The sequence below is a fragment of the Myotis nattereri genome (assembly GCF_964212035.1).
Source record: "Myotis nattereri genome assembly, chromosome: 8".
NCBI lineage: Eukaryota > Metazoa > Chordata > Mammalia > Chiroptera > Vespertilionidae > Myotis > Myotis nattereri.
In genome coordinates, this window is record NC_138083.1 from 33,993,809 (window position 1) to 34,064,120 (window position 70,312).

General features: G+C 49.6%; 3 protein-coding genes across 3 annotated transcripts in view; 2 read left to right on the forward strand and 1 right to left on the reverse strand.

Annotated features, from left to right (window-relative positions):
* Positions 1-250: 250 nt before the first annotated feature.
* On the forward strand, positions 251-31,735 carry TTLL9 (tubulin tyrosine ligase like 9). Its single transcript, XM_081096757.1, has 12 exons — positions 251-337; positions 4,051-4,162; positions 4,889-5,074; positions 12,330-12,398; positions 14,438-14,528; positions 16,268-16,308; positions 17,410-17,497; positions 22,349-22,407; positions 23,220-23,416; positions 24,721-24,834; positions 26,860-26,984; positions 31,332-31,735. The coding sequence occupies exons 1-12, from the start codon at positions 282-284 to the stop codon at positions 31,406-31,408; spliced, it is 1,215 nt and encodes a 404-aa protein (XP_080952883.1). The 5' UTR covers positions 251-281; the 3' UTR covers positions 31,409-31,735.
* A 1,644-nt stretch (positions 31,736-33,379) lies between these two features.
* On the reverse strand, positions 33,380-40,676 carry PDRG1 (p53 and DNA damage regulated 1). Its single transcript, XM_081096758.1, has 5 exons — positions 40,515-40,676; positions 38,326-38,401; positions 37,273-37,347; positions 34,918-34,998; positions 33,380-34,332 (listed from the first exon to the last, which is right to left on the reverse strand). Exons 1-5 carry the CDS (start codon positions 40,599-40,601, stop codon positions 34,250-34,252), a joined length of 402 nt encoding a protein of 133 aa, XP_080952884.1. The 5' UTR covers positions 40,602-40,676; the 3' UTR covers positions 33,380-34,249.
* Positions 40,677-56,604: 15,928 nt separating this feature from the next.
* The window catches only part of XKR7 (XK related 7), a gene marked incomplete at both ends in the record, with an annotated part of 24,783 nt that continues 11,075 nt past the window's right edge, over positions 56,605-70,312 (forward strand). Inside the window, one exon of the mRNA XM_081097954.1 lies at positions 56,605-57,185. Coding sequence (XP_080954080.1) covers positions 56,605-57,185 — 581 coding nt within the window. The remainder of the gene's footprint in view (positions 57,186-70,312) is intronic.

The window sequence follows — 70,312 nt, forward strand, 5'->3', positions numbered from 1 at the left end:
ATCGTAGGCACTGAATAAAATGGTCGCTATTATTTTTCAATGATTCAAAGATGCTATAATGTTCAATTTGATTCTTTTAAGTGTTGCATGTTATATGCTAAATTCTGAAATCCAGTCATTCCACTTTTTGGCATTTCCAGGTATGCACCTTGGCCTTTCTTCCTTCCCCCTTTTTCCCCCATCCCTGGACCATCCTAGGGAAATAGTTGATCCTCAGCAAGGGTCCTGTTGCCTTGTCTTTCAGAGAGCAGAGAGCATCAGTCCGGTTCAAGACCACTCTTATGAATACTCTTATGGATGTCCTTCGCCACAGGCCAGGATGGGTGGAAGTAAAGGAGTAAGATTCCCCCACCCCAGCCTCACCTCTCCTTCCCCTTGTCTCACTGGTCCTTGCCGCCATTCGTTTATCTCCCAGTTCCTCTGGGTGGCTATTGGGACTCATCCCAATTCATCTGTGCCAGGGGCCAACATTCATTTAGCACCCACATGGGTCAGGCACATTATTCGTTCTATCTTTGTCTTATTTAAGCCTTATAAGCATCCAGAAACATCTGATTAAGCCAGTTGCTTAAGGTCATAGAGTACATAAGTGGGATTCAAACCCAGCTCAGTTATTCCACAGCTCCATGTCATGGGGCTCCAGCCTTACATCCACATTCCAAGAGCTGTAAATTGGCAAGACAAGACATGCCCTGCCCTTAAATATGCCAGGCTCCCCTCTGCCGTGTTCCAGCAGTGTCCTGTGGCTCTCTGTAAAACAAGGAGCGCAGCCATCACAGACCTGCTGGTGGAAATCTAGTGATGACAGGTCCCGGTCTAGGGCTACTCTCCCTTGGCCACTTGCTACTTCTGTGACCTTGAACAAGTTACTGAACAAGTGACTTAAGCCTACATTTTTTTCTTCTATCCTGAGCCCTGAGGGTACTGAGATGAATACGCTTACAATGCCTGGCTAACATTAGTTTCTAGGGTTAGGGTTTGGATGCATGTAGCAGAGACCCAAAGGAAAAGAGGCTTTGACACACTGGAAGTTTACTTACCTCTCCCACTGAAGTCCAGAGGTAGGATGTTCAGAGATGGTGTGGAAATGTGGGGTCCATATGCTTCTGGCTTTCCACTCCGCTATCCCTTGAATGAGGCCCTTTTCCTCCACGGTCTCAGGCGGAGCTCCAGCCTTACATCCACATTCCAAGAGCCGTAGGTCAGAAGGAGGCAAGAAAAGACATGCCCTGCCCTTAAAGGACACAACCCAGAAGTCCCATTTCACTGGCTGAACCTTAGCCATGTGGCCACACCTAGCTGCAAGGGAATCTGGAAAATGTAGAATGGTAACTGTTGGGATTCTACTACTATAGAAAAAGGGGAGGACAACCAGCTACCCTGTCATGGTGCTCAATAAATATCTGTTGCATAACAATAGTTCAGCACTTTACATGCACAACCTCTTTGAATTATCCAGTAAACCTTCCAGGTAGGTGCTATTATTATCCCCATTTTACTGACAAGAAAACTGGACACAAAAGAGTAAAAAATGTCATGTTTGAGGTCACTCTGCTTGTATGGGCTTGTGCTAGGATTTGTACGCAGTCTGTCTGCAGAGTCCCAGGCTCACCTCTGCCCTATTCTAGCAGTCTCGCAGTGAACGAAGGAACAAATGAGCCAAAGGATGGATCCATGACTCCCACTGCCTGGTGTAACAGAGGATGGGGGAGGGCCTTGGGATGAATGAGAGGAAGGTGAGGTGACTGGCACATGAATGTGTTGTACCGGAAGGGGCTCTCTCGTCTTTTGCTCTGTGGGCTCAGGCTGTCCACTGCCCCTCCTCAGCCTTGCTCCGTGGTTTGAGGGTTTGTCTGGTGCTAATGGTGTGGGAGTCCCTGAAGCAGGTTGCTTCATGACTGATCCTAAATTGCCTCAGGGTCCTCAAATCGGGAAGGGCCAGAGGCCAGGGCCATCACACCAGACATGGCTCTATGGATGTGAGGCCTCACCCTTTTGGACCTAAACTGAGGTCTACTATCTCCAGATAGAATGAGGTCTCAGTTCAGACCATCAGCCTGTCATGCATTTGGAATAGATGTGGCCAGAGCTGTCTCTTCCCTTGCTTCCCACCAAGAAAGATGGCGTGGTACCTAGAACGGCAACAATGTCTTGTGACCCTTGGGTGATGAGCATGAGGACAACATGTGAATGATAGCAGAATGGGAAGGTAGAAGGAACCTGAGTCTCGGCTGCCCTTGTGAGCAGTTTAATGTCTTTGTGGGTGATGTAAGAGCAACTTGACTGTGATGAGCATGAAGATGATGTACAGATGAATGAACTTTCAGAATTAGAAAAGAACCCCAAATCTGCACCATGGCCTACAAAGCACTGCTTAATTGGGCCCTGCCCTACTCTTCAGCATCATCCGTGGCCTCTATCCCTCTGCTCTGGCCTTTCACATTCTTGAACCTGTTCTTTCCAACCTCAGGGCCTCGTTTCCTGCCCTTCCCTCCTCTTTACTGTTAAGACCTCAGTCAAATTATCACTTCCACATGGTGGCCTCCACCCAACATAGGTCCCTCAGCTACCCTGCCTCATGGCCTCCGACTGGATTGCTCTTGGCACATTTCACAATTCCTCATTGTAGGGTTATTTTTTTGTTGTTTCTTTGTTTATTGTTAATATTCACTGTGGTATTATATGCACCACCTGGCCAGTAGTTTTGGTTCCTCCTATGTCTTATACCCAATGATGCACCCAACATCATCTCTAACACAAAGATAACCTCAACACATGTGTGTTGGATGAATGAATGAATAATGCATTATTTATTCATTCATCCATTACTTATTCATTCATCCAAAACAAAAAGTTGGTGGAAAAGCAAGTTGTAAAAGGAAATAGTCAGGAGTGGTTCTAACCACAGGGCTTGTTCTCAGAAGCTCTGCAACTTATTGGCTGTATGAACTTGGGTGAGTTCCTCCATATCTTTCTGCCTCGGTTTTCTCATCTGTAAAATGGGCTTAATAATAGAACCGAACACTTAGGACTGCTATGAGGGTCAATGAGTTAATATTTGTCAAGTGTTTAGAACAGTGTCAAGCACATGGTAAGCAATAAGTATGAGCTATTAGAAAGTTTAAAAACATGCCAAACAATGTCACGTGCTGTAGATGAATACACACATAGGTACAAAGTAAAGCTTTGAAAACAGTCATAGAAATGATACACACCATATTCAGGCCAGTAGCTTCCTTTGGGGCAGGAAAGATGATACATGGGACTTCAGTCATATCTATTTTTTTACTTAAATATTTAGAAGTAATCATGGAGGTATTATTTTATTTCGCATCTTTTTCAAGCACCTCCACCCCAGCTCTGTATCAGATTTCATAGATTAGTCTGGTTTCTGTCCCTCTCCCTGTCATGGTGGTGAAGAATAAGGTTGGAATTTGGAGTCAGGCAGGCCTGGGTGTGAGTCCTGATGCCATGTCCTGGGTGAGCAAGCCCCCGCCTTGTCCTAGGGCTCCAGGTGTGATCCTGGTCTCTTCCAGAGCTGCTGCTCTGAGGATCGAGTAAGAAGAGGGCCTTTTGAACTCAAAGGGCCTTGCAAATGTTACCTAAGTCCACTGCTTGGTAATGTGAGCGTGGGGGTGGCACCCCCAGGATGCTACCAAGGCCCAGGCAGGTAACATGATCGGGTGAGGTTGGCCGGTTGTCATAGGCCATAGGGAGTGGTGGGGGCTGTGATCTGGAGGGTGTGCCTGTCTGACATGGATAATTATAGTGGGGATAATTATAGAATAGCAGTCTGGCCAATATGTGCCAGGAAGTAATATCTGGGCTCACTGGAAACCACCAGCCTGGATTTGGGTAGGAATGTTTCTCTGGTTGTCATTCTAGCCTGACTAACAAAGCAGGGTGTGGTCAGCAGCAGCCCACAGCCACCTCCTTGAGACTCCGAATAGACACACTGCTGCTGACCCCTGAGCTGTAGCTCCCCGGGCCCCAGACTCCCAGCAGTGCTGAGGTCCTCAGGCCATGACCTTTGTCCCACCCCACTCCCAGCGAAGGGGAGTGGGATTTCTACTGGTGTGACGTCAGCTGGCTCCGGGAGAACTTCGACCACACCTACATGGATGAACACGTGCGGATCAGTCACTTCCGAAACCACTACGAGGTGAGCTGGGCAGGCTGAGGGACCGGGTCGGTCGAGGCCTGTCACTGGTTGTAGCAATGAGCAAGAGCTAGTTTGGGGTTACACGGACCAGAGTGAAAGGTGTCAGGGACTTTGGGGTGCACGCCAGGTGGGCAATATGTGCACTGGATAGATGATGAGCTAACCAGTGAGAGGGAGTAAGGATCTAAGACCTGAGGAACAGGCCGTCTTGGGGTGGGGTTGGAGGTCACGGGCTGGGTGACGTTTCAGCAGTAGAGATGTGAGGGTCAGCTTGGATTGGGGTGCAAGGACCAAAGGAGCAGGATGCTTGCACGTGTATGGTGATCTCAGGGTAGAGACAAGTTGAACAGTTTGGAGTCTAGAGACAGGAGGGAGGTCCAGGAGGGACCAGACCACAAAGATGGAGAAGCCAGCGGTGGGAAATTTTAAAAGGTTTGTACAGCTTAGCGGTTAGAAGCAGGAACTTCGGAGTTAGACAGGCCTGGATCAAAGCCTGGCTGTGCTGCCTGTTAGCTGCATAGCTCTGGGCAACTGACTAAACCTTTCCGAGCCTCCGCTTCCTCACCTGTAAGGTGGGGAGACTGATAGAAGCGCAGGCTAAAGTTACGCTTCATCAGTCAAAGTTACTGTTATTTCTGGGCCAGACAATGGAGGCGGTGGGGGCAGTTGGGATGGGCAGGGTTGGAGGTGGAGTGGGGCTAAGGGCCTGCCCATCCCCCTGCTCAGCTGACCCGCAAGAACTACATGGTGAAGAACCTGAAGCGGTTCCGGAAACAGCTGGAGCGCGAGGCAGGAAAGCTGGAGGCAGCCAAGTGCGACTTCTTCCCCAAAACCTTTGAGATGCCGTGCGAGTACCACCTGTTTGTGGAGGAGTTTCGTAAAAACCCAGGAATCACCTGGATCATGAAGCCTGTGAGTGCCCAGGGCCAAGGACTGGGGGGAGGGGTGTCCCAGGCAGCAGAGCAGGGATCCTTCAGGGCGCACCTCAGGACAGAACCCTGCCTGGTAATTCAGCCTTAGATGCACCGCCTGCCTCCCCTGAAGGCCAACTTCACCTCCTTCTCTCTGCAGCGTGTGGACCCAGCAGCTAGGAATGCCAGTACACCGTAGGTGCTCAATAAGTACACGTGGCCCACAGGGCACCAGGGCAGGGACCCAGGGTCTTGCTGGAGCTCAGATCCCTGCCTCTCTTCCTGACGTGAAGGAAAATGGAGGCGGGGTACGGGAAGTGCGTTCTTGCACTGCCCAGGTCTCGTGGTCCTTGGGAGGAGGTCTGACCAGCCCCACTGTGAAGGTGAGGAGCCTAGACCTACTTATTCAAGCTTTTCACAAATGCTCAGCGAGCGAAGGCTGAGCCAGGATCTGCCCAGGCTCCTGATCCTCTCCCCGGCGGGGTCTGTGGGAAGGGAAGGCTGGCCTCCCCACCTGAGAGTCAGAGGGAGGAGGCTGTGAAGCTGAGCACACGGGCTTGGGCAGATGAACGCTGCAGCCGCCTGCGGATCCAGCGCCCAGCAGGCATTATCCTCTCCGACAAATGGTAGTTTGTGCTAATTGGGAACCAGCACTTGCGTATTAAGTTGATTCCTTTTCCCAGCCCACGGCCTTTACCGCTGTAATTAAGAGGAGGGATCGTGTGTGTGTGTGCGCGTGTGTGTGTGTGCGTGTGTGTGTGTGTGTGCGCGTGTGTGTGTGTGCGCGCGCGTGTGTGTGTGTGTGTGTGTGTGTGTGTGCGCGTGCGCGCGCCCACTTGCTCTCCCTCCTGAGTAGCTGAGGCACCATCTCGGGTGTAAGCGGAGTGGGTGCTTCTGGTCAGACTAGCCTGGGTTCTAACCCTGTATCTGCCACTTATGAGCGCTATGACCCTGAGCCGTCGCTCAACCCCTCTCAGTCCATTCCCTCATGGGTAAAATGGGATTAATGAGCTTGCCATTGCTGCTGGTCCCTGAACAACACTTTGAGTCGTGAGACTGTTCAGCTCAGACTTGAGAGTGAGTGGGAATTTTCTGGAGAGCTTAGTAAAGCCCCGCACCCCCACGGAGTCTGATTCCGTAGACTCGGTGTGGGACAGAGCTTGGCTGTCACTCTCGGGGAATGTAAGAACAAACCCTTGGATTTGGAATTTAAAAGTCCAGTCTAGAGTTAAAGTGCACACATCCAAACTATTTCCATCAGAGCATTCTCCCCTGCCACCGCGCAGGCCCTCTGGGCTGGCAAGACCCAGATGGTGGGGACCACCTTGCTCCTCCAGCCTCCCTGCTGGGCTGTCCGGGCCCAGGCCTGTCTGTCAGCCCCTCTGTGGCTGCAGGGCTGGTTGGCACTTCATTCAGGGCCATGAGTCTGGGCCCCCTGGGCTGTTCTCAGCTTGGGAGCCTCTTTCCAAACTGTAGGACAGGAAGAACCACATTGTAACTTCTGTTTTATGAACCGGACCTTGTCACACTTTTTCACTGATATGCCTTAAGAGTCGGGATGCTTTGGGTATCAAATAACCGGGGACCCAGCTAACAGCAGCTCAAATAAGAGGGCAGGGGTTCTGGACTGTTCTCATGCCTTGGGCCTCCAGCATCCGGTGCAACGCGTGGACTCCGGCACAGGGTAGTGTTTCTGAAAGCATCAACAGAGGATATTTGATTATAAAAGACAGCAACTATATTGAAAACAGTTATCAGACTGCTAGTCTGGGTCCTCTGAGAAACAGATGCCAAGACAAGATTCAACATGCCAGAGTTTTGCCTGTGAAAGGGGAGGGGGGAGTGGGAGGCTCAGAAAGCTGTCAGACCCCAGTGAGGGAGGAAGGTTGGGGGAGGGGGGGCTCCTACCCTGCCGCAGCCTAAGGAAAGTTCCACAAGGTTGAGGGGAGGCTCCTGTCTCCCAGGAGGGGCCAGCCTTCGGGACCCTACAGTCCTCAGGGGTTGCCTGGACCCTGAGTGAGGCCTGGCAAGCACAGGGTGGACTTCCCCCGCCCCTGGGGCTCTCCATCAGTCGCTCTCCTGCAGGCGGAGGCCTGCGAGTGCATTCTGGCGGCCACCACACAAACTATTAGAATATTCTTTATGCTCTAGTAATATATGTGCTGTTCATGAACAATTAAAGAGAGTCTAACAGCAGGCCCAATAGTTACCATAATCTCAAAGTCATCATGAGCATAAACAATGTCTGAGATACCTGCAACAATGATAGTGCGATGTGCAATACTAACTGTGACTTCTTTTGAGAGCAGCATCACAGATATGCCAATACTGCTACGATTCAGTAGACTTGGTGTGGGACAGAGCTTGGCTGTCACGCTCAGGGAACACCCGAACACACCCTTGGGTTTGGAATTTAAAAGTCTGTGAGACTTTTCAATGTTATGATGATAGGTTGACTCCAGGATGGTTAGCTGAGCAGCTTGACATCGCCCTCAATCCCCATCCCAGTGGCTGGCTGCCCCTCTCAGCCACAGCATGGCTGCCGCAGCTCTGGCTTCACCTCCTCACACCTTCACCCGCCACAGTAATGAAGGGACACTCTAGCCTCGTGTCCCTTTTGAAAAGGACACACACTTCCCAGGAGTCCATGCAGCAGACTCCCTCTGGCATCCGGCTGGCCCATGTAGGACCACCGTGAGGGCTCAGACCTCCCGGAGGGAAGGGCCACCATGAGGAGGCGATCCAAATGGGGCTCTGTCGGCAGGGGAAAAAGGGGGTGGTTGCCGGGGAGACCACCGGCCACATCTGCAGCACCAGATAAATGCCACACAATGAATGTCACATGATGAATGGCCCCCACGGGCCAGGCAGAGGGCAGCAGGGGGTGGAGGGCTGTGAGTGGCCACAGGTGGCGCAAAATCAAAGTATGGTTCATTCTAATAATCCATATATCGTTTTCCAGTCCATAACATGCCTTCTTATAGAAATACTTTCCTCCCACATGACCAAGTAAGAGCGATACTGCCCGAGTCGCACCACGTTCGCTGTGTACCCGGGCCTTTTGCGGGAGGTGCCTGCGCGCCGGGCTTGTGAAGTACAGATTTAACTACCCTGCATCTGTCACTTGAATAGAGTGTTTGGCCTCTCTGTTCCTTGGTTTCTTGACTGAAAAATGGGGACAAGGTGCTACATTACTAGTAGGTTTTTCTTTTAAAGCTTTAAGGAGGTAGCGTGTGTAAATCCTGGCACAGAGGAAACATCTGAGGAGTGTTAGCTGCTGGTCGGACCGTTGTTGTGAACCGTTTCCCTAAAGTCAGTGTCTGGTTCTACTGCTGCAGCCCCAACGCAGGGGCTTGAGCAGCACTGTGTCTTATTCAGCTCCTGAGCCTCCAGTTTGGGCAGCGTTCCACAGCAAAGGCTCGTGGCTGCTCCGATACCTACAGGGCCGGTCCCCCGAGGGCTGGCAAGGTGGGAGCTCAGCCAGGCTTGAGGCCTGGAATGCTCCGTTGTCCTCCATGTGGGCCTCTCCATGCGACCCAAGCTTCCTCACAGCATGGTGGCTGGGTTCCCAGGTGGCCATCCCCAAAGAGCAAGCTGTGTGGATGCTGCATTGCCTTTATGTCCCAGCATTGGAAGCCACACAGCGTTGCTTCTGCCATACTCAATTAATGGAGACTGTCTTAAAGGCTTGCCCAGATTCAAGGGGAGAGGACACTGACTTTACCTCTTGATGGTGAGTGGGGGTAGCAAGGCTCTGGAAAAACACAGGGGGCTGGAAATATTGTTGTGGGTTTTTGGGTTGTTGTTGTTTTGTTTTGTTTTTTTGGTGGTTTTTTTTTTTTTTGGGCGGGGGGGGGGAATAGCAGTCTGCTGGAGTTAAGATGATTTCCAGTCTTAACTACCCAGATATATCACCATGTAGCAAATTTATTTTCCACTCTTTAGGATTACTCCCTTAGGAGGTTAGTTACTAACAATTCTTTAAAAAATAACACCATTTCATTATCTCAGATAACAAGAAAGCTAAACTAGAAAATTCCAGGTTTGGGGGTGTGCTCAACAATGCCATTAACACATTGTATGCGGGAAACGTATTTATACGTTTTACGTATTTATACGTTCTACCAGTGTAGTAGAGTGCGGGACACGTATTAATACGTTTTTTATAGACTAGCGGTAGAATGTGGGTAACGAATAAATGCGTAAACTAAAGTTATCATAATTTTACTGAACGTTGCCATTTGCGCAAAAAATTAGCAAAAATGGCCCGCGCCACCTGTTAGCGCGCGATAAAACTGCCCGCAAACAATGTGTTAAAAGCCCAGGTTCCTTCTCTTTGTTCACTCTGCATCCTCAGTGTGTTGGCTTTGTGTCATCAGACTTGTCATCTCCTCAGTGTGAGATGGCTGCTGCAGTAGCGGCATCATCTCCTTAGCCCAGTGGTTCTCAACCTTCCTAATGCCGCGACCCTTTATACAGTTCCTCATGTTGTGGTGACCCCCAGCCATAAAATTCTTTTCGTTGCTACTTCATAACTGTAATTCTGCTACTGTTATGAATCGTAATGTAAATATCTGACATGCAGGATGTATTTTCATTGTTACAAACTGAACATAATTAAAGCATAGTGGTTAATCACAGAAACAATATGTAATTACATATGTATTTTCTGATGGTCTTAGGTGACCCCTGTGAAAGGGTTGTTTGACCCCCAAAGGGGTCATGACCCACAGGTTGAGAACCGCTGCCTTAGACTGTAATATTTGAAGAAAGAAGGAAAGAAGCCAAGCATTTCTTTCTCTCTCTCCCTCTCTGCTCCCTCCCTTCCCATCTCCCTCCATACACATTTCTTTCCCCCTCCTCTCTCTCTCTTTTCTCCTCCTCTTCCTCTGTTTTCCCTCCCTTGTCAACCCCAATGTGTTTTTAAAAAATATTTTTATTGATTTCAGAGAGGAAGGGAGAGGGAGAGAGAGAAACATCAATGATGAGAGAATCATTGATTGGCGGCCTCCTGCACGGCCCACACTATGGATCGAGCCTGTGACCCAGGCATGTGCCTTGTCCAGGAATCGAACCGTGACCTCCTGGTTCACAGGTCAATGCTCAGCCACTGAGCCAGGCAGCCATCAACCCCAATGTTTTTAACAAGGAGGAAAATCTTTCTCAGAACCCCAAAGCTCCAACCAGATGTCTCCTTAGGTCTCACCGGCCAAAACATGGTTTCTACTAGCTGCAAGGGAGGCTGGGAAAACAGGTATCTGGTGTTTCCAGCTCCAAGGTGAGAGGTGGGTTTGCCAGCCAGGAAGAAGAGGAAGGGGAAGGCAGCCAAGAGTGGAGGCAAGCTTCCTACATCAGAAGTTATAAACCTTAAAAAAAAAACCCACCTTTTAAACTGAAGTTTAATACAACAGAACACGTCCACCTTATACAGGTGTAGCTTGACAAATCTTCACAAAGTGAACACGTTTGAATAACCAGTACTCAGACCCTACACAGAGCATTAACAGCCCCCAACAGCTCCCCTCAGACCCTCTCCACTCACCATCCCCCAGGCCACTCTGACCATGGATTTGTTTGCCTGCTTTTGTACTTTATCTAGTTGGAATCACATAGTATGGCTACACTGTGTCTGGTTTCTCTCCCTCAACATCACGTTCATGATATTCATCCGTACTGATGTGGTTAAATGTAAATTATGCTTTACCATTGTTTACTGTTCTATGAAGTGAACATCTGTCTACGTGGGAGTTTTGAGGTTGGAGCCATTATGAATTGTGCTGCGTGGACGTTCCTGCACATGCCCGGGGTGCCCATGTGCCTGCGTAGGCCACGGGGGTGCCTGTGTTCAGCTTTCGTGGATGCTGCCCAAGAGTTTCCAAGCCACCTATACGCCTCTCAGCATATGTGAGAGTTCCGGTTCCTCCACATCCTCACCAGCACCTGACATTGCCTGTCTTCCGTTTCAGTCCCTTGGGGAGTGTGTAGTGGTGCCATCCTGCAGTTGTCATTTGCATGGTTCTGCAGACCGATGAGTTGAGTGCCTCTTCGTTGTTTACATTGGATTATCCCCTTCTGTGAAGTGATTGTAAATCTTTTGTGTGGCCATGAACTCTTGGGAGCCTTGAAGCACACTGATGATTAGTTGCGTTCCAAAACAGCTGTGCATGTTGCAGCCCCTGAGCCACCATAGTGCTCCGCAGTGTTTGGACACCCCGTCTTCTGGGCACACACAACCCTGAACCAGGGTGCACATCACAGCAGGCCGAGAAGACCGGCTTTCAGCTCCCACTGCCCCCATGACTGGGACCCCTTCGTGCAGGGCGCCACCTGTACAGCCGCGCCTGACAACTCTGCCTGCCCCTGCATTGTACGGAGAGCCCCACAGTGGCCAGCGGGGCCATGATCAGAGAACAGAGAGAAATGAGAGTTTTTCCTCCAGCATAAAGGCCTTTATGCTGGAGGAAAAAAATGACATGGGGGGACCTGCTCAGCAGCTGAAGATAACTAAAGGACCCAGGAATCAGATTCGTCCTAGGAGGCCCTAGAAGCCAGAGCCAGGCAGGCAAAATTTAGCTCAAAACACGTTAGGCCGGGAAAACTTCACGAGGTTATTGCTAGAGCATAATGCCCAGCACACAGTAGACACCTACTATATACCTTTTGGATGACTGCCTAATAGAGCTACTCTGCAACAAATGGGCTGTGTTGCGATGTAGGGGGAGTGAGCTCCCTGGCCCTGTGGAGGTGCAAGGCCAGGCAGGTGGCCACGGTAGAGGATGTCACAGGAGGAAGTAATGCCTCTGGTGCTGACTTACAGATTCTCCCAGCCCCTTGACTCTGTGAAGCTATGAATTATCCATGCTGGCATTCGGCGAAGGCAGACTGATTTCAGTATTCGCCGAAGGAAAACCTAATTAGGAAGGCAAATTGATTTCCAAAAAAAGAATTGGATGATATGTTCCCAGGACTGTTAGAAATGGGTTTTTAATCATCTGCTCTTTTGTATTATTCATGCAGTTGATGCCTTTGTGAGCTAAACTGGCCTCTCCCTTTCCCCTCTGCTTCTCCCTCCTTCCAGGCATAGCACCTTCTCTGTTCCATTTCCTTCAGGGCTGGGCTGGGCCATTCCTCTGGGGAGAGCAGGAGGCCCATGAGGGAGATGGAGACAGAAATGCTGGGCAGGGGCCCCGGCATAGGGGTACACAAGGACCACAAAGAGCAGAATGCTGACCTTTCTGCATCCACCCCCACCCCAGGTAGCCCGGTCCCAGGGGAAGGGCATCTTCCTATTCCGGAGGCTGAAGGACATCATGGACTGGAGGAAGGTGAGCTTGCCTCTCCCCCTTCCTCCCTAAACTCTCTGTGCTCACTGGGACAAGGAGCCTCTCTTTCCCACCCTGAAAACTTGAAGGGCTGGCAGAGAAGTTCTGCCCATGGGTCTTCCCATGGTAAGTCTCTGGAACCAGATTGCCTGCGTTCAAATGCTGATCCTGCCTCACAATAGCTGTGTGACCTTGGACAAGTTACTACACCTCTCTGTGCCCAACTAAATGAGGGATAGGTAGTAACAACACCTGCTGAGAATGCAATTAGTTAATGTGCCTAAAACCTGAGAACATTGCATTACCAGGACCTCCGGCTCACCCAGCTGGGGGGGGAGTTTGGTTAACTGCCCCTCGGTCCTAGTTCCCTCTTCCCCCATCATGTCCCAAGACATGATTCAGTAGAAATCCTTGTTCCAATCTTGCCTCCACTACTCAGAAGCTCTGTGGTCTTGGGAAAATTGCTGAACCCCTCTGAACCTTAGAGATGGTGATAGTGCAGGATGGGTGAGAAGAGCAAGGTGATCAAACTCCTACACATCAGCACCTGCTGCACTAGCAGGCTCATAGCAGGCGCTCAGTGAATGAATTTCCTCCCTCCACCGTGTGTCCTGAGTCCTTCCAGGAGACTATCAGGGCACTGCTGGGAAGAAGCTCGCCAGCTTGGAGGCCCAGCAGGCCCGGGGTGCTGTCAATCCCCCTGGCAGCCACGTGAGTACATATGTGGGGCGTCCGGGTTCCAAGAAGGGAAGGCCTCGGGCCACCCTTGGGACCAGAACCCCTGGGTTTCAGGGCTCCCTGCCACTGGTCTGTTCTGTGACCTCACCAGGTGTGTGAGGCTTGCCTTTGGGCCTCCGTGCCCTCACCCAGTGACTCTGCGGGGAACAGTGTGAGTGGCAAGGGCTGTGCGGGCGGAGGCGCTGCGCACGTGTGTGCGCGATCATCGCTGTCTTCAGAGGAGGGAGAGGAATGTCCCTGGGGCCTGTGTGGTGCTCTAGGCATCACTGACCAATGGAACTTTCTACAGGGGGAATGGTGTACACCTGTGCTTCCCGATGTGGTGACCACCAGCCACGTGTTGACTTTGGCAAAAAATGTGGCTAGTGCGACTGAAGGACTGGGTTTCTAATCTGTTTCCTTCTTTATTGTGGCACATAAAACTTACCATTTTAACCATATTTAAGTATACAGTTTTGTGACATTAATTCCCCTTACATTGTTGTGCAACCATCACCATCTTTGAAAAAAAAATTTATATATAAATATATATATATATATATATATACATATATATATATGTATATATATATATATTTATTTATTTCAGAGAGTTAGGGAGAGGGAGAAAGATGGAAACATCAGTGATGAGAGAGAATCATTGACTGGCTGCCTCCTGCACGTCCCCCACTGGGGATCAAGCCCACAACCTGGGCATGTGCTCTGACTGGGAATTGAACCGTGATCTCCTGGTTCATAGGTCGATGCTCAATCACTGAGCCACATAGGCCCAGCACCACCAACCGTCTGCTGAATGTTTTCATCTTGCCCAACTGACACTGTACCCATTAAACAGTAACTCTCCATTTCCCCCCTCTGGCCAGCCCTTGGAGGCCACCTTTCTACTTCCTGTCTATATGAATTTGATTCATCTAGGTACCTCGTTCAAGTGGAAGCATACCATATTTGTCCTTTTGTGTCTGGCTTCTTTCACTTAGCATGATCTCTTCAAGGTCGTCCTTGCTGTAGTATGTAAATTCACTTTCTTTTAACCAGTTTAAATGTACATAGCCACGTGTGGCCAGTGGCTGCCCTATCGGGTTAAATGCCAGGTTCTGGACCCAGTCTGTGTGGGTCCACTTCCCAGCAGCACCACTGACCAGCATGTCACCTTGGGCAAGTCACTCCCCCTCTCTGTGTTTCAGTTTCTCATCTGTAAAATGGGGTAACATTAGAATTTCCCTGATAGGGTTGATATACCCCAAGTAGAGTGCCTAGTACACAGGATATGCTCAATAAATGTTTATTATTATTGCTATAACTAGGACTCAAAAAGTTCGGATGACCAGAAAGAAGAAATTCCGGTGGAGAACTACGTAGCGCAGCGTTATATCGAAAACCCCTATCTGATCGGAGGTGAGGTGACTGTATGCTCCCTGCTCTTCCACGGCAGGGCCCCCCAGTCAGTCAACAAGCCTTGGCTAGCAGCCTACCCACCGAGGGCTTGGCCTGGCACCGGGCGTGGCCTGATGCAAAGATGGAGCTCTGTCCTGCACTCTCCCACCTCCTTGCTGTTGCCTGTGCCGCTCCTCTGCCTGGCATGCTTTTCCCACTCCCTCTGTGGTTCACTAAAATTCCCCTCATTTTTCAAGAACCAACTCATTCATGCGTTTATCCAACAGATATTTATAAAGAACCTACTCAGTGCCAGCCACTGTCCTGAGTGCTGGCTGCCCCAGATGAGCAGACAGCATTAAACCAGAAACAAACCAATCAGCGAGTGCCACGGAGTGGGGCGCTGGGACAGAGAGTGAGGGAGGGCCTCTCTGAGGAGGTGACGGGTGAGCTGAAACCTGAATGACAACTAGGAGTCACCCGTGGGTAGATTTGGAGGGAGAGGGAACTGCAGGGGCCTAGGGCCCAAGGTGAGTCTGTCAGTGGTTGTGGGTTCCATGAAGCCAGATGGCCTGGGTTCAAATCCTGGCCTTGCCACTGACAGCTGTATGACCTTGGGCAAAGTTATTTCACTTTGTTCATTTTGCCTAAACACCCTTTCTTCCTGTTTTTAAATAACAGCATCATTGAGATCTATTCACACACCACACAATGCATCCAGCAGGCGCGTACAACACAGTGGTTTTGATTATGTTCACACACCCTGGTCCCCTCCCATAAAGCCTTTGCAGATTCCCCCAGGGCGTCTGCACATCTGCTTTTCCCACACGGGGTCTGTAAAATGCAGGCATGTCAGGCTGTGTGTGAGGAGGGGCGTGACTCTGGAGGGTCTCGTCACCTGAGAGGGCCAGGTGCTGGAAGGGGCATTAAATACTGTTCATCCACCTGCCTCCGCTCAGCTCCTTGGATACTGTTCTTCTCCAGGGCAGCCCTGGGGTCTCTCCTCCTCCCTCCCCTTTCTCCCCCAGTGGCCCACCCTCTCCCTGTGCTTCTCCCAGCTTTCGGTGGAGACCTTGCCTCCACACCCCAAGTCCTGAGCATCCCCTCCTGGGCATCTCCCAGCTGCTGAAACCCCATACGCCTAAAATCCAGCCCTGTCCTCCCACACCATCTGGTTCACTCTCTAGCCCTCCCGTCTAGGGGTACAGCCCCAGCCTCCCCTTGTTGCTAAGCCAGAAGCCAGAGACCTTTCCGGGTTTGTCCCTCTCTCCCCCTCCCACGTCCGGTTCTCCACCAAGCTCCCAGCTCTTGAATCTGTCTGGCCACCTGCATCCCTGCCCTGCCACTGTCCTCTCTCCCGGACAACTGTGCTGGCCTCCTCCCTGGTGCCCGCTGCTGCCCTGGTCCCCGCTGCTGCCCTGGTCCCCTCTGCTCCCCTCTAACACAGGAGCCAGAGGCATTGGACACCCTTCAGCGGCTTTCCACGGCGGGGGAGGGGCTGGTTGAAACAAAATCCAAAAATTGCACATGACCTGGCTCCTGCTAACCCCGCCTCCCTCCACTCTGCTCTTGGACCAAGGTCTTTGACCGCCCTGGGCCTCTGGTCATGCAGTTTCTCCTGCCTGGGGGAGGGGGGCACCTTGGACTTTCTGTGTTTTTTATTGGGATTCATATCAGTGGGTCCACTGCCACATCCCCCAAACCTAGCACAGTGCCTGGCAATCAGTGTTTGCTACATGAATTATTTCCTTGCCTCACAGGCCGCAAGTTTGACCTGCGTGTCTACGTGCTGGTGATGTCGGTGAGGAACTAAGACAAGTGCCCTCCTCCAGTGGTGGGTGAGGGGCAGCTGGACTCAGAGACAGGGGGCAAAAGCCATTCTGGGGGCACCTGTGTGAGCTTGTCTGACTGTCTGCCTGGAAGAGTGCAGGGGGACCTCTGAGGGTGGGTGGGGCTGGTAAATGGATCGAAGTTGTACCATCTTAGACGCCCCAGCATCTGGAATTGCCCCCCCGCATGTCCTTTTTTATTCATTCTGTCATTCATGGTAACCGCAACTAACATTTATTGAGAACCTACTCAGTCCCAGGCCCTGATATTTAGCATGTTTTATCTTCTTCAGTCCTCTGCTAGCCAGGGAGGTAGGCTCTATTACTCATTTTACGGATGAGGACACAGATAACAGGGTTGAGTGACTTGCTCAGGGTCACGCAGCTGGTGAGAGCTGGGATTAGAATCCAGGCAGCCTAGTTCCAGAACCTAGTCTCTTACTCAAGGAGTTGCTATGCTCCCTGCACCCATTAATTTATTTTTTTAAAATGTTGTTTTTATTGATTTCAGAGAGAGGCAGGGAGAGGGACAGAGAAATAGAAACATCAGTGATGAAAGAAAATCATCGATTAGCTGCCTCCTGCACGCCCCCTACTGGGGATCGAGCCTGAAACCCCAGGATGTGCTCTGACCTAGAATTGAACCATGACCTCCTGGTTCATGGGTCATGCTCAACCACTGAGCCACACTGGCCAGGCCATTCATTCATTCATTCATTCAACAAACATTTAAACCTCATGGTGCACTACTCTATGTTGGGTATGAGGAGATAAGCTCACCCACTGTCCAATGGGAGCTATGGACACACCCTGAGGTGGGGGTGTCACACTTGGGGGTGAGCAGAGAAGCCCATTAATTTTGTTTTCTTCTGCATCTTGCCCCGGCCCTGCCCAGAGAAAGAGGGGGGTAGAATCAGAGGAAGCTGATATTTGAGCAGATTCTGGAAGGGTGATGTGGGAAAGAAGGAAAGACCCGCCAGGTGGAGGGAACAGCAGGTACAAAAGCTAGTAAGTGTGAAAGTACACGTATTTATTCCCCGCCCTTTTGTCTTCCTCCGGCCCCACCTTCACAGTACATCCCGCTGCGGGCCTGGCTGTACCGGGATGGCTTCGCCCGCTTCTCCAACACCCGCTTCACACTCAGCAGCATTGACGACCAGTGTATCCTGGGACCCGCCTCCCCACCCCCCATGCGGCCTTCCCTTCCTGTCCTTTGGGGTCCGGAGAGAGCTCGTCCATTCCACAGGTGTGTGCTGAGCGCCTGCTGAATGCCACGCTCTGGTCTGGGCACAGGAGAGCTTCCAGTCTTGTGGGGGCGGGAGGTCCCGCAGTGGTCTGCTCCATTCAGCTCATCCCACACAGTCTGCTTGATGGTCCTGTTGGTGGTGTGCCTGCCATTCGCCTGGATTGGTATTCATCGGATCTCATTCACATCTATTAGCATTCATAGGATGGGACAGTTTGAGCCCCCTTGGAGAGCGTTTGCATCCTTTCACATCCTTTTCTTCAGTGCCTCGTCACTGGCTCACTCATTCACTCAAACACAATGCTATTTTCACCCACCTCATTGGCAGGGACCAAAGACTTGATGGGACTCTGTGCTGGCAAGGTTGGGAGGATACATACGCTATTGGTGCGAGTGTACATTGGTGCCCTGTGAGGAGGCAATCGGGAAAACGTCTACTGAAAGACAAATGCACATCCCTTCTGACCCAGCAATTCTTCTGGCTCTTTCTCCCACAGGTACACTCACACTGTAGGAAAATGGAGGTTTAAAGGTCAGTCACTGTACAACCTGTTTGTGAGAGTGAAAGAATAGGAAACAACTAGAGCAGTGGTTCATTTACACAATGGAATACTAGGTAGCTGTTAAAAAGGAATGGGGGAAATGCTTTATGTACTGATATGAAATAATCTCCAAGCTGTATCATTAATTGGGGGGAACGAGTATAGATCTCTGAGAAAAGTACACTCCCATCATGTTAAAAATATCGCTATGCTTTTATCTGTGCATAGACATCTCTGAAAGGATGCACAAAAATCTGGAACCAGAAGTTGCCTTCGGGAGGAGAAATGGGTGGGTGTGCAGGAGCTATTTCCTTATATACATCCTTATACCTTTTGACTTTTGAATCATGTTAATCTATTATCTGGTTAAAATATCAACAACAAAAAAATGTTTTTAAGCCCGGCCGGTGTGGCTCAGTGGTTGAGCATCAACCTATGAACCAGCAGGTCATGCTCAATCCCCTGTGAGGGCTCATGTCCAGTTTTCGGGCTCGATCCCCATGGGGGACAGGAGGCAGCCCGTCAGTGATTCTCTCTCGTCATTGATGTTCTCTCCCTTCCTCTGGGAAATCAATAAAAATATTTTTTAAATGTTTTTAAGATTTTTAGACCTGAGCATCAGATAAAAAGGGGTAAACAATACAGGAATATTCAGAGATAAATCAGCAGGACTGGATTGCCTGCATATGGGAGAGATGGGAATGGAAGGTGAGGCTGCTGGGCTTCTGATTTGGGTGATGCAGCTAATGCTTTTAGCCAATTCACAGCTCTCGGCCTTCATTTCGTCATTCAATTAAGAGTCTGTCCAAGGTAATGCGTTTGCCTTGACTGCATGTTAGGGTGGGAGTAGGCCCTCCTGAGAATTTTTTATAATTTTTTTCTACTTTACCAACTTCAACATTTCCTGTGTGTGTGTGTGTTCTTGTTTTTTTGTAAATCTAACAAGCATTTATCAGATGCAAGCCATCAAATTTATTTTAGTTTCATTTTCATTTTCCATGTTGTTTTCATTTTGTTTTGTTTTTAATTAAAATTAAATGATGCAGGTAATGTGCTTGGAACGGTGCCAGGCCCAGAGTGGCTACTGGGGACAAGGAGGGGTACGCTCTCCCCTTTCAGAGTGTTTGCAGATCTCCAGGCACCGTGGGCCCTTATCAAACAAAGCAACGCCGGCACAGGTTTCTATTGAATGCAGCTTTGCTGTTTTCCCAGCGAGTGACTGTATGCCATTTTCCATCCCTTCTAATTGTTTTTAACTTTTAATATTGAAAGATTTTAAAAATATTTTAAAACTGTAGAAAAGACTATAACAGAAATCCATGCATCTACCATCAGACCGAACAGATATTAATATTTTGCCACATTTGCTTCAGATATTACATACCAACTTTTAAAATAATAAACCGACTTTGAATCACAAAACATTAATATATTTTTACCCTGACTTTTATAATTATGCATACAAATATAGTTTGATATATATTGTTTATACATAAACTAGTCAATATATATACATATATGCACACAAAATACAAAAATATTCACCTCAACACTGAAATAGTAAAAAGTAGAAACAGCCTGGCTGGCGTGGCTCAGTGGTTGAGCATCGACCTATGAATCAGGAGGTCAGGGTTCGATTTTTTTATTGATTTCAGAGAGGAAGGGAGAGGGAGAGAGAGATATAAACATCAATGATCAGAGAGAATCATTGATTGGCTGCCTCCTGCATGCCTCACTCACTGGGGATCAAGCCTGCAACCCGGGCATATGCCCTGACCAGGAATCGAACCTGGTTTGATTGACCTCCTGGTTCATAGTCGATCTCAACCACTGAGCCACACTGGACAAGCTAAACATCTTTTCATGTGCTTGTTGGTCATTTGTAAATCTTTGGGAAAATGTCTACTCGAAGTCTTAGACCTCTTTTAAATTGGATTATTTGTCTCTTTAATTGTTGAGCTGTAAGAGTTCTTTACCTATTTTTTAATACTACTTCTTAGATACATGACGTACAAATATCCTTTTCAATTTGTGGGTTGTCCTTTATTTTTAAGGACTTTTTTTTAATTAGCATTTTTAGGTTCATAGCAAAACTGAGAGGAAGCAGTGGTTCTCAACCTGTGGGTCGCGAAAAATGAAAATACATCCTGCATATCAGATATTTACATTACGATTCATAACAGTAGCAACATTACAGTTATGAAGTAGCAATGAAAATAATTGTATGGTTGGGTCACAACATGAGGAACTGTATTAAAGGGTCGCGGCATTAGGAAGGTTGAGAACCGCTGGTAGAGATTTCCCACATACTCTGCCTCCTACACACACATAGCCTCCCCTGTTATCAGCATTCCCCATTAATTAGTTACAATGGATAAACCCACATTGACACATCATAATCACCCAAAGTCCATCATTTACATTAAGGCTGCACCTTCTGTGGGTTTGGACAGATGCACAATGACGCGTATTCATCGTTGCTGTATCATACAGAGTATTTTCACCGCCCTAAAAATCCTGTGCTCCACCTTTTCACTTGCTGGATAATGTTCTTTGAAACACAAAATTTTTTTGTTTTGGGGTGTGTGTGTGTGTGTGTGTGTGTGTGTGTGTTTTAATTCTCACTCGAGAATATTTTTTGCATTGATCTTTAGAGAGAAAGTGGAAGGGAGGGAGGAAGGGGAGAGAGAGAGAGAAAGAGGGGAATATCAAAGTGAGAGAGACATATAGGCTGGTTGCTTCCCACATGTGTCCTGACTGAGGGCTGGGGATCAAACCTGCAACAGAGGTACGTGCCCTTGACCAGGAATCAAATCCTCAACCCTTTGGTCTGCAGGTTGGTGCTCTAACCACTGAGCAACCAGCCATAGCTAAAGCACAAAAGGGTTTAATACTGATGAAGTTCAACTTATTTACTCTTTCTTTTGTCACTCATGCTTTTGGTGTCACATCTAAGGAGCCCTGACTAACCCAAGGTCATTGCTTATTTCTATATTTTATTCTAAGAGAGTTAAAGTTTTAGCTCTTATATTAAGTCCAAGATACAGTTGGAGTTAATTTTTGTCTGTAGTATGAGGAAGGGGTCCAACCTTATTCCCTTGCATGTGCATATTCAGGTGTCCTGGCCCATTTAGTGCTTGCCCCCGTTGAACTGCCTTGGCACACTTCTCAAAAGTCAGTTGACCATAAACCTAAGAGCTGTTTTTATTATTTAGTGGTTTGCTATGTGCTTATTCTTTTGCAATCGAGATAGAAGAACTCTCAGACAAATGTGAAAAAAATGTTTTTGGAAATCTCTAAAGAAGACATTCGAGAACAATGGTGCTAACGAGGATGCCCGCCTTCCTCTGCGCTTCGTGCAGCCAACGGGGAGCAACACATGTTTTAGGGGAATTACACTTGGCTTAGTTCCCTAGAGCCTCTACCTCCCAGTAAGTCCTGGAGAAAGTTACACCTTATGGTCATTTCATGAGGTGAAATGCAGTCGGGGCGGGAGGGTGTTGGTGGAGGGTGTTCTGAACGGCTGTCCCTTACTTAACCTCTCTGAGCTTCAAGTTCTCTTCTTTGAGATGGGAATAATTTGAAGAACAAATGAGATGATTTGCGTGAAATGCTCTGTAAGCTGCCAAGTGTTGTCGATGTTACTGGTGGTCACCGTGGTGATGATAGCAAAAGGCAGACTCTCAGAGCTTGGACCTTTGAGGCCATCTTGACCCCAACCCAAAGCTGGGTCACTTTTTCAATATTCCTACAAAGTGGCCACCCAGCCCGAACCCCTCTGGTGACAGAGAGCTCAGAATAGCCCGAGACGGCTGTTCTATATTTAGTCTCTCTGTATGTTAGGAAATGTTCTCCTCTTGAGTTGAAAAATCATAATAACTGCTATACCAGGCACTATAAGAGGTGCTTCTGTATAGACTGTTATCTAATCTTTCAAATACTTCTGTGAGGCCAATCTACTATTAGGTACTCCCATTAAATATGTAGGAAAATAGACTCGGAGGAGCTAAGTGACTTGCTCAGGGGCTCGGAGCCAGTAACAATGCAGGCAGGATTTGAACCCAGGCCCACCGGACTCTAAAGCCCACACGTGACCTCTGGGCTGTTTTTGTGGCCTTCCCCATCAGTTCCCAAGGAAGGGTCTTAGTTTGGCCCCTGGGGGCTACATGGAGCAGGACTCACTCTTCTTGTCCACACTGATCCTTGACTACCAACCTCTGCCAGATGTGCACCTCACCAATGTCGCCGTGCAAAAGACGTCCCCTGACTACCACCCAAAGAAGGTGAGCAAGCTGGGCTCCTGCCCTCGGGCACAGCCTCTGGGGCGGCTGGGGTGGTGGGTCAGAGTGCAGAGAGCCCAGCACAGGCTTGTCTTGGGCTCACAGTTCACAGTGCAACCGGGCCCACCCTTCCCATTTGCAGGGCCCAGGGCAGGAGTACAGATGGAGGCCCATGTGTAGTGTCTAGATATTTAGAAGTTATAAGCCAAACTAACATACCCTCTAACAAAGTGTGTTCTGTCCTCCTGACTGGACAGATATGCTTCTATTTATCCATCATCATCTATCTACCTGTCGACTTTCTACCTAATAACCTACACGGCCAGGTTCAAACTTAGAACTCTATGACTTCTAAGAGTTAAGAGCCAGAACAGGAGTGCACAGGGAGAGCTGGCCCCCAGCTCATACCCGCACAGTGGGGGCCTCCTGCATACCCCCCGACCCTACTACAAACAGCAGCTGATCATTCCGTGGGCCTCGGGATGTACACATGGTCAGTGCGATCTGTCTTCAGGGAAGCAGCCCAGGGAGAGGCCTGCACAGGGCACTTGGGCCAGGACTTCTGGGGTTGTGAGTCTAGGCTATGCTCTAGGAAGAGAGGCACATACACTCCGGCTGGACACATCCCCTTGGGCTTGCAGAGTCTGTCCCAAAAGGAAGGACACACTTGGGGTTCTCCTGGTCACAGGACTCAGGGATGGGCTCCTCTTGTCCAAGCCTGAGGGCCATGTTGATGGCGATAGTTGGAAGGTCCCGGCTGCCAAGGTCCCGGTTAACTAAGGCTTCCTCTCCCAACCCGGGTGCACGGGCCCCAGGGCTGCAAATGGATGCTCCAGCGCTTCCGACAGTACCTGGCGTCCAAGCACGGGCCAGAAGCAGTGGAATCGCTCTTCAGTGACATGGACAACATCTTCATCAAGAGCCTGCAGAGTGTGCAGAAGGTGATCATCAGTGACAAGCACTGCTTTGAGCTGTACGGCTATGACATTCTCATAGACCAGGACCTTAAGCCGTAAGTGGATGGGCCAGTGGCCCTGGAGAGCCAGGGGGCACATTTTTCCACCCAGACTACCTGGGTTTGACCTCAGCTCTGCCACTTCCTCATTAGGCACACTTTCTGTTGCCTCAGTTTGCCCATCTGTAAAATGGTTGCTGTGCCTGTAGCATTGTTACGAGGAATAAATGAAGTATAGAGCACTGAGCCTCATGCCTGGCACTCAGAGGCCTTTCCTGAATATATGCTGAGTCAGGGATCCTCATCTGGTACCAGCAAGAAAATTACCCTCTGTAAGCCCTGGTGCTTTCCAGATGCAAAGTGCCTTATAAGGGAGTATTGTCACCATGTCGATCCCTGTCAAGAATTTGGTGCATTCCCTCAGTGTCCATGAGGTTGAGCTGATGAGTAGAACAAACTGAGGTGGCAGGGACCCCAGCAACGGCCCTCATGTGATACCATTGGGGTGGTTCTGGCAGCTTGAGGTCACCCAGTAAGTCAAGGGCAGAGCCAGGCCCAAGGTCATAGTTCCTGGGCTGAGCTGCTCCCCGCCAGTAGTGCAGCTCCTGGCCCAGCACCTCCTGAGGGTCACTGTATGGGGTTGGAGGGCTTTCTGAGCCAGGAGTAGGAGTCAAGACCTAAATCGAGCCCCTGCTCAGAGAAACAGGGTCCGGTACCAGTGGGTCTCCCTCCTTTGCCCCTGGGGTAAGATGTGGCTGGGGCATCGGAGTGGATGCTGACAGGGGAAACAAACTTGGGGGAGGCAGCAGATAGTAGAACGTGGGACCTGAGGCTCCCACTGACCTGCGGGGTGAGCCCTTCCCTTTCTGTGCCCAGGTTCCTGGCTGTAAATGACCGGGTTGCACAAAACAAGAGGTTGCAAACTGGAGGCCATTGGGTTGCTTTTGGCCTGCAGCCACCTGGAGTTTGACCTTCAGAATATTTTTGTTTGTTTGTTTCTTTTTCATTGAAATTCAGTGACAATCTCTAAACACTGGGAGATGGTCACACAAAATTTTGGATTTTTGTCTTTTCTGGAAAACATAAAACAATCATGTAATCCTGGGCTCATGCTCCTACAGGGCGACACTCCCCTGGAGCTGGTCACAGCCAGCCCTGTAGATGTGGAATGCTCTTTCCAGTTCACCAAGCCCGGCCCCTGTGGGGTATCAATTGTTTTCAAAAAGTTTTAGACAAGTGGAGAGAGTGACTCTGGGTGAACTGAGGGTGAGGCCCAGGCACTCCATCTAGCCTCTCAGTGAAGTTCCAGGAGCTCCAGGGACCAGGTAACCCTAAGACTCGCCCCTCTTTTCCCTCCCCAGATGGCTCCTGGAGGTCAATGCGTCCCCATCGCTGACAGCCAGCAGCCAGGAGGACTATGAGCTCAAGACCTGCCTCCTGGAAGACACCCTGCACATCGTGGACATGGAAGCCAGGTGGGGGAGGGCAGCCTTTCAGGCACCCCGCACATGACAATCGGGGCTCCCACCCAAGAAGAGATAGAACTCAGAACCTTGGACTTGAATGGCCCTCAGAGACACTCTAGCCTGCCCCGCTATTTTATAGATGGAGACTGAGATGTCCACCCAGGGCTGGAGCCTGGTCCAAGGATCCAACCCTTTTGGGTCAGAGCAGGGCCAACCACAGCTTTCTGAGATTTGGTCCGGCAGGATTTCCTCGACATTTCCTGACTGTGGGACCCTGGACCAGTCACTTCACCTCTCTGAGCTTGTTTCCTCATGTGTCTACATCTCAGGATTTTTAGATCAATTTACCAAGATAACTTATTGCCAAGTGTCTAGCTACAGTAAGTGCTCAGTAAGAGACTATATATTGTTACAACAATCCTATCTAATAAAGAGGGGATATGCTAATTGACCCTCACGCTGTCGCAAAGATGGCAGCACCCACAGCCAATAAGGAGGGAATATGCTAATTAACTGCCATGCCCTCAAAGATGTCAGCACCACAGCCACAAGATGGCTGGCAGGGAAGGGCAGTTGTGGGCTATCAGGCCAGCAGGGGAGGGCAGTTAAGGGTGACCGGGCTGGCAGGGGAGGGCAGTTGGGGTTGACCCGGACTGCATGGGAGGGCAGCTATGGGTGACCAGGCCAGCAGGGGAGGGCAGTTGGGGGGGACAAGGCCTGCAGGGGAGGACAGTTGGCGGGGACCAGGCCTGCAGGGAAGGTCAGTTAGGGGTGACCGGGCTGGCAGGGGAGGGCAGTTGGGGGTGACCAGGCCAGCAGAGGAGGGCAGTTGGGAGTGACCAGGCCAGCAGGGGAGGGCAGTTGGGGGCAATTGGGCTGGCAAGGGAGGGTATTTTGGGGCAATTTGGCCAGCAGGGGAGCAGTTAGGCATCAATCAGGGTGGCAGGGGAGTGGTTAGGGGGTGATCAGGCTGGCAGGCAGGTGAGCAGTTAGGAGCCAGCAGTCCCAGATTGTGAGAGAGATGTCCGACTGCTGGTTTAGGCCCAATCCCTGTGGGACAGTCGGACATCCCCTGAGGGCTTCCAGATTGGAGAGGGTGCAGGCTGGGCTGAGGGACACCTCCCCCCGCCCACTCCCCCCCCCCCAGTGCACGAATTTCATGCACCGGGCCTCTAGTGTGTACATAAGGAAAATTCAGGGCCTGACTTCAGTCAGTGTTGGTTGGTCTGTCTTCTCCCTCCCTCCCTCTACCTTTCCCTCCATTCCTCCCTCACTATATTCCTCTTTTCGTTCCTCCCTCCCTCTGTCTCTTTATCCTTCCATTCCTCCTCCCTCCCTCCCTCTCCCTCTCCTTCATTCCCTCTCAGCTCTTTCTTCTTTATTAGTTTTTTCTCAATTATTTCAGCAAGAGTTTGAGGGCTGACTCTTATTGCTCATGAGTGAGATTTGGGTCACATGCCCTCTCTGAACCAATCATTATGACTCTGATTAACCAGGCCTAGGTCTTGTGCCCACCTCCCAGGGGATGGGGTCAACCTCACCTGAGCCATGTAAGTGAGAGAGGGAGGATGGTTCTCTAAGGAAAACCAGAGGCACTCTTAGGCTGAAAGAAGGTAAAATGGATGCTAAGCAGGGGAACCTCAGGTGTCCACTATATCTGCCATCATTTAGTCATTCAACAAACATTTGAGCCTCACGTGTGTCAGGCCCTGTGCCACACATTGAGGACACAGTGAAGGATAGAACAGACCAGTTCCTACCTTCATGGAATTTGTGGTCTGGGGGAGACAGCAGAGTTTAAACCAGAATGTGGAAGTACTGAGGGCAAGTGTTTAAGCCAAGGGACAAAAGTGGGGGACAGCCCCTCTGAGACCTGTGTGGGCACCTAGGAAACAGCCAGTGAATGGTGGGCAAAGGAAGGGATTCTGACAGTGTGGGGACCCAGGCTGCAGGGATGAATCAGGGACCTGGCCAGGGTCTTTGGGTCCTACCAGGTGCACCTTCTTTAACCCTTTGTGTCTCCTGCCTGTCCAGGCTCACAGGAAGGGAGAAGCGAGTGGGAGGCTTTGACCTCATGTGGAATGATGGCCCTGTCAGCAGAGAAGAGGGGGTTCCCGACTTGTCAGAAATGGGGAACTTTGTGACCAACACACACCTTGGTATGTGGGGCCATGTGGGAAGTGGGCACCAGGGAAGTGTCACGGGAGGTTCCCGGTGGTCTCAGACCGGCAGCTTGGCACAGCTGTCTGACCTGGACCAAGGCTTAACCTTTGTTCCTCATCTGTGAAATGGAGAGTAGATAGTTTCTATCTCAATATATGCCTGGAACACTGCCTGGCACATAGTGAGAGATGTTAGTAATCGGCCAGGAGGTAGATTTCAAAGGTTTAGGAAAGCAAACAGACAACAATGACAAACAACCCCCCTCCCATGATAAAGAGAAATTAAGGACTTCAGGGCTTGACTTTAAAACTTGGTGTTTAAAAAATGAGAATTTTTGCCTGTCCGGTGTGGCTCAGTTGGTTGAGCTTCGTCCCATGCACCAGGAGGCCCTGGTTCTATTCCCAGTCAGGGCACATGCCAGGTCTGCAAGCTCAGTCCCCAGTAAGGGGCGTGCAGGAGACAGTCAATCCAAGTAGAGGGTATGCAGGAGGCAGTCAATCGATGTTTCTATTTCTCTCTCCTTCTCCCTTCCTCTCTCTGAAATAAAATAAATACATTAAAAAAACATAAAAAATGAAAATTATTCACAGTTATTGTAGAATATTTGAAAACTAAAGAAGGAAATAAAAAATCATCCAGACATAACCATCTTTAACTATTGGGTGTGCTTCCTTCCAGTTTTTAAAAAATGCATATATTCATATTTTTTCCTTTTACAGATTTGGCATAGGACTGGAGTTCTGAGTCCCACTTTTCCATGTAGCATTTTCCACATCATTCAACAATGTTAATAAGAGACTATCTTTTGGAAACACTTACTTGCCAGGTCTAGACTAAATATTTTACATATGTTATCTCATTTCATTTTAAGGCAGCTTTTATTATCATTTTACAGATAAGGAAACGATTTCCAGATGTCACACGACTTGCTTAAGGTCTCGGTTATAAGTGGTGAGCCAGGACCTGAACTCCAGTCTGTCTGACTCCAAAACCCGAATGCTTGACGGCTAGGCTCTCCTGTCCCTTAGCACAGTTAAAAACGAAGTTCCCATCTGGCTACAAAACATTCTTGCTTACATAGATGCCAAATTTGCTAAACCAATTTCTTGTAATTGAGCACATGGCATGATTTCAATTTTTCACTTTTATAAACAATGGCATGATGAAATCCTTTCACATAAAGCTCAACTGAAAAATCTGGCTGTTTCTTTGGGACAGATTTCTAGAAATACAATTACTGGGTCAAAGGGATAGACTTATTACAGCCAGATTGCTTTCCGGAAAGAGCTCTGAATTCAAACAAACAAAAAAACTTTACCAGCGTGTGCATTCTACTGATTACTGGTGAGCTTTCAGATTTTTAGTTTGCATTTCTTCTTTTGTTAGCCGTCCATACTCAATCTATTTTTCAATGGGCTGTTTACATTTTTTTAAATGTATAAAGGCCTTGGATATTAATATGTTAAATTACACCTCTCTGTCAAGCTTATTGTAAACATTTTCCTGAGTTGTAATTTGCTTTTTAAATGCTCTCTGTGGCATCTTTTTATTTTTTATGAAAAAGTTTTGGTATGATTTAGGATTGGGCTTGGCTGTAAGCAACAAAAACGCCACTAATAGCCAGAGAGGGACTGATTTGTCTTGAGCCACAGGAAGTCTTGGGGCTAGCTGTACAGGGCTGGCACATGGCAGCAGGATACTCTTGCCTCTTTTGGCTGTGCCAGACTTAGTAGGTTGCCTTGGTGCTCATGCTTGCTGCCTCAGGTTGCTCAGGTTGCAAGATGGCTGCTCCAGTTCCAGACGCTATGTCCTTGTCCCAGGCACAAAGAAACAGGGAGGCCCAAGGACCAACGCCTTTCCTTCAGGCGTTGATTGTTTATCCCAAAAGGGATGCCCTCCCAGGGGCCTCTGCTGACACCGACCAGAGCTGGCTCACATGGCCACCCATGATGCAAGGAAGCCTGGGATGTCAAGTAGTTTGCCTTGAGGAAGGCAGGGGAGAGGAAGTTTGTGAATGGCTTTTCCACAGCAGATCCCTAGCGTCTGCCAAATTGCGTGTTTGGAGGATGACTACATAACGCTTTCAAGCTGTGGATACAACCACCTGGAAATCCTGTTTAAATGAAGATTATGATGCAGTAGGTCTGGAGTGAGGCCTAAAATTCTGCATGTCTGACAGGTTCCCAGGTGATGCTCTCTCTTAGTTAACTGTTACTGTGTAACAAACCTCCCCCAAACCTGGCAGCTTAAAACAGCTATCTGATTTGCTATTCATTCTTCAGGTGTCACCTAGAGTCACTCATCGGGCTCCAGGCACCTGGCGAGGCACTGAGATTTGATAGCCTAGGATGGCTTCATTGACATGTGTGGTGTCTAGGTCAGTGATGGCGAACCTATGACACGCGTGTCAGAGGTGACATGCGAACTCATTTTTTTGGTTGATTTTTCTTTGTTAAATGGCATTTAAATATATAAAATAAATATCAATCTTTGTTTTACTATGGCTGCAAATATCAAAAAATTTCTATATGTGACACGGCACCAGAGTTAAGTTAGGGTTTTCAAAATGCTGACACGCCGAGCTGAAAAGCTTCGCCATCACTGGTCCAGGTGGTCATTTGTCTTCCAGCAGTGCTGCCTGGCTTCTTTACATGGTAGTCCTAGGGTTCCAAGAAGGCCAGGAAGATGCAGTGAAACCTCTTGACACCCAGGCTTGGGCTTAGAAGTCCGAAAGTATCATTCCTCCACAATCCATTAGTTAAAGCTAGTCCAGCCCAGATTCACGGGGCAAGGGAATAGACTCCACCTCTTGGTGGGAAGAGCAGCAGTCACCTGCAGAGAGAGGTGCATGTAGGAAAGGGAGGGGTTGTTGCAGCTCTCCTTGCTAACAATCCGTCTCAGATATCGATGCTGCTGTTTTCTGGACCCTGTTCGAGTAGCAAAGATTCAGGACACCTTGGCTTCTCCACTTTGGCTGCATCACATGGGGTTGGGTAAGGGAAGAAAGCTAGCACTTAACCTATTAGGTACTAGGCACTGTGGAATCACAAGGGAGCTTTAAAAAAGACCAATGCCTGATAAAGATACAGTTGGTCTGGACATCAGTATTTTTTAAATCTCCCTGATGACCCTAAAGCACAGCCTAGATTGAGAGCCACTGCTTGAGAAATCTCTATAATTCCCAAGTATCCAGTGGAGGGTGGGCATATGGTGGTGAATACCAGAGGAGCTGGCCGGGAGTGGAAAGAGGATTGATGAAATGCATTATGGATATGTTGAGGGATCTCCTGGTGAAAACATCAGCAGATGACTCAGAGATGAGTCTAGAACTCCAAGAAGAGATTTGCATTGGACACAAATATTTGGGAGTTATGAATGAGCCCTTGCAGTTAAAGCTGAGGTTCCATGGAGCCCTGGGGGTGTATATAGGGGGCTCTTAGCTTTGAAGCCTTGACGACCAGTGAGCACCTAGGTGTTAGGAATGGCGTTTTGGGGTGCTAAGAAAGATGGGTGTCTCCTAGGTCAGTAGTTGTGGCCATGTGGACTCATCATTCAACCAGTATTTGTGAGTGCCATCATTGTGCCTGGCACAAGATTCAGTGACCATGGAATTGCTTCAAGGACCAGCTATGAGAGCAAACAGGAAGTGGTAACACCGTGAATGTGCCAGGAGAGGAGGTGTCGCCAGTGTTCATGGTGGCCTCTCAGCACGGACTACCTGGGAGACACATGAGAGTAGGGGCTACTCTGTGGAAATACTTGTCCCTTAGCCAACTGTGCGTGACACATGGGGTCGGGTAAGGGAAGAAGGCTAGCATTTAACCTATTAGGTGCTAGGCTCTGTGCTAGCTTTAATGCATTTTCGCTGAGTGAAACCAGAAGGAAAGCAATGTGAGTTAGTGGTTAAGAACTTGACCTCTAGCCTGGGTTCAAAACCCAGACCTGCTATTTATTGTGTGATTTGGAGCAAATAACTTGGCATGTCTGAACCTCAGTTTTTTTCTGGTGAGATCATTCTGGTGAGATCTCAACAAGTTAATTCACATTCAGCACCTGAAGCAGCCCCTGAGGTAAGTCCCCAGTGAATGTTACCTTCCTTTGATGATCCTTACACTCATCCCATAAAGCAAGTATTTGGTTTCCAGGTGAGAAACTGACGCATGAAGAGGAAAATTACCTGCTTGAGGGCCACAGCAGTTGAGGATGCGAACCATAAGCCATCCATAGCTGCATGGCTGCTGTCTCCTCCTCCCAACAGGTGGCAGAAGCACAGGCCGCTCCACTCCCCAACCCCTTTTTCCTACGGACAGGACCTCCCAGCCAACACTCCACTTCCCTTCCAGGTTGCATCAATGATCGAAAAAAACAGCTGAGGCAGCTGTTCCGCTCCCTTCAAGGCCAGAAGAAAGCTTCCAGCTGATACCCAGCCGCTGAGAGGCAAGCGTCCCCGGGAGGTGCCATGCCATCCAGTCCTCTCCCCACTCCATTGCCAGCACAGCAGCACCTCAGAGCACATGCCTCCCTCCCTCTGGATGGGCCACAGCTGCTGCTTGCTGCTTGGGCCGGGTCTCCTGGATTCCCCCACCGACCCCTGGGCATCTTTGCACCAGGAGACAGCCAATCCTCTGGACTGGATGGGTTTTAACCTTGACAGATTGGCTTAGCCAATAGGCCCAAAGAGTAAAAACTCAGCAAATTCGGCTCTCCAGAGAGGTCATATCTAATAAATGAGCACAGGCCTTACTCGAAGTTACTGGGCACCAGGCTTGGCTCAGGGAATGCCGTGGGCTGCAGCGGTGTCCTCCTGGCTTCACACTTTGATGTCCCCCAGGAGGTTAGGGTGTCAGAGTCCTCCAAGAGCAAAGGATTCATGGGCTAGGGAACTTGTCTTAAGCTATGTTCGCAAAGCAAGCAATTACAGATTGTGTTTATTGGGAGTCTGGAGGACTGGACCCCGCACATCTCCTCCTCCTTACAATTCCCTGACCTTGCATGTCAGGGGAACCCATGGCGCTCCCCTGACTCTGTGAAAGCCAGCAGGCCAAAGCGTCCCCATTGCTCAGATGGACATGGGTCAGGAAGGCAGAGCTGCTTAGTAAGGGTCCCTGCAAAGGGGCGCTTAGCTGAGTCATCTGGGCGACAGGTGCCTCTCTGGGCCTTCCTACTTGAGGTTGGGAGCTGAGCTTTTTAAACTAGAAAGCCTTGTGCCGGCAGGCAAGGAGATAGCATTCCCACATTCCTACGCCTCCTCTTAGTGTCATAGGAATTACAAGTGGGCTGGTGAGCTAACAGCTGCATGGGGGACCTATTAGGGGATCCCCGGCAGCTCCCTCTACCACTCTTCCTGCTTCAGGACAGTTCTTTTAGCTACAAATAACAGAATGTGACTGCCCAGGGATGGGAAGGGCTTTTGGAAGTGAATACTGTCAAGTCCAAGAAATGAACCAGTTAGCTTTGGGAAGGCCAGAAACCAGCCACTCTGGGCCTCCACCTTCATCCCTGTGCCTGAGGAGAGCCCAGACAGCCCCAGGCATGGGTTCTGCCTTTCCAGCAGGATCCAATTGGCTCTTTTTTTTGTCCTAGCATCTACTTTGCCAGACAGGTAGGGGCAATGTTTAGAGGAAATTGTGAGCAAGGCAGTCCTACCAGATAGTGTCTAGCAAAGTGAATGCTGCTACTCCCTACTTTTTAAATTTATATTTAAAAATATGCAATATAACAGCAACACGTTCTTCCCTTCCACCTCAAATATGCAGTTTGTTTTGAGGGAACCAAATAATTGGTGATTGCATACAAATCAGCTTACCAGACACCTGTCCTGCCCCCTCGCTTTTCTCACTTAACCTTGGAGCTTGTTCCAAATCAGTGCTCAAAACTTCCTTATTCTTGATAACAGTTGTGTAGTATCCCACTACCTGGAGCCATCAGTTCCTTTAATCTACTGTGGACATTTAGTTTATTTCCATTTAGTTTCCAACTCCATCTCCCTACTCTTTGAGCCAGTATGGAAAACACACACAAATTTCTACTAAAAAAAACTCAGAAGGATGCAACATCGCACTTCTGAGCCAAATTTGACTTAGATATTTTGTTTGGCCAACACCAAAGTTTTAAACATTTTTCTGAATTAGTCAGCAATATTTAAAGGACAGAAAATTCAACTTAAAAATCCAAATTGCTAGTTCCTCTTGAAGAAAACATAAGATCTGGACATAGCAGCCTATGTTCCAATGAAACTATCGGCAGCAGCTGAGTGGAGCAGGGGGCACGGCAGTGTGCCTGTCTGAGCCTATCATTCAAGGAAGAACCACTGCCCTTCATGGGTGGTATCCTAAAGGGGGTGGTATGCCTTCAATTAAGGACCAAATGAGGTAAAGAACAGAAGCAGCTATCCATTCATTAGGTGCCTTTATTAAAGCCTCAGTGAACAGGAAGATGCCGTGTTGCCCTCACAGCACATTCACAGTAAGACCCGAGGCCACTGACGATAAGGGAACTTGGAGAGCAGCGCTGGCCCTGGCCCTGCTTTCGGAGGCGCATCCTGAACACATGAAGCACGTGAAGAGGCAGTCCCCCTCACCCATCTCTGGTGCAGGACTCTGCAAGGCCTTCCTGACGAAAGAGCAGCTGTGGGGGGTTGATAAGCAGCACCTATGCTGGGCTCCATCTGGGAGCAAGCAGGAAAAATGGGCCAAAATGGAGCGAGTGGGGAGAAATGGTATGTCTGCTCCACAGATAGTTGTGGTGAACCACGAAGCACCAAGATCCTGTCCTTCATTCAGAAACCACCTGTGAGCTTCCTGCTGTATTCCAATTCTGTTACACATGCTGCTTTAAATGTCTCCCCTTCTGAGAGGAATGCTGGAATGAAGCTCCCACTCTTCCCCTTCTTCCCTGCCCAGGGCCCATTTAAACAGCAGGCCACTGTTGAGAAGTGTCTGTTGCAGTCATTCTCATACCCACACAGGCGCTGCCCCCGCCCACCCACTGTGGCTGCTAGGCCTATCAATGGGTCTTGTGTCCATTCAGCCCACTGGTCAGGCCCACAGGCACTGGCAGGCTGAGGGTTCCCTTCGCTTTCACAGAGCAGTCAAGCGCTACAGATAGAGAGGCTGCAAACAGGAGCCATGGCCAGGATGCTGATGCCTGTGCCCTTGCAGGGTAGATCCTGTCCTTGCAGGTTTCAAAGCTGGAGAGTTCTGGGTCCTACGTGATCCCAGGGGAATGCTGGTTTCAGGCCCCTTATCTTGGTTCTTGAATTTCATCCTTTCAAGATGACCTTGAGAGCTTTAAGTTCATCCTGGTTGAGGGGGGTCAGGTTAAAACCCTTCAGCTCCGGTTTGCCTAAGGAGAGAAGACAATCCATCAGTGTGTTCAGGCCTCCTGTTGTCCAACCTCCTGGCCCCGGAGTCAGGCCTGGGAAAGCTCACACTGCATTCATACTGCCAGACACCTGGCTGTGAGGTCTGACAGGGAAGGGCCTCAAATCTACCATATACTGAACAATGAACACTGACACCCACTACTGAGTCTCAAGAACCTGCAGAATTACGACTCTGCTGGCCAGAAACCTCCACATTTCTGCCATACCTATGGCAGATGTGGGTGGTAAGGTTTACCTAGGAATTTAGCTTCTGAGTCAGAGCTGTCCTGGTCCCCACACCATGCCCTGGTATAAAATGTAAGATAGCTCAGGCCATTCCTGAACTTGGAAAGAATTTGTGATAGAAGACCCCACAAACTTCCTTGTCCATTCTATCTCGGGATGGCTAGAGACAGCCACTGTCCCCTGCCCCCAGCTTCAGTGCCACTCACATGCTGTCCAGGTCATTGCCCTCCTGGGAGGGGCTTCCCAATCCTCTAAGTCCATGTTGATGGTTTTGTCCCCTCCTGGTTTCTTCCGCCCTTCCCCACCTCCTAGGCTAATACCTTGGGCCTCAAAGAGGCGGTTGACCTTCACTTTAAGTTGTTTCCGGAGTCTCTCTATTTCTTTATCCAGATGATCCTGATCTGAAAAGTGAGATGGGCAAATAGAATGAGGTTATACTACAGACAGAATGACCAAAAGCAGTCGGGCGTGCCAGCCTCTCCCTAGCCCCTTTGAGAGCAAGGGCTCTTAGCATTCCGGAAGGAAAAGGGGACTTCAGAAACTAATTGAGGAAGGAACCAAAGGCTAGAGAAGCAACGTGACCTGCCCACAACCACTGAGTGAGCCCGGGATCGGGCTGAGCAGACGACCCCTGACTCTCAATCTCCTGGCCTGTTTTCACTATGCAAATACCTTGGGCTAATTGGTGCATAGGGAAGGCAACATCAGGATTCTAGGTCACCCTTCCACGGTGAAATTAGAGAAAATTCAACTGAAAAAATAAAATGGAGAACCTATAGCAGACCTACCCTACGATGACTGGAAAATGGGTGGCTAAGGGATTTTATAAACCCAAGTCCAGTAAGGCGTTTTTAGAAAAGCATGATGTGGTAACATGTGACCTAAACAACCTAACTATCAATGGGCAAGCTGAAAGCTCAAGCTTAACCGACTTAGCCTCGGTGGATAGAAAAGGTTATCGCCCCTTCACAGACTGCACCTGAAAGCAAACTGCACCATGAGAATGGAAGCCACAGAGCTCAACTTGAGATGATACGTCTGGCTGTCACTCCGTCCTCTCCCCTGCTCTGTTTTCACCTGCTCATAGGAACATTCGAGTTTGTCTTCCCCACAGACTTCCATTCTTTCTGATGAGCTGGGCCTCTGGTCTGGGCAATGGTTCTACTCAATCTTTTAAAATGGGTTGCTCGCCTGACTGGTGTAGCTCAGTGGGTGGGAGTCAACCCAGGAATTAAGAGGTTCAGTTCCTTAGATTCCCGGGTTGTGGGCTCAGTCCCCAGTGGGGGTGGTGCAGGAGGCAGCCAAGAGATGATGTTTCTCTCACTCTATTCCCTCTCCCTGCCTCTCTCTATAAAAAAAAAAAATCAGTAAAAACATATTAAAAATAAAAAATAAAATGGGTTGCTCAATGTAAATGAGTAACCCTACTCTTACAAGCTTGTTCAGCCTGTGTCAATCACCAAGAACTATAGATAATGATGTCCTAGAACCCCTCTAGGTATAGTAACATGACCACATTTATGGGACAAGACAGCTGAAGATCAGATCCTGAACCCAGGCAAGCAACCCCCTCTGAAAGCATCCTCCAGCCTACCACCGAGTGCAATGACAACTCAATTTTATAACCATAATGTGTATGGTTTTTCACAGGACAACCAGAAACTTCTATTCCAAGCTAATCCTTTGCTAGAATTTTTATTTCAACGGGGATAGAGGCACCCTGTCTTCAGAGACAGAGGCAACCTTGCTGGTCCTCTTGACCTATACATTTTCAAGGGTAGAAAAGAGGAAATATGTGTAACCTGCCCTTTTCCCAGCCAAGGATGCATTTGCAACCTGACTTTTTACCTTTATGATGCATCTCCAAAGAGCTTTGGAAATTGTGGTCATCCATGTTTGAGAAACATCTATTTAGTTGCCAACCCTAAGGTTCACTCTCCCCAAACCCCCATTTTCAACAGTCTCTCTTGTAGGGGATGTGAAAATAAAAGTTCACTGTGCCAGGCTCCCTTGTACCTGTGGGGGCCATGAAACTTAGTTCTGGCCATAGAGATGTCAGCAGAAGGCCCTGAGGAGGACAGCCTAATTCCCAAAACAGAAGGCAAGGCCATATCAGGGGTGGGAAACCTTTTTCTGCCAAGGGCCTTTTGGATTTTATAACATCATTCTTGCACTATAACAAAATTACCAACTTAAACATTAGCCTACTATATTTGGTCTCCCCTAATGCTTTGGCAGGGCCAGACCAAATGATTTCTCGGCCCTTATACAGCCCACGGGCCGGATGTTCCCCACCCCTGCCATATAAGGAGAAAGCCCTTTGCCTTTCCTCCAGCCTGGCATGTGGACATGAGCCCTGCAATGATGACACAACCACCATGAGAATATGCTAAGGTGACCCTGCGGAGTGGCAATGCCAGTCCTGGATGGCTGATTCCAGATAACTTCTTACATGAGAAAAACAGAACCAAATTTTTTAAGCCTCAATTTGTTGAATTTTCTGTTCTTTGTGGTCCAACTTGTTCCACAGGTAAAGCATTATGCTCGGCACACATACTGTTTTCTCTCAACTTCAAAAAAAAAAAGGGCTACAGAGATGCACTGCTCCCCCCACCCCACTCCCCGCCCCCAAGGGGAGGCAGCTGTTTCCCTGACTCATGCCCAGGAGGCCTTACCTTTCTCAATCATTTCCTTCGTCTGAGGGTGAGGCATCTTGATAAACATGTTCCCAAAGCAAACCATCACATCTTCTGAAATGGAAAATGGTAATTCCTTCAACAAATATTCTGAGCACCTACTATCCACTAGGCATTGTTTTAGATGTTGAAAACACAGCAGAATAATACAAAGACCCTGCACTCATAGAGCTCAAGTTATAGTGGAGGAAGGGAAATAAACAGGCAAAGCTATCATTTGTCAGGTCCGAGCAGGTCTAAGCGCTGCAGAGAAAAACAAAGCAGGGTGAGGGGGTGGGGAATGCCAGAGCAGGGGACTTGTTAGGCCTGGTGGTCTGAAAAGGCCTCACTGATTATGTGACATCTGGACAGAGACTTGAAGAAAGTGAGGGTGTGAGCCCTGCAGCAAAAAAAATCAGTCATGTGCTTGGGGTGTTAGAAACAGCAAGGAGACCAGTAAGGACGGAGTCAGAGAGGGAGGGGGATAGAGATGATGCTGGAAGAGTGTAAGGGGGTCTGGATTACGTGGGATCTTGCAGGACTCTGGACTTTACTCTGGTCAGATGAAAGCAATGGTTTTAGACCTTCCAATGCACTTTAAATAAAATTCAAACTTCTTCCCTTCATGATGGCCTGGCCTCTGTCCATCTTTCCAGCTTCATCACATGCCCTTCCCCTTGCTTATTGTGTCACAACAACCACTTGGCCTCTAAGAGCCCCCATCCTATCCTCCAACACCTATCCCACCTCCAGTCCCATCTTCAGCTTTCTCACAATTTCCAATTACGTATTTCTGTTGTTCTGCTCATTTGTACTGATTTATCCCCCCTCCCTGTACTTCCCAGTGCCAACATTGCGAAGCCAGCACCTGATGGCCTGTCATGGAGTTGAGCAGCTGAAACCCCGAGCCACAGTCTGTGTGAGACCTGAGAAATTTCCTCCCCCATCTCCATGGGTGTGTCGCCTCCTGCCTGCTCTGTTAGGGACAAGGCAAAGGCCTTCGATGGAAAACGGCACAGGCCTCCTGGGCTGGAGGGAGGAGTCGTGACTTACCAGAGAGGCTGAGCTCTTTCTGCAGGGCCCTCAGGCCCTCTCGGTTCTGATTCCTCTTGGTGTCTAGGTCCACAATCTGAAAAGCACAGAGGCAGGAGGGAGCTCAGCGACTGCTCGCCCCAGCTTGTCAGCTCCGACAGACCCCCCTCTCTATGAACACCCAACAGAGACAACAAGGCATCATCCCTGGCTACTCCCAGGGTCCTGTCCAAGACAGGCGGGTGTGTGAATGCACTTCTTCCCCCACTCAGCTCCCAGGTCCTTTTAAAGACCGTGGTGGTGCAGATGTTTTCCCCCCAGAGAAGGTGCTGGGGAAATGCTGACTAAACAGATAATTCTTTTTTCTCCACCAGAGCGCTAGTTCTCAGCTTTAGGGCATTTTAGGATCATGAGGAATGGAAACCTCTCCCGGGGCAAGCCCCTCCAGCTGATTCTGACCTCGTATCATGAGAAGCCCAACAATACGAGACTGGAACAGAAGGGGGGCCCTGAAATGGTGGTAACAACACAACAGCTACTACAGAGTGAGGAGGGGGTACCATATACGGCTTTAGAGCACTGGCTCTGGAGCCAGAACACCCAGGTTTGAACCCTGCTGCACGCTGGTAACTGCGCGACTTCCCCTTCCTCACAGGTTACTGAGCCAGGAACGCGATGTATTGTCAGCACAGTGCCTGCACCTGGTGAGTACTCACAACCTGCTATTATCATCATCACTCAGCACACTGATGCCCTGATTAATAGGCTCTTCCCCAAGTCTTCCCCTTCTCAGTAAATACCCACCCAACCACCAGACAATCATCCCAACTGAAGATGGGGAGTCACGAATCATTCTTGTCTCCTCCTACTCCCTGACCCCTATGTAACCATCATCAAGACCTACTAACCGGATGGCAGTGGATTAAGGGGAAGCTACGCTGACATTCTCCCAGGACCCTAAACTGGAAGAGAAAACCCTTACAACAAAGGTGGTAAAGAGGAGGCCACATCGAGGCTGGTCCACTGCTAGTTTTTATTGTGCCATTTTCTTAAAACGCTTGACTTTTACCAATTGAAAAGTGATGAGGTTGTATTGATTTTAGTAGAACAAAATCTTTATGCCACTGTCCGAAATTTGTCAAAATAAATATACAATTCTAAAGAAAAACAAAACCATGCCCATCTCCAAAATATATTACTGCCCCATCTGCTGTCTCCACCGCCACCACCCTGGTCCAATGGCCCCTTGCCTTCCTGTATTTCAGTGGTTCTCAACCTTCCTAATGCCGCGACCCTTTAATACAGTTCCTCATGTGGTGGTGACCCCCAACCATAAAATTCTTTTCGTTGCTACTTCATAACTGTAATTTTGCTACTGTTATGAATCGGAATGTAAATATCTGATATGCAGGATGTATTTTCATTGTTACAAATTGAACATAATTAAAGCATAGTGATTAATCACAAAAACAATATGTAATTATATATGTGTTTTCCGATGGTCTTAGGTGACCCCTGTGAAAGGGTCATTCGACCCCCAAAGGGGTCGCGACCCACAGGTTGAGAACCGCTGCTGTATTTACTGTGCTCCACAGAGAAGCCAGAGGGATCCTTTTAAAACCTTAATCCAGTGCCTCATCCTTTGCTCCCCTCCTCCCCACCCTCCGCAACCCCCTTCAACCACTTGGCATTTCCATTCGAACCAGAGCCGAGCTCCCTGTTCAGGTCTACGAGGCCCGCCACGCCCGGGGTCCACGTTCCTCCCACGGCCCAGCCCTGCGCAATCACAGACACGCAGACCGCCTCGCTGTTCCTCTTCTCCCCCCCAGGGCCTCCACGGGGACGGTGCCCAGGCCAATGAGGGAGCCCAGAACTGCCTTTTGGAAAAGGGGTCCAGGTAAACTGCCCAAAGGGGTGATGGTTCGGGAACTGGAGGGCACAGCAAAGGGCAAAGAAAGGATGGAGAGAGGACGGCTGGCACAGGGCGGGCACTCCCCTAACACGTAGGTCTGCATAAATGGCTGCGGCGCGGTGCCCACATCACCTCCATCTGCACGTCTGTCGCCACAGCCCTTAGACCACCGGTCCCGGTAAACTCACTGCCAGCCGGTGCCGGGGCCAGATTCCGGACCCCGCGCACTTCCCCACGGCGATCGCCACCAGGCCCAACCGCTGAGCCCGGGCCCCTGCGCGGCGGACGCGCCTCCTACCTGCCGCTTGTCCGCCAGCACCGCCTCGGCGAGCTCCTCCACTTCCACCAGGTACCGCAGCACCTGCTCCGCCTCGGGTGACAGCATGGTGCCCGCCCGCTCCGACCCCGCTCCGGCTCCAGGCCCGCTCTGGCTCCGCTGCGGCCCCTTCTGCGCACGCGCCGCTCTGACAGGGCTTCCGGCGCGCATGCTCAATGGGAAGAGGCCCGGCGGCGCGCGCGCGCTCCAGTGCACCCGGGTCGGGGCCTACCTGTGGGGGCGGGGCTGGAGCGCCCCCTGCAGGCCCAGAGAGCACAGTCCTCGGTGCTCCTCTTAACCTCTGCCTTCTCTCTTCATAGGTTTTGTTTGTTTGTTGTTAATCCTCACCTGCGGGTATTTTTTCCGTTGATTTTTAGAGAGAAGAGGAGACACACAGAGAGAAACATGGATCGATTGCTTCCCGCACGCTTGGGCATGGGATGGAGCCTGCAGCCAAGGTACGTGCAGTTGCCTGGAATCGAAGCGAGGACCCTTCAGTCCGAGGGCTGGCACTCCATCCACTGGGCCACGCCGGCTGGGGCTCTTCATACATTTCTTAAGCAGGCGGTTTCAGGAGCTGAGAATGCAGCAGCGAGCAAAACAAAGTCCCTGCCCTCCTGAAACTTCATCCTAAGGGGGAAATCCGACAACTGATGGCCAAAAAAATAATTACATACTATAGCTGGCCGAGATAGGGCTGGAGAAATAGAAATTATTACTTCCCTTTTTAAGGAACATCAAGGAAGCCCATGTAGCAGTGTGACATATTTAACCTCTGAGACCTTATGTTTATAATTTATGAAATGGGAGTGAATAAAAATATCTCTCATGGTCTCTCTGCAGGATCAGAAGAGGCAGAAATCACTTTTCAGCTCAGTTTGGCCGGTGTTTATTGAGCCCCGGTGTTGGGCCCAATGTCCGGAGTAGTTGACCTCCTAGAGGAAGTGGCTGGAAAACCATGAAGTTCTAAAAGTGCTGAAACGCAAATCAGTGTGGGCCATAGGATCCAGGGGGGCCTCCAAGAAGAGGCAGGCAGGTAGAAAGTGGCTGCCCTTTACAACCAGTGGGTTCCCTAGAGATCACGCCCAAACCTCTCATTGTAAAACCGGAAAAACCCAGGCTCAGAGAGCAGCCATGACTTTAAAAAGTCAACAGCAGACCTGACACTAGAATTCTGACCTCCTGCCTCCCAGAGTCCAGCTTTTTATTCCCTCCTTTTGGCCCCTGTGACCAAGCGCTTTCTCACCCCTTCCCTTACCTGAACTTCACAACCTTTGTATGGGTGGGTTATTCCTACCCGCTTCCACAGCTGCAGACTGAGGCTGGGAGAAGGGCAATGCCTTCTCATGCAGAAAGTCAGGAGCACACGTGGGTCTAGACCAGCCGTGGGCAAACTACGGCCCGCGGGCCGGATCTGGCCCGTTTGAAATGAATAAAACTAAAAAAAAAAAAAGACCGTACCCTTTTATGTAATGATGTTTACTTTGAATTTATATCAGTTCACACAAACACTCCATCCATTCTTTTGTTCCGGCCCTCCGGTCCAGTTTAAGAACCCATTGTGGCCTTCGAGTCAAAAAGTTTGCCTACCCCTGGTCTAGACTGTAGAAGCTTTCTGGTGTTCATACCACAGCTGTCTGTAGACCCTGAAACTGTGGCCCCATAAGTCTCAGTGGCACCTCCTCTTTGCCTGGCCTTTGGCTGCCTTAAACCGCCAGAGGCAGAGCTAGTTTTCCCTGCAGCTTCCTGGTGTGGAGAAAAAGGAGACTCATTAAGGATTTCTCATTGAGGGTAAATTTGTTGCCAAACCCAGGATGTTTTATGTAAACACCTTCTGGTTCAGAAACACAGACACAAGCCCTAGGAAGGAAGTGGGGAGGAACATTTACCAAAGGAGAAACAGGGCTCAGCAGGCCTCGCCAGGGCCTGGACCCCAGAACTGGGTCTCCTCCGCCATGGGGTGGAGAGCTGGACCAGGCCGATCACTGAGCCCTGCCAGATGGGCCTAGATGGGGAAAGGCTGAGTTCAGGGAGGCTTCTACATTGGCAGCTTGTCGGCTGCCACTGGAAGTTTTGGGGAGGTCATATCGAGACAGATAGATCTGGAAGGACTCTTGTTTCAGAACCACTTCTGTTTCAGAACCATCGATTTCACAGATATTTCCTGACTACCTTGGCCCTATTTTAGGGATTCCACCATGAGCAAACCCAGACATGGTCATCGCCCTCAGAAGCTTCCAGTCTGGTGGAAGAGTCAGACAATAAACATATGAACAAGTAAATATATCATATGAAGTGAGGATAAGTACTCTGGAGAACAATAGAGCAGGGCAAGGTGGGGAGGAAATGATGGGGTGGGGGCTCTTTGAGATAAGGTGGTCAGGCAGGGCTTTTCTGAAGACCTGTCATTCGAGCAGAGGTGGAGGAGGTGAGGTGAGCCATGTGGATACCTGGGGGAAGAGCATTCCAGGCAGAGGGAACAGGATGCAAATGCCCTGGAAGTTGGAAGAACAGCAAAGCCAGTGTAGGTGGAACTGAATGAGCAAGGGGGAGAAGGTAGACGATAAGGTCAGAAAGGGAAATGAGGCATTGCACATGTGGGGCTATAGAAGGGGCTGTAGGTGCCCTGCCCAAATTGGCAAAGCCCTCCCTGGAGTTCACATGCAGACACTGCTGCACATGCTCCAGCTTCCTGCTTCTCTCTGCTCATGAATGCAGGTTGAGTAGGGAATGCAGCAAGTTAATGCCCACAGGAGTTGCCCTCAACCCAGAGGAGAGAGGAGCCTGGCCAATGTGGCTCAGTGATTGAGCATTGACCTATGGACCAGGAGGTCATTATTCAGTTCCTGGTTAGGACACATAACCAGATTGAGGGCTCAGTCCCCAGTAGGGGTCACACAGGAGACAGCTGATCAATGATTCTCTCTCATCATTGATATTTCTATCTCTCTCTCTCCCTTCCTCTCTGAAATCAAATATATATATATATATATATATATATATATATATATAGAGAGAGAGAGAGAGAGAGAGAGAGAGAGAGAGAGAGAGAGTTTGTGGCTACATACCCCAGCTTCTTTGCCCCTTTGTAAGAGACCCAAAGGAGACTGCTACAACCATCCAGGTAAGATAGGATAATCACTGAACCAGGGTGGCAGTGGGGATGGTGAGCACTGGTGGGATTCCAGGGACTTAGCATACATTCCTCCATCAGCCTGGATTAATTTTTCCCTATACCTTTGTACCCATGGAACTACTACATAGCTTCCCTTTATCAGCTTGGTGTCACCTCCTCCCCCCCCACCTCCTTCCCCCCAACCAGCAACCAGCACCCCCACAGTCAAGAGTCCCCTCTGGCCTTCGCAGCTTCTTGGGCTTCCCCACCACTGCACTTACCACACCATCTTTTTTCTCTAGTCATCTCCCTCTCCAGTCAGGAGCTCCGCAAGACAGGGACCTCGCCTGTCTTGTTTGCAGCTGTGTTACCAGAACCTAGAATGGTGCCTGACCCACAGCAGGTGCTCAGTTGATGTTTACTGTATGAGTGAGTGGATTCAACATGAAGCAGAACTTTCTACAACCCAAACTATCCAAAGGTGAACAGAGCCAAGTAGTACCTCATTCCAGAAGGTATGTAAACCTGGACAGCCACAGGGTCGGGATATTGCAGACGTGAATCCCTCTGCAGTCCTGGATGGGAGTGGTGCCTATAAGTCTTTTCTAACCAGAGAAACTCTACCTGGCCACATTGGGGTGTGCCTCCCATCTTTACCCACCCCAAACCCAGGCCAAAAGGGCGGTGGTGCTGGGGCTCTGGTGTTTGGGGACAGGAGCCAACAAGAACGATGCATCACCCATTCCCATTGGACCCCTATTTACCATTTCTGTGAGCCTCCCTGGGGTAAGTGTTCAGCAACCAGCACTGCTTCTCTCCTTGGGAGGACTGCCCTCAGGCTTCTGGAGCCTCATAGGTGACTAACTGTCCCCATGAGCTGTACCCCATCATTTCAGGGATTTGAAAGCCCACCGTTTGCCTGGGCTGCTGGCATGGGCGTGGGTGGATAACTCTGGGGTATAATTACCCCCCAGAGTTCCCCTGTGGGATAAGGCTGAAGCAGCCACCCACAAGGCACCCTGCTTGGCTTCCTCTCCCTCCTGGTTCTGCCTCTCCCACTCCCTTATGGTCAAAACCTTCCAACACTCCCATCTCACTCAGTAAAAGCCAAACTCCTCACCGAGTCACACGAGGCCCCACATGAGCTGCCCTACCTCTCTAAGGCATCTCCCACCTCTCCCACCTCCTTGCTGTCCCTCACACATACCAGGTGCAGTCCCACCTCAGGGCCTTTGCACTGGCTGCTTCCTCTGCCTGCACTTTCCTCTGATGTCTACGTTTCTTCCACCCTCACCTCCTACAAGTCTTTGCTTAAATGCCACCTTCTTAATGAGGCTTACCCTGACCACCCTATTTTGAAAATGCAAGCCCCCACTCCTCCCAGTACTCCTGATCAACTTCCTTAGCTTTACTTTTTCTTTTGTTTAAAAATAACATTTGTTATTTTCGAGCATGCTGTATAATTTACTTGTATTTTTTAAATTTTATTTCTTGATTTGAGAGAGAGAAACATCAGTTTGTTGTCCCACTTATTTATGTATTCAGTGGTTGATTCTGTTAAGTGCCCGGACTGGTGACTGAACCCGAAACTTTGGTATATGGGGTTAATGCCCTAGTCAACTGAGCTACCTGCTAGGACACTTGTATTTCTTGTTAACCTCCCTCTGCTATAAAGGGAGCTTCATGAGGCCAGGGACCTTTGTCTGGTTTGTTACTGATGTCTCCCAGATGCTTAGAACAGTACCTAGCCTATATTAGGTGCTCAATAAACATTTTTGAATGAATGGAGGCGGGGGATGGGTTGGGGGTGGGGAGGGAAGGGGGAGAGGGCGGGCAGAATTCTATCCAAGGCAGATTCTCCCTGAGGCCAGGATCTTAACCCCCATGCTGGAGGTGGATGATGAGAATGGCAGATCATGACAGACCTTGTTGGCTAGGGTAAGGAGGTTGGATTTTGTTTTTAGATCAGGGCATCTACTGGAGGGTTTTGAATAAACATGAGACATGATTGGATTTACTTTTGAAAGCCCCCTCTGGCTGTGGGGATAGAATGGACGAAAAGGAGTAAATGTGGTGCAGTCCTCTGTGTGTGAGTTGAGTGTGTGTGTGTGTATGTGTGTGTGTGAGTGTGTGTGTGTGTTGTGGGTGGGAAGGCGATGATGGGGACTTGGAAAGGTGACAGAGCTGTGGCTGCACGGAGGCTGGGAGCAGCAAGAAGCATGTCATATCCATTTCTGCAGGCAGCCCAGGTGGCTGCCCACAGGCTCTGACCTGTGAGCAATCAGGCCAGCTGCTGACAACATGTGCCTGGGTGGCCCCCAACTCCTCCCTCCGCTTCCTTTGTGCGCTTGTGGGCTTGGCAGGTGGAGGGGAGGCCTGCACTCCCTGCCTCCCCTGACCCAGAGAATAATCCCTTATATTCATGGGATTCTCTCCGTGCCCTCATTTCATCCTCCCACATCCCCTGGAACACAGACATCTAATTCCCATTGGGCGGATGAAGACATTGAGGCCCGGGAAGGGGATGGGACTTCCCAAGGTCATGAGCCAGATGGGGACGCCAGGTGGAGACCCGTCCCTCAACTCCCCATGCCTCAGTTTCATCAGGCAACAGATGGTCCCAAGGCTGGACTGGAAAATTCTTAAATGACCCGAAAGAGAACACAAGCCCAGAATATTCCAGGCCTCCCTGAGCTGGTCTTTGCCACTACCTCTAATACTAAATCCTTTCCTTCTAAATGCCATGAATAGATTCTTATCAAAAATGAAAAGACTAAATTACAGCGAAGACTTAAAGTCCCTTTTGACACCCCCCTCCCCATCTCAGTTTTCTCCGGAGTCCCAACTGGGTGTGTCTTTTCAGATATTCATTTAAAGACGTAGTTAGGAACCCAGAGAACAGATTGGGACTCTTCTGTGTGGCAGGTAGGAAGGGGGACTGGAGGGCCCTGCACACAAGTGTATCGTTCTGCAGCCTGTTCGCTCTTGGACGTCTTTAATTGGTGTGTTTGATCTGCCTCCTGTTTCCTGATCGCTGCAGAATGTTCTGTAGTATAAGCACCGTAGTTCATTTGTTTATCTAACTTTCTAAGTTAAATGTTACATTTATTTTTCATGCACCGAAATACAGAGGGTTAATTAACCCCACCTCTCGGTTCTTAGCATATGGTCATGAGTTCGTCTGCAAAGGCCCTGTCTTGTTTCTATTATTTTCTCCTTCTCCCCACACCCCCACTCAGACCCTCCCTACTGCGTTTGACATATGTTCTTAAATATTTGAGATTTCTTCCGAAATGCATAGTAATTGTCTTATGTGTTTGTATATTTTAAAATTTCTTATTCAGGTTTAACACACAGAAGAGTTATACAAATCATAAGTGTACAGTTCACGAACTTTCAAAAACTAAACACACCCATGTTACCGAGCACTTGGATCAAGCAGCCCCTCAGAGGTCCCCTCCAAGTCCTCCCAACCACAACCCCGGGATAACCACGCCCCTGATCTCTAACTCCATACATTGGCTTTGCTAGTTTTTGAACTTTATACAAATGGTATCACACAGTGCAAGCTCATTTGTGCCTGATTTCTTTCGTTCACCATGTAGTTCATGAGATTTATCTCTATTTTTGTTTGTAGCTACAGATCGCTTACTCCATTGGATGACGACACTGCAATTAAACCATTCTGCCGTTGGTGGACATGTGGTGGTTTCCAGCTTAGGGCTGTTGCAAACAGTGCAGTATGAACAGTCATGTATGTGTCTTTGGAAACATGCACATATCTATGTGTTTCTGTTGTTGTACCTTAGGAATGGGATTGCTGGGTATGTCCAGTTTTAGTGTTTTTAATCCATTAAATACGATTGTGCCGTTAAGTGGGGTTCATTTCCTACGTTGTTGTTTTCTGTGTGTGTGTGTGTTTGCTCATCCTGATGTTTCTTTGATCTATCCATGTGCTCTGTGCACCTTTAGTTCCTTGCTCCTGGCAGCTCCCAAGAACCCAGAACCGCTTCCCCACATGTTGCTTGTCCTATCCCTTGGCTGCGGATGCAGCTCCCTTTTCCTCCCCATCAGCACACGCAGTGCCACACTGCACACCCGAGGGTGCTAGCCCCTTCTCAGAGGACAGGCATACACTTGTTTTTCCTAAATACTGCACATCCCTCTCCAGAATGGCTGTGCTCAGTCACACGTCTACCAGGGATGCGCATTCTCACCGACACTGGGTACTTTCTGTCTTCCTGTGGCTTGCCGTGTGGTGGTTGTTAGTATCGCAGTTACTGGACATTCTCTGGTGGTGGACATTTAAGTTGTTTCCCATCTTTCAGGATTAGAAGAAGTACTGCTGCAGTGATCCCGCAGGGACACGTCTCCTGGTTCCTGTCTGTGAGTTCAACTTCTCCACTGCATCTTCTTCCTCTTTTCTTGAACCCAGTTCCTAGACACACCCTGACTTTCCCACCTCTCTGCCTGTGCTCTGGCTGTGCCCTCTGTCTGGAGTTGCCTTAGCTTTCTGTCTCCACGTGTTGAGTGCTTACTCCTCCCTTAAGGCCCCGCTTCATAAAAGACCCTCCCTGCCTGGCCTGGCCCCCAGGAAGGTCACTGTCTCAGATTTTCCAGAGGGACGTCGGTCCTCTTTTTCTTCTGGCATCGATCACGTTACTCTTTTGTAATAGGCTTTTTTTTTTTTTTTGCCAGCCATAGTTTTGGCTTTCTTATCACCTTGAGTGCCCATGAGACCCAGGACCCTCAGAGGATGCCAAAGGAGAGATCTGCGGGATGGCTGAGTCAGGCCATGCACTGGAGGAAACTAAGGGTCCTGTCTGTTTGTCTCTCTCTCTTCCCCTTCTTTTATATATATATATATATATATATATATATATATATATATATATATTTAAATATATCTTATTGATTTTTTACAGAGAGGAAGGGAGAGGATAGAGAGTTAGAAACATCGATCAGCTGCCTCCTGCACACCCCCCACTGGGGATGTGCCCGCAATCAAGGTACATGCCCTTGATCGGAATCGAACCTGGGACCCTTGAGTCCGCAGGCCGACGCTCTATCCACTGAGCCAAACCGGCTAGGGCTCTTCCCCTTCTGTATCAGCCAGACCTTTCAGGATTAATTCATTCCACTGGAAAGAGGGTAGAAGATGGAATCATGATTTCCCTTCTCTTGAGAGGGGATGAGTGCCTTGGCCCATCTGTAAAGCGGGTGTTGGCAAGGTAGGAGAGACAGCCGTGTCCCCACTGCACCTTTGAATTTTGAACCATGCGAATGTATTAGCTATTCAATAAATAAATACAACCATGCTTGTTTAAAGGACTTTCCGATTCTAGAGGGAAGACAGTGACATCAGAACAGAGAAGACATCCAGGATTATTGGACTGAAAGCGTCTCGGTGACTCCCTTGTTTTACAGATGAGGAAACTGAGGCCCAGAGAGGTGAGGTGACTGGCTCAAGGTCACCTAAGCCGGTAATGGCCGGATCAGGACTAGTGTTACGTGAATTATAGAACTGAGTCAAGCTGGCTCGGGATCCCTAAGCATCTGTGTGCCAAGCTCTGCTGAGTGCTGAGGACACAGTGGTGAACAATATAGGCATGATTGCTGCCTTAACAGATCCTATATTCTAGACAAGAAACCAATAAATACGTATTATAGCATCATGTAGTGGTAAGTGCTTTGGATAAAAAATAAGGCAGGTGAGGGCATAGAGTGTCAGGGGGAAAATATCAGAAACACCCATCTCAAGAGGCAACATTTTAGAGAAGAAGATGGAGCCTGTGAACACCTGGGGAATAGCAGGAACAAAAGTCAGGGAAGGAGAAGGCTGAAGTGTTAAAGGAATAGCAAAGTACCAGTGGCTGGATCAGAATGAGCAAGGGGAAGGCGGAAGGAGGTGAGGTCAGAGAGAAGAGAGGGAGGGAGACTGTAGACAGCACTGAGGATTTTGGCTCAAAGTGAGGTAGGAAGTTGCCAGAAGGTTCTGAGAAGACATGGGACCTGGTCAAATTTCCTCTTTCAAAAAGGCCCCTCTGGCCCTGGCCAGTATGGCTCAGTTGGTTGGAGTATTGTCCTGTGCACTAAAAGGTTGCCGGTTCAGTTCCCACTTAGGGCACATACCTAGGTTGCTGGTTTGATCCCGGTTGATATTTCTTTCACATTGATGTTATTTTGGCGTCTCTCTCTTTCCCTCTCTCTAAAATCAATAAAAACATATATATTTTAAAAAGGCCCCTCTGGGTAATGGTGGAGATGGAACATTAGGAAGGGAAAGAAGGGATGGTGCAGTCCACTTGTCCAGGAGCGAGGTGACAAGGCCATGGCCTGGGGCGGTATGATGCAACGAAGGGGTTGGATAAGATGACCCCTCAGGGCCTTCCCAGCTCTGGCATTTTGTGATTTGGTGGATTCTCTCGGCACACACCTGGGAGGGGCGGCTAAGCCCCTGCTTTTCTTTTCTTGCAATTTCTCGGTTTCTTCTCTTAGATTCTGAGGCTCAACAAAGCCTGATGATCTGAGGCTCAGAGTGGTGCCTCCTTCCCTCCTGCCAGCCCCACTGCTGTCCCCATGTCCCAGGGACAGATGGGTGGGCAGCTGGACCGCGATGCCTGAGGGACCCCGGGAGAGAAAATTATCTGAGAGTTCATAACCCCTCTCTGCCTTCCAGATCTCGAGTTAAAAGCCCCAAGTGTCACAGCCCAAGGGGTGAGGGTTGGAAGGTGCCAGGAGAGGGGCTGGACAAGGCACTTTTCTGTCCGCAGCTGCCCACTGTGGGGGCAGAGACCTGGGGTACTGAGAACTCCAGCCCTGGGGGCAGGAAGCCATTGGCGCTGAGGCTGAAAACTGGTGGCCTTCAGGCCGCGTCTGACCCACTGACCTATTTACTTGGCCTGAAAAGTGTTTGAGAGAAAAAAATGAAGCCAATCTTTAAAAACGAAGAGATTTTACAATACAGTCCAGATTTCTGGCTTCTCTTGAATAATTAGAAAATTGGACCATACTGACTGCCTATTCCCATATGACAGCATTCAGCAGTAGCTGAGTAGCAGCTGTCCCCATTATTATATTATTTTACTAATAGGTAAATACATTCACATGATTCCAAAAAAAAGTATAGATAGACATATAATGAAGTCTCCCTCCCATCCTTGTTCCCCTTGTGCCCAGTGCTCCCTTCAGTAATCTCATTTTCTTATTTTTACACTTCCAAAGTTTCTGTATGCATGTACAAATACATATTATGCAAATATAGATTATGGCCCCTTTTCACTCAGCTTTTGTAACCAGACAAACAGTGGGTCCGTGCTGCCTGTCACTGCTCAAGCCAATGAAGCAGAGACAGGGTTGAATCATATATGAGCGTTTATTCCAGTCCTGCCGGCAGCATGGGAGAGCAGCAGGTCAGCCCCAGAAATCTGCTCTGCACCTACCATAAGCCAGTTACTTATATAGTAAAAGTACAAAGGAAAAGTAGGCAAAAGGGCAGTTTGCAGATATGCAAGAGAACTGGGGGTCTTCAAAGGGCTTAGTGATATGCAGGGTTGGGGTTACATGGGGGAAATAGCCAAAGGGGGTGCCAGATGGGCAGTTAACAGGTGAGCAGGCTGGAGGTCTGCAAAGGCCCGCAGGTGTGCAAAAGGGCTGGGGATCTTCAAAGGGCTGGCGATTCTGGTGTCTGTAACAAATCTTTGTTCATCTCTCCATGATCATAGGCAGCTCCAAAAGGGCAGGAAGGGCTGCATCTCCAGGTCTGCAGCAGCCAGGGTGGAATGTGCCTTCTTTAATCAGAATAAAACAATCACGGTTAACAGAGCATGATTAATATTTCTTACAATCCTAGCTGGTTCCCCAAATTCTGTTGCTGCCCCCTTTCACTTTGTCTCCTAGCCTCTCCCTTGCTTTCCCTCAGGGAGGCCTCTGTATTAGGAGACAGAGAGCTTCATCGCCTCCTTCACTGCCACATGCTGTTCCGTTGTCAGGAAGTCCATGCCTTATTTAGCCAGCCTCCTACTGAGGGCTATTTAGGTCAGTACCAATATTTGCTGCTATAAACAATGCTGTGTCGATTATCTTGTGCATGGTTTGCACAGGAACTAAAGGAATATCATTAGAAACTGGTCCAAGCTGAGGGTGCAGGAGGCATGGACTGAGCTCTCAATTAATTGAGAAAATGTGACGAGGGCTGTTCCCGAGAATGATTCCCAATGAAGCCCAGAGACCATACACCTGGCGACCAAGGAAAGGCTCTCAGATTTGCTTCTGCCACTTGCTAGATATGGGACTTCTCTCTGGGCCTCCATGTCCCCATCTATAAAATGAGAGAGGAACTTGGGGAGCTGGATGAGATCTCAAAGGGCCTGTCTAGTTTTGACAAGCTGTGGTCCACCTTCTCCCTCCACACCAACCCGACCTAGCCTCTTTTTAGCACTTGAATGAGCCTGGCCTCAGCCCCATTGCAGAGCTTTTGCCCAAGCTGTTCTTTCCCCTACCACCCCACCATCCCGCCCCACCACTGGAACCCCATTCCTGTACTTCCTTATTGGTCCTAATCTGAATCCCTGATCTCTGGTCTCAGCCACTGAGAACACACCAGTCCAAATGCTCAGGGCAGAGTGCCCTGATGGTGGGTCATTCCCACACCCCATCAAATCCTTCCTCTGTGTCCCCACTTGCCTGGATTAGAGTTCTTGAATGCCTGCTCCGCTATTTCCTAACTAATGGCCTCAGGTAAGTGGCAACACCTTCCCGAGTCACAGTTGCCTCACCCAAAAGAGTGACTGGTTTGAGGATAACACGCAGTCCTATCAGTAAAGTTCTTAGTGCAGCTCCTGGCACACAGAAGGGATTGTTAATTCTGTAAGTCTCTGCCCTTGTCTGATTCAGTTACCTTGCTTATAAAATAGGGAGGAACCTGGCTCAGTTGGTTGGGCATCTCATGCACTGAGAGGTCCTGTTTGATTCTTGGTCAGGGCACATGCCTGGGTGGGGCCCAATCCCCAGTGGGGGACGTGTAGGAGGCAACTGGTGGATCTCTTTCTCTCTCTCTCTCTCTCTCTCTCTCTCTCTCTCTCTCTCTTTCACCCAATTTAAGAAAAAATTGGGGGGGGGGCGGGACATATGTAATACTTTTAACAATAAAGATTTTTTTCTTAAATGGGGACAATAATGGAACCTATTTCTTTTTCTTTCTTTCTTTCTTTTTTTATTGATTTCAGAGAGGAAGGGAGAGGGAAAGAAAGATAGAAACATCAATGTGAGGGAGAATCATTGATCTGCTCCCTCCTGCACGCCCCACACTGGTGATCAAGCCTGATACCCAGGCATGTGCCCTTGACTGGAATTGAACCCGGGACCCTTCAGTCCACAGGCTGAGGCTCTATTCACTGAGCCAAACCTGCTAGGGCGGAACCTATTTCATAAGGTTGATCATCATTCATTTATTGGTCATTCATTCATTCAATCAATGATTTTTATAGAATATCTATTGAGTGCCATGCACAGCACTCAGTGCTCAGAGAATTGTTGGTGAAGAAAATAGATGAATCCTTCTGGTGCAGCAGCCATGGATCTGCACTACCCCATGGCCATGGGCCGCAACAAGGGCCTCAAAGTGAACAAGAATGTGAGCAAGCTGAGTCACAGCCACTGCCACTGCCACCACTGCGGCAGGCACCCCTCACCAAGCACCCCAACTTTGTGCAGGAGATGGCTTGAGAGGTGTGCAGCTTTGCCCAATATGAGCGGCGTGCCAGAAAAGGGTGGAGACACATCTCTGCACCAAGAAGAAGAGAAAGGAGCTGAGTAATGTCCTGATGGTCAAGAAGGACCGAACCTCCTCCCCCCTGTGAGTGAAAAAACCTTTTCTGAAAAAGAAAAAAGATGAATTGTCTCAACTCTCATGGAGCTCCGAGGCAGTTCCAAACATAACTAAAATAAATTGCCAGTGTACTGATGCTGAGAAGGAAGACTAACGTGTGATGGAAGCTTGTAACAGGGTGTGTCAGGGAGTCTTCTCTGAGGGATAGAGAGCAGGGTACAGCTGGGTGGGCGATCCAGGAGGGCTTCCTGTGGGAGACGTCACCCAGCTAATAATTAATATTATTTATCCTCACCACAGCCTTAGGAGGAAGGCACTAGCCCTTCATTTTACTTTTTTTTTTTTTTTCTAAGCTAAGCGAAATTGAGTGACTTTCGGTCATGGAGCCAGGAAGGGGAGAGTAGGTTGTGAACCTAGGTTTCCTGGCTCCAGAATCTCAGACATAAACGTGTGTCTTGGACTGTCTGTTTGAATGGGCTGATCCTGGGATGTAGAGAGACACGGGAAGTAGAGGTGCTCCCTCCTTGGGGTGGGGGTGGGGCAGAGGGGAGAACCTAATTCTGTCAGGCCCCCTCCAGGACCTGTGAGAGGGCAGAGATCCAGACACATGCAGAACTGGCCCAGGGCCATAAGGCATTCTAGAGCCAGACCTTCCCTCTACCCAGAGCGCTGTGCACTCATGAGTCTTCCTGCCTAGGGTTGTAGGAGAGAAAGAAAAGAGATATTGTTCCTGCCCAAGTCACATTGGGATTCAGACTTCCCTTTAGCCCAACGCACAAACACTCCCACTAGTCTACACCAGTCCTTGGATAGGGGCTGCCAGCTTTGAATCCAGCCTGGGAAACTCCCTTAATCCCTAATTTTTCCTCCTCCATTTTCAGCTTTGGGCAACAGCTGGCACTTCACCCTCCTGAGCATTGCCAGGACCGAATCAGTCCCTGGACACTAAAGGGATGCTGGGCTACAGGACTGCAGATGGCTGCTCCTTCCTGACCAGGGCAGCTGTCTCCCTCCATCTCCCCTTTCCTGCCACGCTGAAGCAGGGCGGTCCTCACACTTCCTCTCCTCCCCTCTTCTTTCCTCCCCTTCTCACTTAACTCGCCTCTCCCCTTGGAAGATAGAAAAAACAATTCTAGAACCAGACTATGGGTTTGAATTTAGCTCCAGCTGTGTGACCCCAAGCAAATGAATTAACTTCTCTGATTCAGTTTCTTCATCTATAAAATGGGAAGGGAAAATGCAAATTACCTCACAAATTGTGAGGATGAGTTAGTAATTGTACAGTGCTTAGAACAGTCCTGAGCAAAAGGAGACTGCTGTATATGAGTGTTTGCGTAATTAACCCTGGTATTGAAGTATGGTACCTATTTGCTTTGTTTAACAATGGACAGGTTACTTTGATTTTCTAAATTGTATAAGCCATCCCATTCGATTGAATGCCTTATCGATTGAATGACTATTCCATTGATTGTTATACTGGTCTTAGCACATTCTACTGTACCTGGAAACAGGACAGCACAATTACCCTAAATTGTTTTAGTGGCCACAGGTGGTGTGTTCCAGCTGACTCAGTGGTCCTGAGACCAGGACAGCACAATTACTCTAAATTGTCCTGACAACTCAGTGGTTGGGAGACCCGAGGGCTCTAGATAATGTGTTTCTATCAACCCAGTGATCCGGAGACCCAAAACTGTAATTTAGATAACATGCCTAAGTTTAACCCAGGTTACCTAAGGGTTCTAGATAATGTATATCTGTCAATTCAGTGACCCCGAGACCAGAAACTGTAATTAACATGCTTAATTCTGCTTCTGTAATCTGCTTTTTTGGGAGCCAGGTGCCACATTCCAAACCCTGGGATGTAATCAATACCTTTGTGATTTTTGCCTATATAAGTCTGGTTTTGCCACCATCTTATTGCTATGAGATTTGGGAATGGCCCCTCATAGTCCCAGATTGCAATAAACGTGACTCTTTAATTCGACTTCTTGAGGCGTCCTTCTGTGATTCGCGGGGTACATTGCAACAGTATATTCATTCTGAGCAAAGGAAGTGGGGACTTGGGGGCATCCAGGATGTCTGAAGGATCCTGCCCCCTCTCCCGGATTACTCTTTATTTTTTCCATCTGGTCTCTCCATTCCCAGGCTGCTTCACTGTGAGCACTTCTCTCCTCTGGCTGCAGGGTCTTCTTTCAAAATCCTGACTTGATCACATTACCCCCTGCTCAAATTCCGCAGTGGTTCCCCATTGCTTCTTGGATAAAGCATATCTTCTGGCCCTGTAGGATCTCACCCCTCAGAACGCTCCAGCTCCAACTTTCTCAGCTTTCCACCTCCCTAGATCTGTGACCCAGACTTCCTTGAAAACATGTCCTCCAGTCTCAGGCCTTTGTACTAGCTCTTTCCTCCACCTGGTGTTCCCTCCCATCCCTTCCCTGCCCCTCGCTAGCGGGCTGCGGCCAGATGAAGGCTGTTCCTGCGGGGGGGAACGCGGAGAGTGGGGAAGAGACAGCAACTCTCAGAAGCTCAGTTTTCCCAGCTTCAAAAGACAATAACAAAAGGGACCTCTCAAGATAAAAGAAGGGAGTGGAACAATATGTGAACACTGGACACTAGGAAGTGGCCTGCTAGCACGGGGTGATTGCTAAAGAGCTACTGAGGTGCCCGCCTAAGCCGCCCCTTCCAAGTTCCCGGCCCCCCACGCTCCTCAGACCCAGGCCCCCGGAGGGAAACACAGGAGATAAATGAAAAAGGAGCGGATGGAGAGGGGCGCCGTGCAGAAAAGAGAAAGGAAGGAGGTGGAGCAGGGTGAGGGGTGAGAGCAGAGAGCATGTGGCTGGGGCCCCCCACCTCCGAGGAAGGAAGGAGAGGGTGACCTGGGATGCTCTCCCCTGTCCCCATCTCCCTTCCCGGGGAGGGGGGTGCTCCCCATCCGGCCACAGGCCCGGCGGGAGGAGGAGGGGTGAGGGCGGCGCCAAGGGTAATGAATAATTGAAGTAGAGGGAGGAGGAAGACGAGGAGAAGGAGGAAGAGGAGGAGGCCGGAGCCGCGGGCTCAGTGTCCTCCCCACTCCGCACCCCACCCCCTCCGCCTCCCGGAAGTCGCTCCCCGCCTCCCGCTCCGCCAACATGGCCGCGAAGTCTGATGGAGCGGCGGCCACGGCCAGCCCGGCGCCGGAGGGGGCGGCCGGGGGAGCCCGGGGCAGCGCGGGCGCGCGCGGGGAGGCGGCGGCCGCCGGGGGCCCCGAGGTGGCCGGGCCGGGGGGCTCGGGGCCGCGCTACGGGCTGCGGGACTGCTGCTGGGTGCTGTGCGCGCTGCTCGTGTTCTTCTCCGACGGCGCCACGGACCTGTGGCTGGCGGCCTCCTACTACCTGCAGGGTCAGCGGACCTACTTCGGCCTCACGTTGCTGTTTGTACTCCTGCCCTCGCTGGTGGTGCAGCTGCTCAGCTTCCGCTGGTTCGTCTACGACTACACGGAGCCCGCGGGGACCCTGGGACCCGCCGTCAGCACCAAGGACAGCGGCGCCGGCGGGCTCCCCGTCAGCACCAAGGACAGCGCCGCCGCCTTCCTGGCCAAAGAAGGCGGCTCCGAGCTGGGACCCCGGCCCGCGCCCTCCTCGGCCAGCGCCCACCGCCGCCGCTGCTGTCGCCTCTGCGTCTGGCTGCTGCAAACCCTCGTCCACCTCCTGCAGCTCGGCCAGGTCTGGAGGTAGGAGAAGCGCAGGTGGAGGGAGCTGATTCCGAGGAGGCTGGGTAGCGGGGGGCTGCCTCCCACCCCAGCTTTCCTCTGACCTCTCTAGGTCCCCTCGTATCCTGACCCCACCCTAATGTAGCTCTGATTTTTTTCTCTGCCAGCTCCTCCCTGCCCTCTGCCCTCAAACTCTGACCAACCCCAGAGCCATCCCCGTATCTGGCCATTGAGGGAGGAGGGGATGGAGCAAGAAGAGAGAGGAAGGGCCCTGGGCTAATGAACATGAGTGTGAAGCTTGGAAAAGAGCCCCAGGGGTCCCTCCAGCCCTGACCCACGCCTTTCTGCCCGAGTGCCGAGCCTGGGTTTAGGAAAGATCTCAGAAGTCCTCCCTTGCTTTCAGAGATTCTCCTTTCAGAATGGAAGTCCATTCTCAATCTCCCAGGAGAAACATGGAATTTGAGGTAGCTAAATGAATATCCCGCTCAAACTTTTTAGACTTTTGGGAAAGGGTATGCCAGACCCAGCTGCGGAACCGTCTGGCTCCTGTTTCTTAGGACTTCTCCAGTGTCCACTTCCTGCCCTCACCTCAACAGGCACAAGGAGATTTGGGGTCTTGAATCTGAGATTAGATGGCCACTAGCTGTCCTGTAATCTTAGGGCAATAAGAAAAACTGTGGCTTTGCATGAGCAGCCTGCTTCCAGGCTTACTCTGCCAGGACTAAGAGTGCCTGCTGAGCTGAGCTGAGCTGAGTTAACTGGAGGCGGGGGAATGCTGAACCGAGGGTTCTCCTTGAATCAGGATTGCTCCAGTAGCTTAGGCTTTACTGTGCACTGAAAGAATTGAACTTGCTACTTATGTCATCTTAGGCAAAACCCCTCTTCCTTCCAAGATTCAGTTTCCTCACCTGTGAAATATGGGAGAATTCCTTCCTCCTCATCTCATTAATCTACCATCATAGTTTACTTACCTAGTGGGTTGGACATGTGAGAGATGGTCTGTGGGAAGGCCCTGTAAACTTCAATAGGTTTTAGTAACGAAATAGATTATTAGGATTATCACAATTGTGGAGAAAGCATGGAAAAAGTTAAAGTCACAGTAGCGATGTAAAGGATGACTATTGCTGTTCTTATCTTTATTCTGTCTGCTACTTGTTAACCCAGTCTGCCTCACTCAAGATTTAGTTCTTAGCTGAGAACTGGAAGCAGGACACCCAGGGCTTGTTCCAGCTGCTCACTTGCTGTGTCACCCGTGTTGTGTTGCCAAATCTCTCTCTGCCTTGGTTTCCCTCTCTATGCCTTGTCTGGATGGATGTGTGTATTCCATTTAGCTGTCTTGGGGGAGAAGGAGGGTGAAGTTGTATCCACACAAGTTGGTGTTATCATTATTAGCTTGACACATAAAAATATTCATGTCAACATCCAGGAACTAATCTGCATTTATCATTCTGTGCCCGAGTGGACAGATGGTGAAAGATATTTTTAGATTCTGAAATGGTAACTTCCTATTCTTGGTGGCCAAATCCTCATTGCCCTTTCCTTCAGCCTAAAGTGGGCCTGCTGCCCTTCAACTCACTGACTACCTCAACCCTCCTTCTCCCCTTGTTCAGAATCTACGTGCAAGAAACTGATACTTCCTTCTTGAACAAACTGAATATCCCTCAAATAGGGCAAAAAATGATCACGGAGTGGGGGGGAGGGCCTCAGGGGCACGGCTGGAGGTAGCTGAGGGTCCATTGAGCTCCATGGTTTCTTCAGTAAAAGGACTAGCTATTTCCACTCTCCCCCTTTTGTAAAGGGGGTCAGGACTGCAAACTAATGGCCATTGAAAGTGTTTTGTTTGGCTTGAATAGTATTTCAAAACTCTGGAAGTCTTAGCAGTGTCTGGCTTGTAACCATTTAGACAGAATATATGTGCTCCATTATGTCCAGCTCCATTCTCTTTGGTCACATTTGGGCCATTTCACATAAGCTTTAGAGGCACAAGAGCCTCATTTACAGTTCTATAACAGTTATTTTACTAAACACTCACTTTGTGCCAAGCTTACTGTTTGCCTTTTTACCTGTTTCATTTCCTATATCCCTCCTAAGAAAACTCTGATGTGGTTGTGTTATCATTCCTACTTAACAGATGAGGGGATAGAGGCTCAAAAAAGCTACACCCTTGCCCAAGGTCACACAGCTAGGGCGTAGGAGAGCTGAGGAGTAGGAGAAGCCCAAGTTCAATTTATCAACCTTGCAGTTCTGCCACTAATGTGTCCCCCAAACTCACAGAATTATGAGTCTGAGATCCCAAGATTCTAGGATGATAGAAAGTCACAGCTTCTGCTGCACTGAGATAAGACTGTGAAAGAAGGGGGAGGGAGTTGGACCATGTGGGTAAGGATGGGAGACAGTGTATATTGTGGGGAAAGCGCTGGGTTGGGGCCGTGGATCAGGAGACCTGTGTCTCCACCCGGGTTTGTAACTAGCCTGCTAGGTGTGCGTGGGTGAGGCTCTTCCCACACCTGGGCTGCAGTTTCCCTGTATGTCAAATGAGAATATTAGATTTGATGACTTTAACAGCCTTCCTTTTCTGTAATTCTAACTATGGTCTAGCTATCAGAGCTAAAACGTCTGGGCACCTGTCCCAAAACCTTTCGTTTCTAAAATGGCTGAGGGTCTGGCTAAATGGAGGAAAATCCAGACGAGATATAGAGAAGCCAGCGGGGCTGGTATTCCTAGAAGTTAAGCAACGTTGGCACAACCTGTGTGCTTACCACATGAAATGTTCCCGCAGCGAACAGGCTCACTGCTCAGCAGGACGTGGTGCTGATGTTCCGGAGTACGGAGGAAAGGATGTGTGCTGAGCCCTCCAGGACCAAAGCTGACTTCTCTGAGCCTCACTTTTTTCAGGAGGTGACAGGATCAAAAGGGTCAGGGTTAGGACTTTAATTGGCTTAACAGCCCTGAGTGGCTTAACTCCTCAGACGGTTGGGGTGGAGAGTAGGGAGGAATGAAAACACAGGTTGGTGTCCAGCCCACAGCCAGCTCATGTCCCACCAAAGGATCTGTGTGCCATTCTCTTGGGGTTCAATCTGTGCACGGCCAATGCTCTGAAACACGCCCCCTCTCCCCACCCAATGCAGTTATTCACCTCCTGAGCTCACATCCCCAATTCCGAATAAAATAATTTAAGTCATAAAGATATCTTTCAACTCCTCATGCTTGTACAATACCGGATCAAAAGCTTAAATACTCTGAGAAGCCAGGAAACACAGACCTGTGTCCGTATGTGGATGTCGGTCAAGAGGACATTTGGGGGTAAGCAGCGACCTAGAGAAGGGGAAGCCTCCGCCTCGCTCCAGCTGAGGGTGCCATGAGAAATTGTGGACTCGGGATTGTCAAGTCGTGATTTATCAAGAGAAGTGGAAAATTGGGATTTTTGTGTGAATTCTTCCAATTTTCAATTACTAATTAATATTTTTTAAACGTGTCAACCAAAGTTCACACATCTGTGGGCTTGTGTTCTTTGTGATCTCTGGTCTAGCTCTGCACAACTCATAAGTTCTTATTTTAGTTCCAAACAACCTTGCAAAATGGGTGTTGGCATTATTATTTTAAACACAAAATGGGGCTCTGAGGAGGGAGCTGAGGGGGGGGACTTCATGGACACCACGCCCCCACTCCGTCCCAGCCGGCCCCATGTGAGGTGCTGCAGGCACAGGATCTCTTTTTACCCTGAAACTGTCCCTCTGTTGGCACATGACACACATTTACCAGACAAAGAAGTGAGGCTCAGAGAAGTCAAGTAACTTGCCCAAGGTCACCCACTAAGGAAATGGGGGAGAGGTGAGGTGCCAACCCAGTTTTGCCCAACTCCCAAGCCCAAGCTCTGTCCCTGGCACCACCGTGCTGATTGCATAGCGGACAGAGGGAGGAGGCGTCTCAGACCATTGGCCGTGTACAGACTGAACCCCAAGAGAACGGCACGCAGATCCTTTGGTGGGGCATGAGCCGGCTGTGGGCAGGACACCAACCTGTGTTTTCATTCCTCTCTACCCTCCACCTCAGCCGTCTGAGCAGTTAAGCCACTCAGGGCTGTTAAGCCAATTAACTTCCTAACCCTGTCTCCTCTGACCCTATGGGCGGCAGAGCAGTAAGCCATGACTCCTGCTTTTCCTAATCTTGAATTCACTGGGCTCCAGCTTTGCCCAGATAAGCATGGTTTGCTAAGCCAATTAGTGGGAGATGATCTGGCCGGGTATTCCTTCTAGGCTGTCAGGATCTGGAGACCCAGAATGGGGAGGGAGGGAGGCAGACTGGGCTTTGAAGGCCCTCCCTCTACTACCCCCTCTATGTCTAGGCCTGAGCACTGCTCCCTCTGCCTCCTCAAGAGTCCTGCTTGGTGTGAAAATCAGGCCCTATGTCTCTTCCCTGGGAAGCCATCGTCTTGGAATAATGGTTAAGTACATAGACTCTATCCCTAGCCGGTTTGGCTCAGTGGGTAGAGCGTCAGACTGCGGACTGAAGGGTCTCGAGTTCAATTCTGGTTAAGGGCATGTACCTCGGTTGCAAGCTTGATCCCTGGCCCTGGTCGGGGCAGGGGCGGGAGGCAACCAATTGATGTGTCTCTCCCCCTCCCTTCCACTCTCTCTAAAAATTAATGGAAAAATATCCTTCAATTGAGGATTAACAAAAAAAGAACATGGACTCTAATTCAAATGTCTTCAGTTCAAATCCCGGTCCTATCACTTCCTATATGTGACCTTGACGAGCCATATAATCTCTGTGCCTGCGTTTTATCCCTTGTACCTAGAGACCATAATGGTACACCTCTTGGGTTGTTTTGCAGTTTCATGAGATGATATGTGCCCAGGGTTTAGCAAAGGGCTGGCCCCATTGTTAAATATTCAGAACCATTGGCAGTGCTTAGTGCCGTCAGCCTGGGCTTTGTTCCCTGCAGAAGGAGGCTTGTTCATTGAGCAGGTGGCCAGGGAGGGGGCAGGAAGGCAAGAGGGCCTTCAAGGCCCCTGAAGCCATAAGGACATGGCAGCTGTTCATTTGATCTGCAATCATTCATTCAGAAAATATTTATGGAGCACCTGCTGTATACCAGGCACTGCGTTAAATGCTGGAAATAGTAGTGAACAAGACAAAAGTCCCTGCTCTCATGGACTCAGTAGTCGAATGGAGGCAACAACAAATGAAATACAGTATGTATTATATTGTGTGGGGGGTGCAAAAAAATAACTCTCTTCCCACCTTCACAGTTCTTCTAGCTGAGCTAATAATCAAATTTAAGAGACAGACCAACAGGAGAAAATGTCCACAGTTTATTACAGATGCACATGCAGGGCGGTGGGGATATGCCATAGGATTTGAGACCCAAAGACTCATTGGGCAGTTGAGGTTTAAATGCCATTGCGAACAAAGAAGGGAGGCCATGGTCCGGAATTGCAAAGGGAAAGCAGGTGAGCCACAGGAAGACAGCAGGTGGTAAACAGATTCTTGCTGGGTCACCCAGAAGCAATGGGATGCAGAGTGGAATCTAGTGAACAGATTTTTGTTTGGAGTCTCCCTGTCTGCAACACTTAATTCTTTTTTTTTTTTTAAATATATTTTATTGATGTTTTACAGAGAGGAAGGGAGAGAGATAGAGAGTCAGAAACATCGATGAGAGAGGAACATCGATCAGCTGCCTCCTGCACATCTCCTACTGGGGATATGCCCGCAACTCAGGTACATGCCCTTGACTGGAATCGAACCTGGGACCTTTCAGTCCGCAGGCCGACGCTCTATCCACTGAGCCAAACCGGTTTCGGCAACACTTAATTCTTATGTGTTAGGTGGAGTCCCTTCCTGAAACAAATTCTTCTATCTCAATTCCTATAGGCAGGTAAGGAGGAGGGTCAAAGTTTCTTTTGGAGCCTTTTGTTTCTTAATAACCAGCTTAAAATTAATATGCAAAAAGGCATGTTTTGGGGTGACAAAACTTTGATCACCTTCACTATGCATAATATAGAATCCTAGAGGCCCAGTGCATGAAATCTGTGCACTGGTAGGGTCCCTAGTGGCTGCCTGCTGCTGGCCGGGTACTCCCTCCCTTCCCCCAAGCTGTCTGTCCCACCCCCCCCACACACACCCCCCGCTGCCTGCAAGGCCGATCACCCTTGCCAATCGCTCCACCACTGCCCAGCTCCCAGGAGCTGAGGGAGCCAGGCAGCAGCCCCGCCCCCTGTGGCTGCTACTGGCTGCTCTGCGATTGGATTGGTGGGGCGATTGGCCCCCACCCGGCGACCAGTGGCTTGCATCCACCTTGGTCTGGTGCTGCCCACTCCACCATACCACCCCGGTCCCGCTTTCCTCGGGGCCCATCGGGTCCTGCAGCACCTCCACTGCTGCCTGTTCCCAGCACTGTATCGCCAATGCCCACCATGTTCTGCGCTCCCCCCTGGTGGTCAGTACACATCATAGCAAGCAGTAGAACTCTCAGCAGAACTCCCGGTTGAGGGGACAATTTGCATAGTAGGCTTTTATTATATAGGATAATGGATCAGCCCTGGCTGGGTAATTGATTTGGTTAGAGCTCTCGTCGGCAAACCATGGCTCGCGAGCCACATGCGGCTCTTTGGCCCCTTGAGTGTGGCTCTTCCACAAAATACCACGTACGGGCACACACGTACAGTGCAATTGAAACTTCGTGGCCCATGCGCAGAAGTCGGTATTTTGTGGAAGAGCCACACTCAAGGAGCCAAAGAGGCGCATGTCCGCAGTTTGCCGACCACTGGGTTAGAGCATTGTCCTGATACGCCAAGATTTCAGGTTTGGTCCCCAGTCAGGGCACATATAAGAATTAACCAAAGAACGCATAAGTAAGTGGAACAACAAATCTCTCTCTCTCTCTTTCCTTCCCCCTCTCTCTAAAATCAACTAAAAATTTTTAATATAATAGATCAGATATCAGTAAGTGTTATGGAAAAAGTAAAACAGATAGGAAGCTACAGAGGCCGGGGAAGAAGGTGTGGTTCTTTGAGATAAGGTGGTCAGGGCAGGCCTCCGGGAGGAGGTGGCATGTGGGCAAAGGGCTGGATGAGGTGAGGGCTCGCTGTGTGATGGTCTCGGGAAGAGTATTCCAGGCAAAGGGAAAGAGAAGATTGAGGAGAAGATCCGTGGGGCAGAAGCAGAGAGTAGGGGAGAGTAGGGGACATTATGGTGGACAGGCTGGCTTGGGTTAGATCACAAGGCCTCAGAGGACTCAGGGAGGACTTGGGCTTTCACTCTGCATGAAGCAGGAGTCCAAGAGGATGTGAGCAGGGGAGGAAGAGGGGCTTGACTTATGTTTGCAATGTGCACTCTGGCCGCTGGATGGAAAATAGATTGGCGGGAGGCCAGGGTAAGCCCCACGAGGAGGCTTCTCGATGATCCAGGTGAGAGAAGGTGGGGCTGGACCAGGGTAGTAGCAATGGGGTGGGGTCTGCTTCAGACAGAGTGGACCTGATATCTTTCCTTCTCTGGTCAATTTCCCTATTGGAGCCAGGATAGCTAATGGTTAAGAACCCCCATGCTGGAACCAGCCACACTTTGTGTCAGCACTTTCTGTGACTTTGGGCAAATGGCAAGATGTGTGTGCCTTGCTTTTCTCATCTGTGGAACAGGCACCCTAGTAATAAACCCTATATGTGGCTTGGGGGAGCAGTAAATTAAATAATGTTTATACAGTGTTTACAACAGTGCCTCCAACACAGGAAGTGCTCAAATCTCATTAGCCGTTACCATTTGTATTATTATTTATAAATTGGTACCAAAGGGTTGGATTCCAAACGCATTCCATGGCCCTCTCGCCATCATCTCAACCTGAGGATCTCTGAGTTCCTCTTTCTGTTCTGTCAGTCACCTGTCTAAGCTTGTGTTCGGTCCCACTGCTGAGCCATGTTTACAAGCCCCTGAATCGCTGACCTCCCAGGTTCCTCCCTGCTCTCACTTTGCAGGCTTCTTCCTGTCCAGCCTCACCACTCAGCTCCTGGGAGACACCTCTAGGGCTCCACCCCACCGCCCTCCTCTCCTCTCCCTGCCCATCTGCAGCAACAGGCCATTAGAGCTGCTCCTAACAGACACAGTGGCGGCAGTTGGGCCCATCGTCCCCTGTTTGATCTATAACGACCACAGACCGCACCGAAGCCTTGGGGGGAGGAGGGAGGGCTGCCAGGAAATGGCTTTGAACCCAGAGCCAGGTCAAAGGCCCTTGGGGAGAGGAAGGAGGATGTGTTGGGATCTACTCTGGTCTCTCCATTCACTGCTCTGCCTTTGTTACAAGGACCTCATAATTCCTCCCCTGGGAAATCTTATCTGCCTCCGGTTCCCCCCTTAACCGGCCCCATCCCGTCTCCACTGATAGCCATTCTCGTAGCCAGAATGATAGCTCTGAGGCTCAGGTCTGACCCTGCCACTCTGAAGCCAAAGGGCTGGCACCAGCTCCCCTCTGCCCCTCAGGCCAGTCCAAATGCTTTAGCCTGGCATCAGGCCCTTTGCCTCCTGCTCTTTAGTCTCCTCACTGCTCTAGCACCCTCCCCCCACAATAAGCCACACACTCTTTCCCTCCCATCTCTGAGCACGGCCTGCAGTCCTTCCTCCAGCAGCACCCTTTCCCCTCTCCTCCCAGTGAAATTCTGCACATCCTTCAAGGCCAAGCTCAAACCACCTCTTCTGAGAAGCTTTCCCTGAACAAACCCACATGTGCCGCCCTCGGCCCCTCAAACCCCGCCTCCCACTCCCTCAATCAGGCCAAAGTTGTTGTTTTTACCTAAAATGGAAATTGCTTAGCTGTTTCGCTTGTTTATAGAAGAGCTGTGCACTTTCGTTGAAACCTCAGGCAGCACAGAAAAGAGCTAAAGAAGACTCCCCTCCGCCCATTCTCTCTGGGGATAGAGAGGTGAGGCTAGGGGAGATTTCCACTTGCTAATTAGATCTTGTATAGCTTGAAGATTTTACTCTGGTTTTTAATTAACCAAGAAATATATGCATACATTCACCTGTTACTAAAAAGTCAGATATTACTGAAAATTCTAGCTACCATTTACAGAGACTTAGGTGAGCTCATTATTCTTCACAGTAATCCTGTCGGGTAGGGTAGTGCGTTGAGGAAGGATAAGGACTGTGGAGCCCAAACTCTTGGCTCTGCTACTTATGAGCTGTGTGACCGTGAACAAGTCACTTAACCTCTCTAGGCCCCAGTTTCCTCATCTGTGAAATGGGATAATCACATCCCTATACAAATGGCTATTGTGAAGGTTTATTGGACAAATATATGGAACATGCATTGCGCATCTGTAATATGGGCCAATACTGCTCGCTAACGTAGGTGAGTTAGTGGAAACTGAGACACAGAGAGGTTAACAGCCTCCTAGTTAGTAATTAGCGAAGTTCAGATTTGAACGGATACAGTCCAGCTCCCAAGGTCGCATGTATAACCACCAAGAGATACTGCCTTCTGCTAGTTAAGTGTTTTAATCATGTATTGCTTTGGGAAGAGGGAAAAAATCAGAAAAATAGTTCTAAAATTTGATTTCAGTATGAAGTACCCACTGTTAACATTGTGGCTTCTTCCTCTCAGCCTTTCCCCCCAGGCACAAGTCCTCATTCCTCTTCAGCCTCACAGTTCTGTTCATATTCTGTGTGATCACCTGCCCACCTGCCTGGTTTTCCTGCCAGATTAAAGCTCCTGGGGGTGGAGGCCTTGTCGTTTCTTCTCTCATGGTGACCGGCCCAGAGCAGACCCCCTGTTGCTGTTGGTGGCCTTGTACCCAGCCCGCTCAGGCGAGATCCACAGCAGGCTCTTAGAGCTTGAAGCCGGTTGAAGCAGGCTTTGCATCTGTGCTGATGTAGGGGGTGCTAAGGCAGCGTGGGAGCCCTTTCCCTTGTGGACATGGCACTGAGGTCTGCTAGGCCTGCATCTGCAGCCCTCCAAACTGTCATGGACAAATGCAGGTTAAGGCATTTGTGCTTGTATAAAATGTATCGGGACCAACCCTGGGCTGAGTTTCCAGGAGAATGCAGGAGAGGGAGGTATTAAAATTGCTCGTATACAGTAGGTGCTCAATAAATGTTCATGTGAACGGAATAGAATCTTCAAAATCAGAACCTTGAGCCAGACACACTTCATTGTCTGGGATTCAGTGACCCCATCTGTAAAGTCCAGTTGGGGGCTTTGGAATCCTGCATGAGTTTTCCCAGGACTCAGACAAGAGAGCAGAGTAGCTGAGGGCTGGGCACCGGTGCAGCCCATGGCTCCATTACTTCCTCGCTGTGTGACCCTGGGCAAGTCACTTCACCAGCCAGAGCCCCAGCCTCATCTGTGAAATAGCGATAATGACAGTATCCACATCTTAAGGTTCTTATAAAGATACCGGGAGATAATACACATGCACAGGGCTTGTCACATACTATACGCTCAGAAAATGGTAACTACTCTTACTATTATTATTATTGGTCCAAGTTGCAGCATATCTTACTTGCTTAGGAACAAGGTAGGGGGTGAGAGGGGGGAATCGGGGATCCTCATGCTCATTAACTCTCCTCCACTGACCCCCCTCTCAAGGAAGGAGACGTTTTCTGGGCTCTAGAGATGCTGTGAGGACAGATAACACCCCAAGGTTAAAGGGAGGCAGAATCTGTTTGAATAGAAGCAAGGACACCTTGACAATCAAGCTGCCCAGGAATAGCGGGCTATTCCCAAGGGCGGGACCTCCACATCACAGACGTGGGTGGGCAGACAGACGTGGCTGACTCTGGCAGGGAAGCTGCAGCAGGTCTCCCGGGTGGGGCTGGAGGGTAAGCTAAATGATCGCTGAAGCCCCTTACAGACGGGAATCATCTGTGGAGCTAACTTGGGGGCTTTATGATGCTTGGAGGCCAGGCCACATGTTGCACATCAGGAGCCACTGGGCAAATCCAGCCCGAGGATGTGTTTGGTCCACACAGGACCTTTCCCCGCTACCGAAACTGTTGAAACTATTAATAAAACTATTTATTATGGAAAAAAATTTTAAATATAGAAAAGTAGAGAGGACATTTTATTTTCCAGGTTATTTTGAAGTACATCTCAGACATCCTAGCATTGCATCCATAAATATTTCAGTGCATCTCTAAAGAGACAGACTTTTTAAATATATAACTAATATTGTTATCACACCTAAAAAAGGAATAATTACCTCTTACACATTCATATGGTATTTTTAAAATTAGTTGCCAACATTTCCAAATTGGGGTGGTGTTTTTGCATAAATATCCTAATTTCCCGCTATTCTCGAAAAATTCAAATTCTAGCCACACTGGGCTCAGATTCTCCCAGGGCAGTAATCAGCTGGAGCTGAGGGGCAGCTGCCTTTTTATACAGGGCACCTCTCCATCATTCTCCAGTCCCTCATAATGATATCAGCATGGCCCCTTCATCATCTAGGATCTCACACCCAGACCAGGACAGATAGAAGTGGGTGGCGCCTTCTCCCTGCCTTGATCTCCAAGTTCCCTCTGGTGACCAAAGCCACCAGGAGAGTGGACTCTAATTCCCTCTCCCCCAGCTAGCCCATGGCATCCCAGCTCTACACCAGAGAGCAGGAAAAGAAAGAAACGGCGGGACAAAGAGTCTTGATCTAGAGTATGGGGTCCTGGGTTTCAGTCTCTGCTCTGTACCCATTTCACAGATCGGGAAAGTGAGGCCAGAGAGGGGAGGAGACCTGGCTGCAGTAACACAGTGAAAGACGTAAGAGGAGAGAGCCTGGTCCCAAAGTCTTTGCTGGGAAGGAACAGTCTGCTTAGCTGTTCAGCAAAAAGAGGGCACTGGCTGGTTGCTGCTGCAGTGGGTGGGATAGGAAAGGGTCTCAGCTTTTCAGCCGAGGCTAAAATTAGTGGCAGGGAGATATTTGGCTTCATCCCAGCAAAGAAAGAGGTGCTATGGCTCTCTAGGGGGCTGCTAAGGAGGAGGAAAACGGCCCAGCTCCCAGCACCACGCGAAATGGGATCCGAATGTGTAAAATCACTTTCTCTGCTGGCATTTATGACTCATTTGGCTGCCAACCCCAGGAAGGTCCTATTTTGAATCCATGCAGGAGTGCTCGGCGTCGAGGGGTGGGCAGACCGGGAGGGGCCTCGGGGCCATTCCCCACGAGAGCTTCTGGGCCACATGGCAGGATGGAGTGTATGCCTGGGGCCCAATGTTTCCCACAAGCGGCATCCGGGTCCCCAGGGCCTGGCTCTGCCTGAGGTGTGCCCTGTGGCGAAATGGGGGAGTCAGCCAGCCTACTTTAAGATGCAACTCTGATATTCTGGCTGTTAACTTGGGGCAAGTCACTTCTCCAAATGCTTGCTAAATGTCTCTGGAGTCCATCGCCTTGCCTTCCGCCTTCCATCGCCATTCTCGCCTCAGCTGGGAACTGGTCTTCCACCTTCCACCCCTGCCTCCCTCCAATCTGTTTCCCACAGCCAAAGTACTCCCTCTGAAACGCAGGAGTGCTCTCCAATCCCGTCTCCCCAGCACTCTTAAGATAAAGACCCAATGCTTCACTATGGTCACCTCATCTCTTGCTTTCTGACTTTCTTCTCTGAGCGACAGCCATTTGACCACTTATTGCTTCTTCCCAACTCAGGACCTTTGCCCATGTTGTTCCTCTGCCAGAAACTTCCTTCCCTCCTGCCTTCACCTGGTTAACTCCTGTGCCTGCTTCAGATCATGGCTCACTAGCCACCTCCTCCAGAAAGCCTTCCCTGACTGCTACGCCCTTCCCAAGCGGGGCCAGGCCCTGCTCCAGCAGCACTGCTTGCTCAGTGGGAGAGCATGGAACCCTGTTTGCAGCATGTCTGGAACCCATGGAATATGTTTGTTGTTCCATATTTACATGATGATTTAATTAATGTCCACGTCCCCCACAGACAGTACCAGATAGTCTGGGTCTGTCTTTTGTTGTTGTTGTTAATCCTCACCTGAGGATATTTTTCCCATTAAGAGAGAGTGGATGGAAAGGAGGGAGACAGAAAGACAGAGAGATATCGATTGGTTGACCCCTGCATGCCCCCAATCCAGCCTGGGAACAAGCCCACATTCAGGTACATGTCCTTGACTGGAAATCGAACCCGAGACCCTTCGGTGCACAGGCTGACACTCTAACCACTTA

What these genes read in the sequence shown, in the direction of transcription:
- TTLL9 (XM_081096757.1), top strand. Translation starts at nt 282, where the DNA reads ATGAATACTCTTATGGATGTCCTTCGCCACAGGCCAGGATGGGTGGAA. An exon ending in AAACCCCTATCTGATCGGAG is followed by an intron (nt 14,529 to 16,267) that starts GTGAGGTGACTG and finishes CTTGCCTCACAG; the next exon opens with GCCGCAAGTTTGACCTGCGT. An exon ending in TGTGACCAACACACACCTTG is followed by an intron (nt 26,985 to 31,331) that starts GTATGTGGGGCC and finishes CTTCCCTTCCAG; the next exon opens with GTTGCATCAATGATCGAAAA.
- PDRG1 (XM_081096758.1), bottom strand. Translation starts at nt 40,601, where the DNA reads ATGCTGTCACCCGAGGCGGAGCAGGTGCTGCGGTACCTGGTGGAAGTG. An exon ending in GAAGGAAATGATTGAGAAAG is followed by an intron (nt 34,999 to 37,272) that starts GTAAGGCCTCCT and finishes CTCACTTTTCAG; the next exon opens with ATCAGGATCATCTGGATAAA. An exon ending in CCGCCTCTTTGAGGCCCAAG is followed by an intron (nt 34,333 to 34,917) that starts GTATTAGCCTAG and finishes TTCTCTCCTTAG; the next exon opens with GCAAACCGGAGCTGAAGGGT.